The sequence below is a fragment of the Ranitomeya imitator genome, chromosome 6 (assembly GCF_032444005.1).
Source record: "Ranitomeya imitator isolate aRanImi1 chromosome 6, aRanImi1.pri, whole genome shotgun sequence".
NCBI lineage: Eukaryota > Metazoa > Chordata > Amphibia > Anura > Dendrobatidae > Ranitomeya > Ranitomeya imitator.
The window spans coordinates 272632446-272704534 of NC_091287.1; positions in this window are offsets into that span (position 1 = coordinate 272632446).

Genomic DNA, 72089 nt, shown 5'->3' on the forward strand with positions numbered 1-72089 from the left:
GTTTTATTACAGGAGATGAGCACTTCAATAGAATGGACGTTAGTTGAGAATAAGTTTGTTTGTAATTTTTAAATAAAAAAAGGAAAAGTGCGTTATGGCTTCCTCAGTGCACCCAGTATTACCTGGACCTTCAGCAGGTACTCTTCCCCAATCCGGGCTGAAGATCACGATATCGTCCAAGAGAGTGGCTGCGTACTTCTTGTGAGGGGCTAGTACCCGGTCCATAGCACTCTGGAAGATACATAGCTGGAGCTCACAGCCCCCTGAAGAAGCCTACACAAAACACGTGTTGGGGCTGCACTAGGTCACCAGGTGGAAAGAAGTATGGGTAAGGACAGTTTTTGACTTACATTGCGCACTTTTGTTCCCTTAAAAGGATATATACCCCTTTAACTTTGCGGGTCTTATTTGACCTGTTTAGGATTGAATTGTAGTACCCTATATATGCCTTACTGCTCTGTATGAGCTGACTGATATTTAGTGATCACTAAGGAATAATAAGTGACTTTCACTCTGTTAGGACCGGCGGAACGCACCAAGTATAAGATGTAATGGTATTAGGTGCGTTCGCCGTCCGAGGTCCACCGTGCAGGTGAAAACCCTTCTGCTAGTAGAGACGGACGATATGGCGGTACAATATGAATACACACATGGGTTAACTTCACCCAGTGTGAAGGAAGCGAACCCTGTTGCGTCACAGGGCCGCGGTACCGCACCAAGAGAATATATTTTAGAGGCACGAGAGTGCGTGCGGTGCCGCACTGGCAGGCGCCACTAACCACCCAGGCTTGGGTCAGGAAAGCGCAGAGAAAGCGCACGGCGCCGCACTGGCGGTCACAGCAACTAGACGCTGTAATGTGTGTATCGTGCTGATGGCTAGTCGGGCGCTAGATAGCTACCTCCATCCACAAACAGACAACAACACTAGGAATGGGATATTTAGGAGCTTTCATCCTTCGACATACATCCATCTACACACACACATAATATAAAGACAATACTAGCGCATGGCCGTGTGGCCATGCGAGGCTTAAATAGCTGCAGCATGTTTAGGACCTTTCAAAGAAGGACCAATGGAGTGCTGCAGCACCTGAGCATGTGACCCTGGATCTCCACTGAGAGATCTCGCCCTGGGCATGCTCAGAGTGCAAAGCAGGATTTAGTTCTAGCAGCTACAAGGACCTTAGCTGCAGTATCTGATCATGTGACCCTCGATCTCCACTGAGAGATCTTACTCTGGGCATGCTCAGAATGTGAAAAGCAGGACTTAGCCCCAGAAGCGTCCGCTCGCCGCTGCCCAGCACTGACTTCAATGGGAGAAGCAGGAAACGCAGCAGTAACTCTTAGCACAGAGTCAGACTGAGCGAGACGCTGGGATCGACGTCTCCACTGAGCAAGCTCCACTGCGGCAGGAGAAGAATGGGAGACCGCAGCGGAGATGGCCCGAGATTCCCCCTGTGCAGAGGCGGGAACTCGACACCTAACATTACCCCCCCTCCTTGGGCCTCGCTACGTTCGAAGGCAGCAATGAGCTGCGGAGCCCGAATGTGCTCAGCAGGCTCCCAGGACCTGTCCTCAGGGCCATAACCCTTCCAATCCACCAAATAGAATTTTTTACCACGTATCACCTTGTACCCCAAAATAGCGTTCACCTCGTAATCATCCGTAGACGAACCCGATGTCCCGGCAGATGACTCAGAAAACCGGGACATGTATAAGGGTTTCAAGAGGGACACATGAAAGGTGTCAGTGATACCCAAGCGTGGAGGAAGGGCCAGACGGTAGACCACAGGGTTAACCTGTTCGAGGACCTTGAAAGGACCTAAGTAGCGAGGCGCAAACTTAGTGCACTCAACTCGCAGCCTGATGTTACGGGCGGAGAGCCACACCAAGTCGCCAGGAGCAAAAGTCGGAGCGGGGCACCGATGTGCATCGGCGGAGGACCTCATTCTCTCCTTGGAAGCCTGAATGGCATCCTGAGTGCGATCCCAAATGTCCCGTGCCTCCACAGCCCAGTCTGCCACCCTGGAATCGGCGGAAGACACAGGCATAGGCACAGGTACCCGCGGATGCCTACCATAGTTAAGGAGGAATGGAGTCTGCCCGGTGGAGTCGGCTACAGCGTTGTTCAGAGCAAACTCCGCCCATGATAGCAAAGATGCCCAGTCATCTTGCCTAGCAGAGACAAAATGTCACAGATATGTGACCGAGGTCTGGTTGGCTCTCTCTACCAACCCATTCGTCTCGGGATGATAAGCAGAGGAGAGATTTAACTCAATCCTGAGAAGATGACAAAGCTCTCTCCAGAACCGAGATGCAAACTGGGGACCCCGGTCACTGACAATTTTGTCCGGCATACCGTGAAGGCGGAAGATATGTCGAATAAACAATGTTGCCAAGGCCCGTGCAGAAGGTAGCTGAGGAAGCGGCACCAAATGCACCATTTTAGAAAAATGGTCGGTGATTACCCAAATGACTGTACAGCCACGAGACTTGGGCAAACCCACCACAAAGTCCATACCGACCATCTCCCAGGGCCTGTCTGCCACCAGTAGAGGGTATAACAAACCAGCTGGCCGTTGTCGAGGAGACTTATTTTTGGCGCAGGAGACACACGCCAGAACGTAATCTCTGACATCTCGGAGCATATGCGGCCACCAGTACATCCTCGCCAGCAGCTCAGATGTCCTTTTAGTCCCAAAGTGTCCACCCACCCTGGAGGAATGAGCCCAAGAGAGAACCTCCGGTCGCAGATTGATGGGAACAAAAGTCTTGCCCGAAGGCACTGACTCTAGCGACACCGGAGCTACGGTTCTCAGACTCTCCGAAGGGACAATAAGCCGAGGCCCCTCTTCCTCCTCCTCAGTTGACACAATGGAGCAAGAGAGAGCGTCAGCACGAATATTCTTCTCCCCGGCGAGATAATGGAGAGTGAAATGGAACCGGGAGAAAAATAAGGATCATCTGGCCTGATGAGAATTCAGCCGCTGGGCTGTTTGTAAATAGACCAAATTTTTGTGGTCCGTGAAGACTTGAAAGGGAAACCGCGCACCTTCCAGGAGATGTCTCCACTCTGAAAAGGCCAACTTCATTGCTAGCAACTCCCTATCCCCAATGGAGTAATTTCTCTCCGCTGGTGTGAAGGTCTTTGAGAAGAAGAAGCATGGATGCTTCCGACCTTGAGCATCCTTTTGATAGAGGACTGCTCCAGCACCAACGGATGAGGCATCCACCTCCATTAGGAATGGCTTATCCTCATCGGGACGATGTAAGATGGGAGCGCTAGCAAAATGAGACTTTATAGAAGTGAAGGCCTTGGAGACCTCTTCCGACCACAATTTGGGATTCGCTCCCTTCTTGATGAGGGCTACCAAGGGAGCTACCAGAGTTGAGAAGTGGGGAATGAACTGGCGGTAATAATTAATGAACTCCATAAAGCGCTGCACCGCCTTAAGAGAATGGGGCTCTTGCCAGTCCATCACAGCCTGTAGTTTGGCAGGATCCATAGCCAATCCCTGGGCGGAGATGATATAGCCGAGGAACGGTAAAGACTCCTGCTCAAACATACACTTCTCCAACTTTGCATAAAGAGAGTTTGCCCGTAGGAGGTCGAAGACTCTGCCAACATCTCTCCGGTGGGAGTCAATATCTGGAGAAAAGATGAGAATATGATCCAGATAGACTACAACTGAGGTGGAAAGCATATCACGGAAGATGTCGTTGACAAAGTCTTGGAAAACGGCTGGGGCATTACAGAGCCCGAAAGGCATCACCAGATACTCATAGTGCCCATCTCTGGTGTTAAACGCCGTTTTCCATTCGTCCCCCTCACGGATACGAATCAGGTTGTAAGCACCCCGCAGATCTAGTTTGGTAAACACCCTTGCTCCCCGAAGCCTATCGAAAAGCTCAGATATCAAGGGCAAAGGATACTTGTTCTTAACGGTGATAGCGTTAAGACCCCTGTAGTCTATGCATGGACGTAGTTCCCCATTCTTCTTCTGCACGAAAAAGAACCCTGCCCCAGCAGGTGACACTGACTTCCTGATGAACCCTCTTGCCAGATTCTCTTGAATGTACTGAGACATTGCCTCCGTCTCTGGGAGAGATAATGGATATACTCGACCCCGGGGAGGCTCAGCACCAGGCAAGAGATCAATAGGACAGTCATAGGGGCGATGGGGCGGAAGGGTCTCCGCCGCCTTTTTGGAGAACACGTCTGCATAAGACCAATATTGCTTGGGGAGAGAGGATAGATCTGCGGGTACCTCTGTAGTAGCAACCTGAATGCACTCTCGGTGACACCTACCCCCACATGATTCACCCCATCCCAGAATTCTGCCTGAGGACCACTCGATGTGAGGAGAGTGGTACTGTAACCAAGGTATCCCCAACAGGACCTCATCAATCCCCTCAGGAATGATGAGCAGAGATATAATCTCCTGATGGGATGGTGACATGGACAGAGTAAAAGGGATGGTCTGATGTGTTATCTGTGCGGGCAGTGTCGACCCATTCACCACTCGTACCGTTACTGGTTGAGGTAGCATAACCAGGGGTATTGCGTGACGTTGGGCGAAGGCAGAAGACATAAAATTGCCCTCCACCCCAGAATCCACGCAGAGCTCTACCGAGTGGGAGGATGAGCCTAATGTTATTGTCCCCTTAAAGGACAATTTGGAGGCAAACGTCGCCGTGTCTAGTGCACCTCCACCTACTACCACTAGACGCTGACGTTTCCTCGACCGCTGGAGACATCTGGTGGCAAGATGTCCTGACTGTTGGCAAACATGACAAACCTGGAGTGCACGAGTGGTCCGGGACTTAGATCCCGCTCGTGACACTACCATAGGCTCATGGGACTCAGGAGCCTGGACTGGAGATTCCAAAGGTTTGGCGAAGGTGGGAGCCAGACGAAACCTCTGCCTACACTGGGCTCGCTCTAACCTCCGCTCGTGAAAACGGAGGTCAATACGAGTGGATACTGTTATTAATTCCTCCAGTGTGGTGGGAATCTCCCTAGTGGCCAGGGCGTCCTTTACGTGGTCAGCCAGCCCCCTCCAAAATATAGGAATGAGGGCCTTATCCGACCACTCCAGCTCAGATGCTAGGGTGCGGAAGTGGACGGCAAAATGGCTGACCAAGGACGAGCCCTGAGTCAATGCCAACAGTTGGAGCGCCGTATCATGGGTGACACGAGGTCCTAAAAAGACCTGTTTCAAAGTGCTCAGGAATAACGGAGCACTCTGTACCACATTATCACCACGCTCCCACAGCGGCGTAGCCCACTGCAACGCCCTGTCCGACAGGAGAGACACGATAAACCCCACCTGTGCCCGCTCTGTAGGGAAACGAGAGGCCAGAAGCTCGAGATGTATAGAGCATTGACTCACGAAACCCCTACAAGACTTACTGTCACCAGAAAATTTTTCTGGTAGCGGGAGGCGAGATAGAGTCGGTACAGGGGTGGCAGTGGACAAGGTAGCTGCAGCCACGCTAGCAGCCTGAACAGTGACAGCAGTGACATCCACAGCTGAGGTTGAACGCTCTAGAGACGCCAACCTTCCCTCCAGCTGCTGGATGTACCGCTGTAAACGCTGATCGTCCGCCATTTACTAGCCAGACCTTGGCGCTAGTATTATGTTAGGACCGGCAGAACGCACCAAGTATAAGATGTAATGGTATTAGGTGCGTTCGCCATCCGAGGTCCACCGTGCAGGTGAAAACCCTGCTGCTAGTAGAGACGGACGATATGGCGGTACAATATGAATACACACATGGGTTAACTTCACCCAGTGTGAAGGAAGCGAACCCTGTTGCGTCACAGGGCCGCGGTACCGCACCAAGAGAATATATTTTAGAGGCACGAGAGTGCGTGCGGTGCCGCACTGGCAGGCGCCACTAACCACCCAGGCTTGGGTCAGGAAAGCGCAGAGAAAGCGCACGGCGCCGCACTGGCGGTCACAGCAACTAGACGCTGTAATGTGTGTATCGTGCTGATGGCTAGTCGGGCGCTAGATAGCTACCTCCATCCACAAACAGACAACAACACTAGGAATGGGATATTTAGGAGCTTTCATCCTTCGACATACATCCATCTACACACACACATAATATAAAGACAATACTAGCTGCAGCATGTTTAGGACCTTTCAAAGAAGGACCAATGGAGTGCTGCAGCACCTGAGCATGTGACCCTGGATCTCCACTGAGAGATTTTGCCCTGGGCATGCTCAGAGTGCAAAGCAGGATTTAGTTCTAACAGCTACAAGGACCTTAGCTGCAGTATCTGATCATGTGACCCTCGATCTCCACTGAGAGATCTTACTCTGGGCATGCTCAGAATGTGAAAAGCAGGACTTAGCCCCAGAAGCGTCCGCTCGCCGCTGCCCAGCACTGACTTCAATGGGAGAAGCAGGAAACGCAGCAGTAACTCTTAGCACAGAGTCAGACTGAGCGAGACGCTGGGATCGACGTCTCCACTGCGGCAGGAGAAGAATGGGAGACCGCAGCGGAGATGGCCCGAGATTCCCCCTGTGCAGAGGCAGGAACTCGACCCCTAACACACTCTTTCTCTATTTGGTGCTATATCTCCATTTCGATTGATTTTGATTTATAAGGGAACAACCCTATGTGGGTCGCACTTGCACTGACTCTTTTAATAGTCGTCATTCTCTGCCCTGCCTCTCATTAGTGCATGGGATCTTTGTGCATTACACCTGTTATTCATTAAATTGCTTTGTCTATCATTGTATTTACTATGTATGTCGTTTTTATGTTATATGTGTTTTTGAATAAATAAAAAAAATTATTCTTGGGACGTTTTACACTCTTTTTCTTTTTCATTTTTATCATGTCTTTGAAAGTGTCCCTGGCGACTTTAGCCTCCCTGATTACAATTTTGAGGGTATGACTATATAAAATAAATATGGTTTCTGATTTGAGGATTGTGTATATAGCTGGAGCTCCATGTAGTCTGAACGGCATCCAGGTATACTGACAGCACCCATCAGGTGTAGAGGCCGTCTTCTTCTTGGTACTTGGAATTCAAAGGGAAAATAAACTCCAAGCAAATGTGGTGCTAAGCACCTTTTGAATGCATCCACTTCCAATGAAAAATGTTAATAAAAATTCAATTCAATTATTTTCTCAAAACAAAAAAAGGAAGAAAAAGAAAAAAATATATATTTTTAAAATATTTTTAAATTACAGTACAACGCGTTTCGGCTGCTATTTTTACAATCAGCCTTCATCAGGTAGCAAAAAAAAAACAGACATACAATAAGCACTATGTCTGTTTTTTTTTTTTTGCTACCTGATGAAGGCTGCACTTTAAAAATAGTAGCCGAAACGCGTTTTACTGTATTTTAAAAATATTTTAAAAATATATATATTTTTTTTCTTCCTTTTTGTGTTTTGAGAAAATAAATAAATTCTTATTAACATTTTTCACTCGAAGTGGATGCATTCAAAAAATCCTAAGGTGCTTAGCGCCACATTTGCCTGGAGTTTATTTTCCCTTTGAATTCGCCACCTATTTGGATCCGAAGCACGATCAACACATAGTTCTTCATAGTGAGCTGCACAACTTATTGGATTATACAACATATAATAGAGTTGCCTAAAGAATTGATTCCTTGAGAATCTCAATGTGCATTTCTTACCAATAGAAGGTGAGCATAACCACAACTAAAAGAATTTTTCTTACTGTTGGTAAAAACGTATTACGCTCAGAGGAAGCGCCACACTTGTCTCTTTTTTTCCCTCTTTCCTAAACCAAGGTATTTCTAAAGGCTCTTGGTACTTGGAGAAAGGAGAATTTGCCAGTCCCCTTTCGTTATGTCCAGGGTGGTAATATATCTGGTTGACCCCAGCCTCTCAAAAAGCTCATTGACCCGGGGCACAAGTGCCACTCTCCATCTGTTTTTGGCACAAGGTTAATATGGCTGGACCAGCTGCTTTTTGACTCCTCGGTGACACCCAGGCTCAACATTCTATTCACCTCCTTCAAAATCACCTCGCGGCGGTTCACCCTCACATGTAGGTCAGTCAGGATTTTGTACTCCAAAACCTGCATACAGCCTGGTAATTCCGAAACCAAGTCTTGGTTCCATTGAAGCAGCTTACAACACTGTTGTTTCAGGGCTGATGACAGTGTCTCTTCCACTGTGACATCCTCGATCCTCGCTTCAGGATGGGCTCCTAGGCACGTTGCTTCTACCATCAGGGCTGGAGTGGTGGTTTCTGGCTGCAACCATTTTGCACAAGATGCAGTAGATCAAACATTTGGTATCGAGACAGTTTGTCCTCATAATACACCCAGTGGTGAACCCTTTGTGCTCTGACTGACATAGACACTCCTGCACGTGCCAAAATCTCAGTTTTTAATTTAATACTCTTGTGCATCCTGTAATGCCAAATCATATTAGGCCTTCTGAGGCTCACCAGTCAGATATGAGGGTCACGATCTCCACCCACTGCTTTAGTGGTAGCTTCTCATGCTCTGCCACTTGCTCAAACACTGTCAAAAATGCCTCCACGTCATCACGGTCATTTTTTGCATGGCTAGTCTTACTGCCCACCAGACGTATGCATTGTCACCATGACTTGAAGGAGGGACTGCCGTCCTTCCACGAACTGCCTCTATGAGCAAGTCAATCTGGTTCCACTAGTGCTGTTGTTGCATCTGCTGTATAAGCAGCTTACTTGTCTTGTGCCTTCTGCTGCTGCTGTAATTGTTGCTTGAGCAGGTTCTCCATTTTGCCTGACATTGTATGTTGGCTTGTGGCTGCCTTCATCCAGGACATGCAGTACCTCTTGTAACCATCACGCGTGTTCGCTAGGAATGCTACGCACACTTCTAACACCACCTGTGGTAGATTGGCTCACTCGGTTGTACATGGACGTAGACACAGGAACACTGCTGCTTAAAGAACTTCTTTTGGTTTATTATAGTGAATAAACAAAGATGTAGTAAAACAAATACAGCCCTCTGGGTAAGACTGGAAAAGAAAACAAAATGCAAAATGGTAGCTGAAAGCACAGTCCTTTTGAGAGGAGGGTTTCTCCCACTCACCGCTAACAGAATACACGGTTCAGGTTTTAGCATAAACACAAACCACTTCATTTTAGTGTTCCTTTCCAGATACTGAACTCTGCTGCCTTTGGAGACTAACTACTTAAGCCACAGACCACACCCTGAAGTGGAGATAAGGAGGACATCTTCCCACTTGTTCTATGGATGTCCACATAAAAGCCAGCCCATTATGCAAATAATTTAACCCCTCACAACACTTAGTGTGCTAGAGGAAAAACTCTGAATTTTATATCACTGAGACCATTAGCAGTAGTAAAACATGTCTCCTGTTATGCTGTGCTATCAGGCAACACAGTGTGCAGTAATCAGCGCACATACAGTGATATGGCAATAACCCAAAAACAATAGAACAAGCTCTGAGACGTGGAATCTCTGCAGACTGCAATACCTGAACCTATCCTCACACAACTAAAAGCAGCAGTGGATTGCGCCTAACACTACCTATGCAACTCGGCACTGCCTGAGGAGCTGACTAGCCTGAAGATAGAAATACAAGCCTGACTTGCCTCAGAGAAATACCCCAAAGGAATAGGCAGCCCCCCACATATAATGACTGTTAGCAAGATGAAAAGACAAAACGTAGGAATGAAATAGATTCAGCAAAGTGAGGCCCGATATTCTAGACAGAGCGAGGATAGCAAAGAGAACTATGCAGTCTACAAAAAACCCTAAAGCAGAACCACGCAAAGGGGGGCAAAAAGACCCACCGTGCCGAACTAACGGCACGGCGGTGCACCCTTTGCGTCTCAGAGCTTCCAGCAAAAGAGAATAGCACAGCTGGACAGAAAAAACGGAAACAAAAACAAAGTAACACTTATCTAGCAGAGCAGCAGGCCACAGGAAAGATGCAGTAGCTCAGATCCAACACTGGAACATTGACAAGGAGCCAGGAAGACAGACTCAGGTGGAGTTAAATAGCAAGGCAGCCAATGAGCTCACCAAAACACCTGAGGGAGGAAGCCCAGAGGCTGCAATACCACTTGTGACCACAGGAGTGAATTCAGCCACAGAATTCACAACAGTACCCCCCCCCTTGAGGAGGGGTCACTGAACCCTCACCAGAACCCCCAGGCCGACCAGGATGAGCCACATGAAAGGCACGAACAAGATCTGGGGCATGGACATCAGAGGCAAAAACCCAGGAATTATCCTCCTGAGCATAACCCTTCCATTTGACCAGATACTGGAGTTTCCGTCTAGAGACACGAGAATCCAAAATTTTCTCCACAATATACTCCAATTCCCCCTCCACCAAAACAGGGGCAGGAGGCTCCACAGATGGAACCATAGGCGCCACGTATCTTCTCAACAACGACCTATGGAATACATTAATACATTATGTATGGAAAAGGAGTCTGGGAGGGTCAGACGAAAAGACACCGGATTGAGAATCTCAGAAATCCTATACGGACCAATAAAACGAGGTTTAAATTTAGGAGAGGAAACCTTCATAGGAATATGACGAGAAGATAACCAAACCAGATCCCCAACACGAAGTCGGGGACCCACACGGCGTCTACGATTAGCGAAAAGCTGAGCCTTCTCCTGGGACAAGGTCAAATTGTCCACTACCTGAGTCCAGATCTGCTGCAACCTGTCCACCACAGAATCCACACCAGGACAGTCCGAAGACTCAACCTGTCCTGAAGAGAAACGAGGATGGAACCCAGAATTGCAGAAAAATGGAGAGACCAAGGTAGCCGAGCTGGCCCGATTATTAAGGGCGAACTCAGCCAACGGCAAAAATGACACCCAATCATCCTGGTCAGCAGAAACAAAACATCTCAGATATGTTTCCAAGGTCTGATTGGTTCGTTCGGTCTGGCCATTAGTCTGAGGATGGAAGGCCGAGGAAAAAGATAGGTCAATGCCCATCCTACCACAAAAGGCTCGCCAGAACCTCGAGACAAACTGGGAACCTCTGTCAGAAACAATATTCTCAGGAATGCCATGCAAACGAACCACATGCTGGAAGAACAAAGGCACCAAATCAGAGGAGGAAGGCAATTTAACCAAGGGCACCAGATGGACCATTTTAGAAAAGCGATCACAGACCACCCAAATGACCGACATCTTTTGAGAAACGGGAAGGTCAGAAATGAAATCCATCGAAATATGTGTCCAAGGCCTCTTCGGGACCGGCAAGGGCAAAAGCAACCCACTGGCACGTGAACAGCAGGGCTTAGCCCTAGCACAAATCCCACAGGACTGCACAAAAGCACGCACATCCCGTGACAGAGATGGCCACCAGAAGGATCTAGCCACTAACTCTCTGGTACCAAAGATTCCTGGATGACCAGCCAGCACCGAACAATGAAGTTCAGAGATAACTTTACTAGTCCACCTATCAGGGACGAACAGTTTCTCGGCCGGACAACGATCAGGTTTATTAGCCTGAAATTTCTGCAACACTCTCCGCAAATCAGGAGAGATGGCAGACACAATGACTCCTTCCTTGAGGATACTCGCCGGCTCAGATAACCCCGGAGAGTCGGGCACAAAACTCCTAGACAGAGCATCCGCCTTCACATTTTTAGAGCCTGGAAGGTACGAAATCACAAAATCAAAACGAGCAAAAAATAACGACCAACGGGCCTGTCTAGGATTCAAGCGCTTGGCAGACTCGAGATAAGTAAGATTCTTATGATCAGTCAATACCACCACGCGATGCTTAGCTCCCTCAAGCCAATGACGCCACTCCTCGAATGCCCACTTCATGGCCAGCAACTCTCGGTTGCCCACATCATAATTACGCTCAGCAGCAGAAAATTTCCTGGAAAAGAAAGCACATGGTTTCAACACTGAGCAACCAGAACCTCTCTGTGACAAAACCGCCCCTGCTCCAATCTCAGAAGCATCAACCTCGACCTGGAACGGAAGAGAAACATCTGGTTGACACAACACAGGGGCACAGCAAAAACGACGCTTCAACTCCCGAAAAGCTTCCACGGCAGCAGAAGACCAATTAACCAAATCAGCACCCTTCTTGGTCAAATCGGTCAATGGTCTGGCAATGCTAGAAAAATTACAGATGAAGCGACGATAAAAATTAGCAAAGCCCAGGAATTTCTGCAGACTTTTCAGAGATGTCGGCTGAGTCCAATCCTGGATGGCCTGGACCTTAACCGGATCCATCTCGATAGTAGAAGGGGAAAAGATGAACCCCAAAAATGAAACTTTCTGCACACCGAAGAGACACTTTGATCCCTTCACGAACAAGGAATTAGCACGCAGTACCTGGAAAACCATTCTGACTTGCTTCACATGAGACTCCCAATCATCAGAGAAGATCAAAATGTCATCCAAGTAAACAATCAGGAATTTATCCAGATACTCACGGAAAATGTCATGCATAAAAGACTGAAAAACAGATGGAGCATTGGCAAGTCCGAACAGCATCACCAGATACTCAAAATGACCCTCGGGCGTATTAAATGCCGTTTTCCATTCATCTCCCTGCCTGATTCTCACCAGATTATACGCACCACGAAGATCAATCTTAGTAAACCAACTAGCCCCCTTAATCCGAGCAAACAAGTCAGATATCAATGGCAAGGGATACTGAAACTTAACAGTGATCTTATTAAGAAGGCGGTAATCAATACACGGTCTTAGCGAACCATCCTTTTTGGCTACAAAAAAGAACCCTGCTCCCAATGGTGATGACGATGGGCGAATATGTCCCTTCTCCAGGGATTCTTTCACATAACTGCGCATAGCGGTGTGTTCAGGCACGGACAAATTAAATAAACGACCCTTAGGGAATTTACTACCAGGAATCAAATTGATAGCACAATCACAATTCCTATGCGGAGGTAGGGCATCAGACTTGGGCTCTTCAAATACATCCTGAAAGTCAGACAAGAACTCTGGGATGTCAGAAGGAATGGATGACGAAATAGACAAAAATGGAACATCACCATGTACTCCCTGACAACCCCAGCTGGTTACCGACATAGAGTTCCAATCTAATACTGGATTATGGGTTTGTAGCCATGGCAACCCCAACACGACCACATCATGCAGATTATGCAGTACCAGAAAGCGAATAACTTCCTGATGTGCAGGAGCCATGCACATGGTCAGCTGGGCCCAGTACTGAGGCTTATTCTTGGCCAAAGGTGTAGCATCAATTCCTCTCAACGGAATAGGACACCGCAAAGGCTCCAAGAAAAATCCACAACGTTTAGCATAATCCAAATCCATCAGATTCAGGGCAGCGCCTGAATCCACAAACGCCATGACAGAATACGATGACAAAGAGCATATCAAGGTAATGGACAGAAGGAATTTGGACTGTACAGTACCAATGACGGCAGAGCTATCGAACCGCCTAGTGCGCTTAGGACAATTAGAAATAGCATGAGTGGAATCACCACAGTAGAAACACAGCCTGTTCAGACGTCTGTGTTCTTGCCGTTCAACTTTAGTCATAGTCCTGTCGCACTGCATAGGCTCAGGTTTACTCTCAGACAATACCGCCAGATGGTGCACAGATTTACGCTCGCGCAAGCGACGACCGATCTGAATGGCCAAGGACATAGACTCATTCAAACCAGCAGGCATAGGAAATCCCACCATGACATCCTTAAGAGCTTCAGAGAGACCCTTTCTGAACCAAGCCGCCAGTGCAGATTCATTCCACAGAGTGAGTACTGACCACTTCCTAAATTTCTGACAATATACTTCTACATCATCCTGACCCTGGCATAAAGCCAGCAAATTTTTCTCAGCCTGATCCACTGAATTAGGCTCATCGTAAAGCAATCCAAGCCCCTGGAAAAACGCATCAACATTACTCAATGCAGGGTCTCCTGGCGCAAGAGAAAACGCCCAGTCCTGTGGGTCGCCGCGCAAAAAAGAAATAATAATCAAAACCTGTTGAATAGGATTACCAGAAGAATGAGGTTTCAAGGCCAGAAATAGCTTACAATTATTTTTGAAGCTCAGGAACTTAGTTCTGTCACCAAAAAACAAATCAGGAATAGGAATTCTTGGTTCTAGCATAGATTTCTGATCAATTGTATCTTGAATCTTTTGTACATTTATAACGAGATTATCCATTGAGGAGCACAGAGCCTGAATATCCATGTCCACAGCTGTGTCCTGAAGCACTCTAATGTCTAGGGGAAAAAAAAAAAAAAAAAAAACTGAAGACAGAGCTGAGGAAAAAAAAATGATGTCAGGACTTCTTTTTTCCCTCTATTGAGAATCATTGGTTTGGCTCCTTGTACTGTTATGCTGTGCTATCATGCAACACAGTGTGCAGTAATCAGCGCACATACAGTGATATGGCAATAACCCAAAAACAATAGAACAAGCTCTGAGACGTGGAATCTCTGCAGACTGCAATACCTGAACCTATCCTCACACAACTAAAAGCAGCAGTGGATTGCGCCTAACACTACTCATGCAACTCGGCACTGCCTGAGGAGCTGACTAGCCTGAAGATAGAAATACAAGCCTGACTTGCCTCAGAGAAATACCCCAAAGGAATAGGCAGCCCCCCACATATAATGACTGTTAGCAAGATGAAAAGACAAAACGTAGGAATGAAATAGATTCAGCAAAGTGAGGCCCGATATTCTAGACAGAGCGAGGATAGCAAAGAGAACTATGCAGTCTACAAAAAACCCTAAAGCAGAACCACGCAAAGGGGGGCAAAAAGACCCACCGTGCCGAACTAACGGCACGGCGGTGCACCCTTTGCGTCTCAGAGCTTCCAGCAAAAGAGAATAGCACAGCTGGACAGAAAAAACGGAAACAAAAACAAAGTAACACTTATCTAGCAGAGCAGCAGGCCACAGGAAAGATGCAGTAGCTCAGATCCAACACTGGAACATTGACAAGGAGCCAGGAAGACAGACTCAGGTGGAGTTAAATAGCAAGGCAGCCAACGAGCTCACCAAAACACCTGAGGGAGGAAGCCCAGAGGCTGCAATACCACTTGTGACCACAGGAGTGAATTCAGCCACAGAACTTTGTTGCAGCATGCATTTCACAGAATACACAACTGGTATAGTTGTCCTTGGAGTTTATATTAAGTGGGGACGAACAGTACAGAAAATATCAGAAAAATAATGCAATGCAAAAATAGATAAGGAAAGCACCAAACTTTAGTTTCCTATGTTCTTGTTTTGAACTAAGAAATTTGGGGTTTAATTTTGCACTTCTTAGATCCTCTCGCTTTAATTCAGCCCTCCTTTCACTCAGCAGGCCTCGCTTGGATTCTCTGGTACTTGTCTAATGGTAATAGTAATTGTGTTATGCTGTAGTTTCCCTTGAGGCAGATAACGATCTTGTGCCAAAATTGAAACACATTGCTCTGGTCAAAATAAATCATTTATTCATAATATTATGACATCCACCATTTTTCATGTTGCTTATTTGGAAGCTGCAGCAATTTTTATCCCCAGCACCCCTGTATTCATCAGAGACAAAATGAGGTTCCAGCTGGATGTATTGCTCATATTGCATTTCGGCCACAATTCCTTTGGAATTCATCTGACGTGGCCACTGACTTTAATGAGGTATGTGAGGTAATTTTTTGCTTTGTCTTACCTTTATTTTGGCAGTGTCCACATTTATGAGGTGGTCACAAAAACATGCCCTACTGCACCTCTAAATCATAAAGTGGCACTGCCTGCTTCATTGGAATCTAATTTTCAGGCAAATGTTGAAAAATGCAGCAAAGTAAAAATGTTTTAAAAAATAGTGGTGTTGATACTTTTTAAATAAACACAAAATTCAATGCAAATAAGCAAAAGATTATTAATATGGAGCCAATTTGACTCTCTGTATGTTTCAGGATAGGGAACTCCAATAATATTGACCAACTTCCCAAATCTATTTGCGTAAATTCCGCCCCAAACCTACAAGGAACCACTACCATAAATCATTGTTGCTTGTAGATTCTCATTATTCTACAGCTCTCAAGCACTCTGGTAAAGATACTGCCCCCTGTTACAGCCAAATATTCCAGAGTGTACATTAATGTGAAAAAATGAACTTTTTTGAATTTACCAAATGGCAGCAATGAAACAAAGAGTGAAACATTTAAAAGGGCATGAATACTTTCCGTACCCACTGTATACACACACACACACACACACACACACACATATATATATATATATATATATATATATATATATATATATATATATATATATATATATATACAGCTACTACCCTAAAGTAGCCAGACTATTAGTATCAACAATAGACAAACTGATGATTAATGTTTGATTTCTAGTAGCCAAAAAAAATCGATACATATATTTTTTTTGTTTTATTGTATACAAAAGTGATTGTTGACTTTTTTCAATATTTATTGATGAAATGTTACCTTTGAAATTGCTTCTGATATGATTAATGATTAAAGCTTTTACCTTATAGCAATGCTAAAAGGCAATGGAATGCAGGACACATATTTTTTTCTTTATTAATTTATTTATGTTTTTTTTTACTTTTCAAACATTTAGGATTTATAGCTCAAAATAAAAAAAACGTTCAATACACTTCCACCTCTTTACTAGCTGCCAATATAATTCTCAAAGCACATCCTATTGATTCCTAGTGAGAGCTTAAGTGATTCCAGAAATAAATGCAATTTAAAAGCTACTTATGACTTGTTGTTATTTTTCATTGTGCTGTTAAGTGCTTTGCATATACTCTAACACACGTAAAATAGTCACGTTTGCGGCCATCAGCTTTAAGTGTTATGCAAATTATTTCATCATTTACTTCACCACAACATGTATGGTGCTTATGTTGTGGAAAAGATTAAGAAATTATCACTTCTACACTGATAGTATTGAGTGTCCTTTAAAGATTGAAATTTCCAGCTAATAAGCTTATTGTTTATGATAGTATAATACCTGAAGGCACTACTATTTTGGTAAGCTAGTCTGCTGCTTAACTTCTTAAAGATCAAGTGATTTTTCTTCTTGCACTTTTATTTTTATTTTTCTATCACTTTTTTTCCAGGAGCTGTAACCTTTTTTTCCCATCAACATAGCCATATGTGAGCTTGCTTTTTGTGCTTTTTGTGGGACTTTGTATGTATCCACTATATCATACGACATACTGGAAAAAGGGAATAATCACTGTGAGGTAAAATTACAAAGACAAACCTCATGCAATTCCTCAATTGGTGTTTATTTTGTTTTTACGGCATTCATTCTGCAGTAAAAATAACTTTGAAAATGTATTTCTCGAGTCAGTACAATTATGTCGATACCACATTTGCATATTTTTCAATAATTAAGTGGTAAAAAAAGAAAAATCGAAAATCTTAAAAAAATAATTTGGCTGTAGCATTTTTACTGTTTGGTTGATGACGTTGAATATTGTCTTGTTTTTTGAGTGGTGACCTGATGTTTTTATTGATATCCATTTGAGGCATATACAACTCTTTGCTTCTTACTGCAGTTTTTGCAGAGTAGTGAAAACCAAAACTTTGCCATTTGGGCATTTCTCTTTAAGTTTTTACAGATTAGGCTAATTAATTTTATGTTTGGTTGGATGAGACTTTTCTGGATGCAGTGATACTAAATGTGTAGATGCATATCTGTTAACTTGTTCCAAATTGTATTTTATTTTATTTTTTTAATCTTTTTATTTTCTATTTATTTGTTAGTTGTTTGAATACTTCCATTATATACAACAGTACTAAAGCATTGCTGTATATAGTAAAAAATGACCTGAACGTCAAAAGAGAGATCACATGACAGGCATAGGAACATTCAGCCAACACCCAGCTGACAAAGTAACCCATCAGCTCCACGTGATTGTGTTGCAAGGGTGGGAGTGATGGGCACGCAAACTAATGCCCATTTCAGATTAAACGTAAAGAAAATAAGATATGTAATAGAGAAATTATAAACTGTGTAACATATTATCCCCTTAAAAAATATAATTTTTAATTAGATAACCTTAAAAATACCAATACCCAGTGAAACAAAAAAATACTCAAAAAAATCTAATAATGCACCTAGCTTAATACAATGACCCTACGCTTAACTGCTATCCCTTCCTATCAGTGGAGGTTGGCACCCTGATAGAATTTTATTTTTTTGGCGCCCCCACTCCGCGGCGGCTCTCACCTGCTCACCCTGTTAAATGACTAGCAAACTATAGGTGGGAAAACAATGAGCATATAAAAGAGATGAAAGAAAGCGTAAGGTAAGAAAAACTAAGGTGCACAAAAAGTATATATAACAACCCCCTGTATTCAAGTCCCATATAGCACAGTCAAAAATGCTGAAAAAATTTTTTTATCAGCAAAAACAAGCTATATGCTCATAACGTTTATGCTTCAATATTACTGCATATAGCATAATAACAGAGCTGTGTGCATAATAAACGGGAAAGTGATAACAAGGGGGAAGTATACCAACAGATGACCTGGTTCAATATACGATAAAACTGTGCATAGCAGCAAATCTCAAAAGGCCATTAGCAGTATTAAATTTCAATAGATTCAGCAACATTCAACGATGTTAGAATAATTCAACATACCAATCAGCCTTAATAATCTAGTGAGGGTTAATAACACTGCACAAAAAATGAAAAAAAAAATAATAGTAAAGTGCACTCAGCTGAGGCCTGGTAGGTAAAATGTTAATGGCTGCAACAATAGGTGAATAATGATGGCCAACAATGGCTGCTGATACTAATGCATAGTCTAATAAGCAGAGTTAGATAATGCCATGGACAGCAAACAAAAGGGGGGTTAGCCCCCCAAAAAACCACTTAGCTGCCCATTAGCGCCCCGATGCGTTTCCCTGTGACACGGTTCCTCAGGGGGCAAAGATGTCGAACCAGAGGCCAAAGATGCAGGTGCCCTGATGTCCGGGCAGACCTGGTTAGATTCCAATGAGGAGGTGCTTATATACTAGCCAATGTAACCTGCTGACCATTGAAGCTAATCAGCAGGGACCCGCCCCCATCATTGCCAGTACACCGGGTCTGGTAAACAAAACCATAATCCAGACATAAGGACCGATTGGTACAAACACGTCCATAATAGTAAGGGGTTCCCACCCCCTTAATAAGAGAAGGATCATTAATGAACATATAAAATAACTTACATGCCACAGCGGAAAATGTCCCAGCACCGACAAGCCGCCGGATAATGCACAATGCGCGCCGCCATATTAAACAGAAAATACACACTAAAATACTGCGCACGCGCAAAGGCCAGTCAAAGAACAAGAAAGAGGCGCGTGCGCACTGTACCGATTGAACCAATGACCAGTGCGCAGGCGCCACATGTAAAGAGCAACAAAGAAAAGCGGCGCATGCGCTCCATTCCGGAGCGCAAGGAGGGGGCCGATATTAGATAAAACAAGCAGCACGTGCAAACCATATACAAAAGTGCACGCTAGTACGTAACCAATGTCAATGCAGACGTTAATATAATCACCCAGCGTATACGCCCCGATCCGGGACGAAGCGCTGGAGATAGAACTCTAAAGGGCACAGACGGGACAAAAATGCGCTCAGGTTAGAATGCCCACCAAAAGAGACGCAAGAGCGCTCTATATAAAGTGCCCACAATAGAGACGCAAAAGTTTCTTGATAAAGTGAACAAAAACAAAACACAATAATAATGTACAAATAGCCTCCACGCATTTATTTAGCATGCATTTGATAACTGCAAAGCAAAAATATGGTAATAATAAACCCGCTCATAAAACAACCGCCTCCTATGCTAGCCCATTTATAATTGAAAATGATAAAAAGTAATACAGATGTTCCAAAGGACCGGTACTGCGACATGTCCGTGTGGTACTAGATACGGGAAAAATTTTTAGTTTTCAAAAATGATACTAGTCACAATCGACACTTACAAAAAGATATACTAGGGTCAGTATGGCGGTTCCAAAAGAAATAAGGTCCCCATTAAACAACATCCTGAGACAGGAGCAGAACACAGCTAAACAGTGTATACCAAATATATGAACACGCTGCCTTACCAAAAGCACATATACGTTAGTGATTCATTAAGCCCACGTGGCGATACGGACTGCATGCGAAAAATCCACTCCGTTTTACGTTTTAGGAGGGCCTTATCAAAGTCACCTCCTCTTAATTTTGGTTTCAACAATTCAATCATGCAGAAGGTGATCCCCTCCAGGACGCCCCCATGCACGTGATTAACATGCCGGGCAATAGGGGTGTCCCTGTTATGCCTAATGTTCCCAAGATGTTCACCAAATCCCGTTCTAAGCTCCCTCGTGGTTTTACCAATATAGTCTAGGGGACAAGGGCAGGTGATCTTATACACTACTCCTGATGACTTACAATTGCCAAAGTCTCTAATGTCAAAACATCTGCCGTTCGCCGCACTCTTGAATTGTTTAGTCTGTTTGACATATTGGCACTAAGAGCAGTTGCCACACCTAAAAAAACCCAGTGGTTTTCTCTCAAGCCATGTTCCTGTTCTCTGTGGTCTTTGGTATAAACTATGTACCAGCCTGTCCCCACTTGATCTCCCTCTTCTATAGGTGATACTAGGTATAGGGGAGATGAAATCTTTTAAGCCCGGATCTGCCCGGAGCACCCCCCAGTGTCTTCTCATAATCTGATATATCCTATCAGATTGGTTGTCAAAAGTCCCTATGAGTCTGACCAGGCCTGAGGCATCTTTGGATTTGTCCCTTGTTCTAAGTAATGCAGACCTGTCACTCTCAAGAGCCTCCCTGTAAGACTTGTTGAGGACTTCTGTGGGGTATCCTCTCTCCCTAAATCTGCGGTGTAACTCACTCGCCTGATGTTTAAACGTGTCTACCTCGGAGCAGTTCCTTCTAATGCGCATAAACTGCCCTTTTGGTATTCCACCCTTAAGGGGGGTGGGATGGTGACTGTGCCACTGTAATAGGCTGTTTGTTGCAGTCGGTTTACGGTAAGTATGTGTACTGATAACCCCCTTTTCATTTTTTGTAATTGAGAGATCAAGGAAGGCAATAGTGTGTTCCTGGCATTCGGACGTGAATCTCATTCTGATGTTATTGACATTGATCTCTTCCACAAATCTCTCAAACTCCGCCCCTGGGCAAGACCACAGAATCAAAATATCATCAATATATCTGGCCCAGAGGCAGATGTGGGGCAACCACCATCTCTCCTCCTCCGGAAAGATATAGGTTTCCTCCCACCAGCCCAGGAACAAATTAGCATACGTGGGGGCACATGGGCTCCCCATCGCTGTGCCCCTGAGCTGGTGGAAGTACTTACCGTTAAAGATAAAAAAATTCCGGGTAAGGATAAAGAGGAGGAGTTGTTTAACAAAATTGTTGTGTTCAATACATTCAACCGCTCGCGTTTTCAGAAAATGTTCAACCGCCTGCATGCCCATATTGTGGGGGATACTGCTGTAGAGCGCCTCTACATCAATGGAGGCAAGTAAAACATGGGCCTCCACAGCGACATCCTCAAGCATGCCTAAAAGATGCGATGTATCCCTCACATATGAGGGTAGTGACAACACAAAAGGTCTCAGGATCTGGTCTACGTATATACCGATATTCTGAGATAACGAATCAATTCCTGCCATGATAGGGCGGCCTCTTAATGGATCGAGGCCCTTGTGCACTTTTGGGAGGGCATAGAAGATTGGCACAGTGGGAGTGGCCGGAGCAAGGAAGGTGTACTCATTTCTTGATATTAGCCTCCTGTCTATGACTGTGTCTAATATACACATTAACTCTTCAGAGAAAGTCCTGGTGGGGTCTCCCAATAAAATTTCATAAGTTACATTCCGTAGATTGATTATTAGAGATTTTACATAAATCAGCTTCTACTAGTTTAATAAAAATGTCGACACTAGTGATGTCACTCATAGGTGGCATTTTTTTACTCTTCCCCCTAATAATCAATCTAGGGAATGTAACTTGACAACTGATGAGTCCCTGGCCTTGAATAGGCTAGAAAAAGATACCAACCTGATTTTTAAAGCATCTGATAAAGGTGGTAACCTTGTGAATTTGGATCATCCTAAGTACCTTGAGATGTGTGGCCTACTCCTTAATGATCATCAGACTTTTGAAATTTTATCGGGAGACCCCACCAGGACTTTCTCTGAAGAGATAATGTGTATATTAGACACAGCCATAGACAGGAGGCTAATATCAAGAAATGAGTACACCTTCCTTGCTCCGGCCACTCCCACTGTGCCAACCTTCTATGCCCTCCCAAAAGTGCACAAGGGCCTCGATCCACTAAGAGGCCGCCCTATCATGGCAGGAATTGATTCGTTATCTCAGAATATCGGTATATACGTAGACCAGATCCTGAGACCTTTTGTGTTGTCACTACCCTCATCTTTTAGGCATGCTTGAGGATGTCGCTGTGGAGCCCCATGTTTTACTTGCCTCCATTGATGTAGAGGCGCTCTACAGCAGTATCCCCCACAATATGGGCATGCAGGTGGTTGAACATTTTCTGAAAACGCGAGCGGTTGAATGTATTGAACACAACAATTTTGTTAAACAACTCCTCCTCTTTATCCTTACCCGGAATTTTTTTATCTTTAACGGTAAGTACTTCCACCAGCTCAGGGGCACAGCGATGGGGAGCCCATGTGCCCCCACGTATGCTAATTTGTTCCTGGGCTGGTGGGAGGAAACCTATATCTTTCCGGAGGAGGAGAGATGGTGGTTGCCCCACATCTGCCTATGGGCCAGATATATTGATGATATTTTGATTCTGTGGTCTTGCCCAGGGGTGGAGTTTGAGAGATTTGTGGAAGAGATCAATGTCAATAACATCGGAATGAGATTCACGTCCGAATGCCAGGAACACACTATTGCCTTCCTTGATCTCTCAATTACAAAAAATGAAAAGGGGAGTATCAGTACACATACTTACCGTAAACCGACTGCAACAAACAGCCTATTACAGTGGCAGAGTCACCATCCCACCCCCCTTAAGCGTGGAATACCGAAAGGGCAGTTTATGCGCATTAGAAGGAACTGCTCCGAGGTAGACACGTTTAAACATCAGGCGAGTGAGTTACACCGCAGATTTAGGGAGAGAGGATACCCCACAGAAGTCCTCAACAAGTCTTACAGGGAGGCTCTTGAGAGTGACAGGTGTTATGAACAGGTGATTCAGAACCACAATGGACCTGGTGATTACGAGCACAGAAAATGACCTGATAGTTGCTAATCACATAGGACGAGCTTTGAGACGTGGGAACTCTGCTGACCGCAATCCCTAATCCTATCACACCACACTAGAGGTAGCCGTGGATTGCTCCTAACGCTCCCTATGCAACTCGGCACAGCCTGAGAAACTAGCTAGCCCTGAAGATAGAAAAATAAGCCTACCTTGCCTCAGAGAAATTCCCCAAAGGAAAAGGCAGCCCTCCACATATAATGACTGTGAGCAAAGATGAAAACACAAACACAGAGATGAAATAGATTTTTGCAAAGTGAGGCCCGAATTACTAAATAGACCGAGGATAGGAAAGATAGCTTTGCGGTCAGCATAAAAACCTACAAACAACCACGCAGAGGACGCAAAAAGACCCTCCGCACCGACTAACGGTACGGAGGTGCTTCCTCTGCGTCCCAGAGCTTCCAGCAAGCAAGACAAACCAATATAGCAAGCTGGACAGAAAAAAAAAGCAAACAAAAGTAACACAAGCAGAACTTAGCTTATGCAGGGCAGACAGGCCACAAGAACGATCCAGGAGAGAGCAAAACCAATACTGGAACATTGACTGGAGGCCAGGAACAAAGAACTAGGTGGAGTTAAATAGAGCAGCACCTAACGACTTAACCTCGACACCTGAGGAAGGAAACTCAGAAGCCGCAGCCCCACTCACATCCACCAGAGGAAGCTCATAGACAGAACCAGCCGAAGTACCGCTCATGACCACAGGAGGGAGCTTGACCACAGAATTCACAACAGACAGGTCTGCGTTACTTAGAACAAGGGACAAATCAAATGATGCCTCAGGCCTGGTCAGACTCATAGGGACTTTTGACAACCAATCTGATAGGATATATCAGATTATGAGAAGACACTGGGGGGTGCTCCAGGCAGATCCGGGCTTAAAAGATTTCATCTCCCCTATACCTAGTATCACCTATAGAAGGGGGAGATCAATTGGGGACAGGCTGGTACATAGTTTATACCAAAGACCACAGAGAACAGGAACATGGCTTGAGAGAAAACCACTGGGTTTTTTTAGGTGTGGCAACTGCTCTAAGTGCCAATATGTCAAACAGACTAAACAATTCAAGAGTGCGGCGAACGGCAGATGTTTTGACATTAGAGACTTTGGCAATTGTAAGTCATCAGGAGTAGTGTATAAGATCACCTGCCCTTGTCCCCTAGACTATATTGGTAAAACCACGAGGGAGCTTAGAACGAGATTTGGTGAACATCTTGGGGACATTAGGAATAACAGGGACACCCCTATTGCCCGGCATGTTAATCAGGTGCATGGGGGCGTCCTGGAGGGGATCACCTTCTGCATGATTGAATTGTTGAAACCAAAGTTAAGAGGAGGTGACTTTGATAAGGCCCTCCTAAAATGTAAAACGGAGTGGATTTTTCGCATGCAGTCCGTATCGCCACGAGGGCTTAATGAATCACTAACGTATACGTGCTTTTTGTAAGGCAGCGTGTTCATATATTTGGTATACACTGTTTAGCTGTGTTCTGCCCCTGTCTCAGGATGTTGTTTAATGGGGACCTTATTTCTTTTGGAGCCGCCATACTGACCCTAGTATATCATTTTGTAGGTGTCGATTGTGACTAGTAGGGTTGAGCGACCTTGACTTTTTCAGGGTCGAGCTGGGTTTTGCGAAACCCGACTATCTCAAAAGTCGAGTCGAGTGAAATCGGCCGATTATGGCGAAACCCAATGCAAAGCCAATGGGAATATTTTTTTTTTTTTTCTCTCTCTCACTCTCTCTCTCTCTCTCTCTCCCCCCTCCGTCCGTCCCTGAACTGAAAAGCTGGTGTTACACAGTGCAAATCGCTACAGCGCACAAGCGACAACATGGCGATAGGCGTCCACGCCCCTAAGACCTATGTCATCACTCTGCCCACGCCCCTTCATTGGCTGAAAAAAATGGCGCCAAGCGCGTCATACGAAATGCGACTTTGGCGCGAAAGTCGCGTACCGCATGGCCGACCCCACACAGGGATCGGGTCGGGTTTCATGAAACCCGACTTTGCCAAAAGTCGGCGACTTTTGAAAATGAACGATCCGTTTCGCTCAACCCTAGTGACTAGTATCATTTTTGAAAATTAAAAATTTTTCCCGTATCTAGTACCACACGGACATGTCGCAGTACCGGTCCTTTGGAACATCTGTATTAATCTGTATTACTTTTTATCATTTTCAATTATAAATGGGCTAGCATAGGAGGCGGTTGTTTTATGAGCGGGTTTATTATTACCATATTTTTGCTTTGCAGTTATCAAATGCATGCTAAATAAGTGCGTGGAGGCTATTTGTACATTATTATTGTGTTCTGTTTTTGTTCACTTTATCAAGAAAGCTTTTGCGTCTCTATTGTGGGCACTTTATATAGAGCGCTCTTGCGTCTGTTTTGGTGGGCATTCTGTCCTGAGCGCATTTTTGTCCCGTCTGTGCCCTTTTGAGTTCTATCTCCAGCGCTTCGTCCCGGATCGGGGCGTATGCGCTGGGTGGTTATATTAACGTCTGCGTTGACATTGGTTACGTACTAGCGTGCACTTTTGTATATGGTTTGCATGCGCCGCTTGTTTTATCTAATATCGGCCCCCTCCTTGCGCTCCGGAATGGAGCGCATGCGCCGCTTTTCTTTGTTGCTCTTTACATGTGGCGCCTGCGCACTGGTCATTGGTTCAATCGGTACAGTGCGCACGCGCCTCTTTCTTGACCTTTGACTGGCCTTTGCGTGTGTGCAGTATTTTAGTGTGTATTTTCTGTTTAATATGGCGGCGCGCATTGTGCATTATCCGGCGGCTTGTCGGTGCTGGGACATTTTCCGCTGTGGCATGTAAGTTATTTTATATGTTCATTAATGATCCTTCTCTTATTAAGGGGGTGGGAACCCCTTACTATTATGGACGTGTTTGTACCAATCGGTCCTTATGTCTGGATTATGGTTTTGTTTACCAGACCCGGTGTACTGGCAATGATGGGGGCGGGTCCCTGCTGATTAGCTTCAATGGTCAGCAGGTTACATTGGCTAGTATATAAGCACCTCCTCATTGGAATCTAACCAGGTCTGCCCGGACATCAGGGCACCTGCATCTTTGGCCTCTGGTTCGACATCTTTGCCCCCTGAGGAACCGTGTCACAGGGAAACGCATCGGGGCGCTAATGGGCAGCTAAGTAGTTTTTTGGGGGGCTAACCCCCCTTTTGTTTGCTGTCCATGGCACTATCTAACTCTGCTTATTAGACTATGCATTAGTATCAGCAGCCATTCTTGGCCATCAGTATTCACTTATTGTTTCAGCCATTAACATTTTACCTACCAGGCCTCAGCTGAGTGCACTTTAATATTATTTTTTTTTTTTTTCATTTTTTGTGCAGTGTTATTAACCCTTACTAGATTATTAAGGCTGGTTGGTATGTTGAATTATGCTAACATCGTTGAATGTTGCTGAATCTATTGAAATTTAATACTGCTAATGGCCTTTTGAGATTTGCTGCTATGCACAGTTTTATCGTATATTGAACCAGGTCATCTATTGGTATACTTCCCCCTTGTTATCACTTTCCCGTTTATTATGCACACAGCTCTGTTATTATGCTATATGCAGTAATATTGAAGCATAAACGTTATGAGCATATAGCTTGTTTTTGCTGATAAAAATTTTTTCAGCATTTTTGACTGTGCTATACGGGACTTGAATACAGGGGGTTGTTATATATACTTTTTGTGCACCTTAGTTTTTCTTACCTTACGCTTTCTTTCATCTCTTTTATATGCTCATTGTTTTCCCACCTATAGTTTGCTAGTCATTTAACAGGGTGAGCAGGTGAGAGCCGCCGCGGAGTGGGGGCGCTAAAAAAAAAAAATTCTATCAGGGTGCCAACCTCCACTGATAGGAAGGGATAGCAGTTAAGTGTAGGGTCATTGTATTAGGCTAGGTGCATTATTAGATTTTTTTGAGTATTTTTTTATTTTTTTGTTTCACTGGGTATTGGTATTTTTAAGGTTATCTAATTAAAAATTATATATTTTTAAGGGGATAATATGTTACACCATTTCAGATTAACCCTAGAACGCATACCCTTAGAAATCTACACATTCACGCACCTGGGGCCTTTTAGGCCTGTTTACAATTATCATGGAATAACTCAAATAAAAATACTTTTCAAAGTTTATTGCAAAGTAAGGATGCATTCCCACTAGCGCAGGGGTCCACCAGGATGGGATTCCGTAATGGATCTGACCTCCTGATGACCCCAGCTAAGGCTGGCGGATGCATACCTGGGGCCTCGCAGGCCTGCCAGGTTACTTGTTTTCTATTTTCTGTAAAATTACTTTAGTTAGAATTTTGAAATTTTAGGTATTCCTGAGGTATATAATTGTTAGTAATTTCCAGTTGTTCATATATTTTATGTTATAGGTATTTCGGTATAACAACCTTTTTTTGGGACTACCCCATATTCACGCCGCACCTGGGGCCTTTTAGGCCTGTGTGCAAATAACACGGAATAACTCAAATAAAAATACTTTTCAAAATGTATTTTACAATTGCAAGGTAAGGATGCATTCCAACTAGCGCTGGGGTCCGCCAGGAGGGGATCCGTAATGGATCTGACCTCCTGGTGACCCCAGCTAAGGCTGGCAGAATCCTGCCATTCCGGCAGCCTTAGCTGGAGTTACCAGGAGGTCAGATCCATTATGGATCCCCTTCTGGCGCACCCCAGCGCTACTGGGAACACAGCCTAAGATGTGTATTTCAAAACATAATTATGTGCATAAAACAACAAAAAAGTAAGTAAACGGGCACGCCAAATATAGGCATTCTATATGCAATTTTGTTATGAAAATTTTTTTTGGTTGTAGCAAACTTGGTGCAGGAATATTTATTTGTAACTTTACATATTCCCCCGACAATTCTCACATATTATTTTTTCTGCTGAATGTTCCTTGCATACATTTTGTCCACAAGTAGAACAGAAGCGCTCCGATTTTCTTTCCTTCTTTGCTGGACAAATATAGCAGCGCTTTCTTTTTTTTCTCTTTGCTCTGGATGTTCCAGAAAGCGTATTCCACATTGGATCATTGTTACCGTAATTTGCCTTGATAAGCATATCATGCTGCTTTCTCTCCATCATAGTAGGCATCAAAAGTTCATAACAAAGTTCTGTCAAAAATAGACGTCTCTTGTCTTTCTTGTTGGCATGGAATTCTGGATTAGTTTGACAATAAACAATGTAGCTATTGAGGGCTGACACATCAAGGATATTGGAAAAAAGGGCAACAGGCCAACCTTTAGTCTGCCTTTTGCACGAATACTCTCCAATCATTTCGTCCATCTTGTCGACGCCTCCTTTTGTCTTATTATAATGCAGTATGATTTCAGGTTTTTTTTCCTGTCATTGGTGTCAATACTTCCATCATGATGCATTGTACTCAGTAATATCATGGATTTTTCTTTCTTGGCTTTATAAGACACCATTGTTGCTTGATTGCAGAAACCGAATACACTCTTGTAGATTGTTCGCTGTGCATTGTGCTTCATGATTGGAGGAATTTTGCGGCGGTTTGGCCTCATAGTACCAACAAGTGTAAGTTGCTTTTGAAGCAAAAAGTTGGCCATTTCAAAATTGGTAAAGTAATTATCCATTGTAATATTTTTTCCTGAATTGAAAATTGGTAGAGCAAGTGTTTTTACTATGTCGGAACATAGGTCTTTCTGGACTGGAGCATCAGCTTCTTTGCCACAGTAAATCACATGACCATGTTGTCATGCAGAATCCACACTCTTCCCAGCAATAGCAGAGTCATAAAAGTTCTTCCCCAGCAACAATATAGACAAAAAGACTGAGGAATCACATGTAAACCTAGTACAGGCCTAAAAGGCCCCAAGTGCGTGAAAATGGGGAAGTCCCAAACAAGGTTGTTATACCAAAATGTCTGTAACATAAAAATATATGAATAACTGGAAATTACTAACAACTATATACCTGAGGATTACCTAGATTTTCAAAATTCTAACTAAAGTACTTTTACAGAAAATAGAAAACAAGTAACCTGGCAGGCCTGCGAGGCCCCAGGTATGCATTCTAGGGTTAAGTATTTGACAGCAATAAAGCAAGAAAAGGGGTTAAGATTAGCTTCTATTAAAGGCAGATGACAGCTAAATAATGTAACCTGCAATTGCCCTCTGTGAAACCTGCTCCAATGTCCCTGACTTGCTCCTTGAGAGAAATAATAATCACAGGGCATTAAAGAGTTAATAAAAATGCTATCTTATAGATAGTGGACTCATAGACATTAGCATCTAATAAAATAAAGCTTTAACCCCTTAGTGACAGAGCCAATTTGGTACTTAATGACCGAGCCAATTTTTTCAATTCTGACCACTGTCACTTTATGAGGTTATAACTCTGGAACGCTTCAACGGATCCCGCTGATTCGGAGATTTTTTCGTGACATATTGTACTTCATGATAGTGGTAAGATTTCTTCGATATTACTTGCGATTATTTATGAAAAAAACAGAAATATGGCGAAAATTTTTAAAATTTTGCAATTTTCAAACTTTGTATATTTATGCCCTTAAATCAGAGAGATATGTCACAAAAATAGTTAATAAATAACATTTCCCACATGTCTACTTTACATCAGCACAATTTTGGAAACAACATTTTTTTTTGTTAGGGAGTTATAAGGGTTAAAATTTGACCAGCAATTTCTCATTTTTACAACACCTTTTTTTTTAGGGACCACATCACATTTGAAGTCATTTTGAGGGGTCTATATGATAGAAAATATTGAAGTGTGACACCATTCTAAAAACTACACCCCTCAAGGTTCTCAAAACCACATTCAAGAAGTTTATTAACCCTTTACATGCTTCACAGGAACTGAAAAAACGTGGAAGGAAAAAATGAACATTTAACTTTTTTTTGTAAACATTTTAATTCAGAACCATTTTTTTTATTTTCACAAGTGTAAAACAGAAATGTAACCATTAATTTTGTTATGCAATTTCTCCTGAATATGCCAATACCCCATATGTGGGGGTAAACCACTGTTTGGGCGCACCGCAGAGCTTGGAAGTGAAGGAGAGCCGTTTTACTTTTTCAATGTAGAATTGGCAGGAATTGAGATTGGACGCCATGTCGCGTTTGGAGAGCCCCTGATGTGCCTAAACAGTGGAAACTCCCCACAAGTGACACCATTTTGGAAACTAGACCCCTTAAGGAACTTATCTAGATGTGTGGTGAGCTCTTTGAACCCCCATGTGCTTCACAGAAGTTTATAACGTTGAGCCGTGAAAATAAAAAATCGCATTTTTTCTACAAAAATGATCTTTTTGCCCCCAAATTTTTATTTTCACAAGAGTAACAGGAGAAATTAGACCACAAAAGTGGTAGTGCAATTTCTCCTGAGTACGTCGATACCCAATATGTGGGGGTAAACCACTGTTTGGGCGCACCGCAGAGCTTGGAATAGAAGGGGTGCAGTTTTACTTTTTCAATGTAGAATTGTCTGGAATTGAGATCGGACGCCATGTCATGTTTGGAGAGCCCCTGATGTGCCTAAACAGTGGAAACCCCCCACAAGTGACACCATTTTGGAAACTAGACCCCCCCATGGAACTTATCTAGATGTGTGGTGAGAACTTTGAATGCCCAAGTGCTTCACAGAAGTTTAGAATGCAGAGTCGTGAAAATAAAAAATATTTTTTTTCCACAAAAAAGATATTGTAGCCCCCAAATTTTTATTTTCACAAGGGTAACAGGAGAAATTGGACTGCAATAGTTGTTGTCCAATTTATTCCGAGTACACTGATGTGCCATATGTGGGGGTATACCACTGTTTGGGTGCACGGCAGAGCTCGGAAGGGAAGGAGCGCTGTTTTGGAATGCAGACTTTGATAGAATGGTCTGTGGGCGTTATGTTGCGATTCCAGAGCCCCTGATGTACCTAAACAGTAGTAACCCCCCACAAGTGACCCCATTTTGGAAACTAGACCCCCCAAAGAACTTATCTATATGTGTGGTGAGAACTTTGAATGCCCAAGTGCTTCACAGAAGTTTAGAATTCAGAGTCGTGAAAATAAAAAAATATTTTTTTTTCCACAAAAGATATTGTAGCCCCCAAGTTTTTATTTTCACAAGGGTAACAGGAGAAATTGGACCCCAAAAGTTTTTGTCCAATTTATCCTGAGTATGGTGATGCCCCATATGTGGGGTAAACCACTGTTTGGGCGCACGGCAGAGCTCGGAAGGGAAGGAGCGCTGTTTTGGAATGCAGACTTAGATAGATTGGTCTGTGGGCATTATGTTGCATTTGCAGAGCCCCTGATGTACCTAAACAGTAGTAACCCCCCACAAGTGACCCCATTTTGGAAACTAGACCCCCCAAAGAACTTATCTATATGTGTGGTGAGAACTTTGAATGCCCAAGTGCTTCACAGAAGTTTAGAATTCAGAGTCGTGAAAATAAAAAAATATTTTTTTTTCCACAAAAGATATTGTAGCCCCCAAGTTTTTATTTTCACAAGGGTAACAGGAGAAATTGGACCCCAAAAGTTTTTGTCCAATTTATCCTGAGTATGGTGATGCCCCATATGTGGGGTAAACCACTGTTTGGGCGCACGGCAGAGCTCGGAAGGGAAGGAGCGCTGTTTTGGAATGCAGACTTAGATAGATTGGTCTGTGGGCATTATGTTGCATTTGCAGAGCCCCTGATGTACCTAAACAGTAGTAACCCCCCACAAGTGACCCCATTTTGGAAACTAGACCCCCCAAAGAACTTATCTAGATGTGTGGTGAGAACTTTGAATGCCCAAGTGCTTCACAGAAGTTTAGAATTCAGAGTCGTGAAAAGAAAAAAATATTTTTTTTTCCACAAAAAAGATTTTGTAGCCCCCAAGTTTTTATTTTCACAAGGGTAACAGGAGAAGTTGACCTGAAAAGTTGTTGTCCAATTTATCCCGCATACGATGATGCCCCATATGTGGGGGTAACCCACTGTTTGGGCGCACGGCAGAGCTCAGAAGGGAGGGAGAACCATTTGACTTTTTGAGCGCAAAATTGGCTGTCGTGTTTGGAGACCCCCTGATGTACCTAAACAGTGGAAACCCCCCAATTCTAGCTCCAACCCTAACCCCAACACACCCCTAACCCTAATCCCAACCCGATCCATAATCCTAATCACTAACCCTAACGATAATCACAACCCTTACCCCAAAACAACCCTAATGTCAACCCTAACCATAACCCTAATCAAAACCCTAAATCCAACACACCCCTAATCCTAATCTCAACCCTAACCTCAAACCTAACCCTAATCCCAATACACCCCTAATCACAACCCTAACCTTAACCCTAATCCCAAACCTAACCCTAATCCCAAGCGTAACCCTAATGCCAACCCTAACCCTAATACCAAATCAAATCCAAACCCTAACCCCAAATCTAACCCTAACTTTAGCCCCAACCCTAGCCCTAACTTTAGCCCCAACCCTAACCCTAGCCCTAAGGCTACTTTCACACTTGCGTCGTTTGGCATCCGTTGCAATCCGTCGTTTTGGACAAAAAACGGATCCTCCAAATGTGCCAGCAGGATGCGTTTTTTTGCCCATAGACTTGTATTGCCGACGGATCGTGACGGATGGCCACACGTCGCGTCCGTTGTGCACTGGATCAGTTTTGTTTTGGCGGACCGTCGGCACAAAAAACGTTCAATGTAACTTTTTTTGTACGTCGCGTCCGCCATTTCTGACCGCGCATGTGTGGCCGTAACTCCACCCCCTCCTCCCCAGGACATAGATTGGGGAGCGGATGCATTGAAAAACTACATCCGCTGCCCACGTTGTGCACAATTTTCACACCGTGCGTCGGTATGTCGGGCCGACACATTGCGACGGCCCCGTACCGGCGTAAGTGTGAAAGAACCCTAACCCTGAATTTAGCCCCAACCCTAACCCTAAATTTAGCCCCAACCCTAACCCTAGCCCTAACCCTAGCCCTAACCCTAACCCTAACCCTAGCCCTAACCCTAGCCCTAACCCTAGCCCTAGCCCTAACCCTAGCTCTAACCCTAGCCCTAACCCTAGCCCTAACCCTAACCCTAGCCCTAACCCTAACCCTAACCCTAGCCCTAACCCTAGCCCTAACCCTAGCTCTAACCCTAGCCCTAACCCTAGCCCTAACCCTAGCCCTAGCCCTAACCCTAGCCCTAGCCCTAACCCTAGCCCTAACCCTAACCCTAGCCCTAACCCTAACCCTAATTTTAGCCCCAACTGCTCTTCTCCTGTCGGCCGGCAGATGGCGATAGATGGCGGGCGCACTGCGCATGCGCCCGCCATTTTCTTTTGCCCAGAAGATGTCGGCGGCCAGGAGGAGCAGCAGGAGGACCCAGGGACACCGGTAAGTATAATAGGGTCCCTGATTCCCCCTATTTCTCTGTCCTCTGATGTGCGATCACATCAGAGGACAGAGAATTACACTTTGCTTTTTTTTTTGCGGTCGCCGGTAAACAGTTAATTAACGGCGATCGCAAAACAGGCAGCCGAGACCCCAAAGATTCTCCCGGTGCCGGCCGGCGGGCGCACTGCGCATGCGCCCGCCATTTTGAAGATGGCGGCGCCCACCTGGAGCCACGAGGAGCACCGGGGGAGATAGGTGAGTATCGGGGGGCTACCTGGGACCCCTTTTCTCTGTCCTCTGATATGCGATCACATCGGAGGACAGAGAAATTAAAAAGAGATCGCGTTTTTTTTTTTGCGATCGCCGGTAAACAGTTAATTACCGGCGATTGCAAATGCGGGGTCGGTTAAAAACCCCCTGAATCTGACTCTGGGGGGCACTATTCACTTTTTCCACAGCGCCGTTAATTAACAGCGCTGTGCTTTAAGTACCCTTAGCGGCCGCCGTTAAAAGGCGTATCAGCGGTCGCTAAGGGGTTAAAGAGGTTGTCACACCCTATTAAACTCGTAAATTGCTTTTCAAGAACAGAGACATTTTTAATTTTTAAAGTTTTCAGCTTGCTGACAAGCTTTCTTAGGCAAATATCCAACCAGTTTTAGTGTTCATGTGCTTTTCCCTTGCTACAAGGGTTAAAATACCTTTCCTAGCAGCATCAGAAAGTGTACAGTATATGACAGCTGCTTTGCCATGCTGTCTGCCAAAACTGTAGTTGGGAGCACAGAAGAGAGGTGTGCTCCTATAGAATAAAACATGCAAAATCCTTTCAAAGAGGTTGTCTTACATTATAGAGAAGAGGGGTGGGCCATTCAGTGTTATCCTGTAGATGCAAGAACATTGAGCTGAACTGCCCTCAAGGATTCCATGCTAAATACATCATTTGATTGACTGTTATATATATATATATATATATATATATATATATATATATATATATATAATTTTTCCTCTGCTGTAAACACATGTCAGGGCAAATCATGAGCAATGGATTTGAGAAGCATATTGACACGGTCGGCCCTCTTGTTCATGGCACAGTGTGACATACCAACAGACAACCCTGGCACAATAACATCACTAAAAAGCTTCGGCAAGTGTTCAGGGTTGCAGAGTGGCAATGGAAGAAAAGAAATTCGCAAGATGATTTCACTGCATTCAAACAGGCAACACTCACTTTCAAATCTGCCCTCACCTCTGCTAAAAAGGCTTACTTCACAACCCTTGCATCTTTCCTATCCTCCAACCCCAAACAGTTATTCAAAACTTTTAACTCCCTCCTCCGCTAACCACTGCTCCTTCCAACCTCCCTCATCTCCGCTGAGGACTTTGCCACACACTTAAAAAATAAGATTGACCAAACAAGGCAAGTCTTTGTTGTTCAACCACCACAAACCCTTTGTATACAAGACCAATGCCAAACCCCATAACCTCCTTGTCCAACATCACTGAAGGGGAGATAGTTGTCTCCTCTCCAAATCACACCTCACCACTTGTGCACTGGACCCCATCCCACCTCCTCCCCAACCTCACCACCACACTTATCTCATCCCTAACCCCATATCTTCAATCTATCACTAACTTCTGGTGCCTTCCCTTCTGCTTTCAAACATGCCACAATCACGCTTATCCTTAAAAAAGCCAACCCTCGACGCTATGTCCAGCTATCGCCCATTATCGCTACCCCCAATCACTTCCAAACTCCTGGAGCAGCACATCCATGCTGAACTTTCCTCCCAACTCTCATCTAACTTGCTCTTTGACAATTTACAATCTGGTTTTCACTCTCATCATTCCACTGAGATTGACCTGACCAAAATTACTAACGACCTACTTACTGCCAAAGCTAACGGACAATATTCTATTCTCCTCCTTCTAGACCTGTACTCTGGTTTTGACACAGTTGACCACTGCCTCCTACTACAGATCCTCTCCTCCTTTGGCTTCAAAGACCTCGTCCTATCCTGGATCTCCTCACACCTTTCAAACTACATATTCAGCGTCTCCAACTCCCACACTACCTCCTCATCCCACCCTCTCTCTGTTGGAGTCCCCCAAAGGTTCTGTTCTAGGGCCCATACTTTTCTCAATTTATACACTTGATAAACAGAAGAAAAACACACGATCAAAAAATCTCCAGGAAATGGATAGAAAATACAAAATTACTTTATTTAATATTACAGGACATTTTGTCAAAAAAGTGGGACAAAGCTCAAAGCCAATGTTGCACATGTTGAGAACAAAGGGGCACACACAGGTGGGTAAAGAAGGAGAAACATTAAGGCCATGTGCACACGTTACAATTTTTACCACCGCGGATCCGCGGCGTTTTTGAGGCTGTGGATCTGCAGTAGTTTTCCATGCGGTCTACAGTTCCATGTTTCTATGGAAAACCAAATCCGCCGTGCACATGCTGCGGAAAAAAAACTTGCGGAAACACAGTGTTGTTTTTTCTGCAGCATGTCAATTCTTTGTTCAGATCTGCAGCGTTTCTGCACCCATTGACTTGCATTGAGTTGGGCAATTCCGCAGCAAAACCGCAGATATAAAAAATATCTGCGGAGTAGCTGTGGTAAAACGCTGCAGATCCGGAGGGGGGAAGAGTGTGAGCGGTTTGTTGGCGATGCATGAGTGGAGACTGTGTGCGTGTGTATGCAGCTGGGGTCTGTGTGGGGCAGCCGGGGGTCTGTGCGGGTCTGCCGGGGGTCTGTGCGGGCCTGCCAGGGGTCTGTGCGGGCATACCGGGGGTCTGTGCGGGCTGCTGGGGGTCTGTGAGGACTTGTCGGGGGTCTGTGCAGGCTGCCGGGGGTTTGTGCGGGCCTCTCGGGGGTCTGTGCGGGCCTCAAGGGGGTCTGTGCGGGCCTCAAGGGGGTCTTTGTCTCTGTGTGCAGGAATCGTCCGATGGGACTACAAGTCCCATCGGGCTATGCCTGCTACAATGACAGTGATTGACACATTAGCCAATGATGGGACAGTAATAGTCCCATCATCCGGCTAATGTGTTGAATGTAAAAAAAAAACACAAACATAAATGCTACATACATACTACATACAATATACTACATACATACAACATACATACTACATACATACATACAACATACTACATACATACTACATACATACTACAGACTACATACATACTACATACATACAACATACATACTAACATAAATACAGACATACAACATACTACATACATACAACATATTACTTACATACTACATACATACAACATACTACATACTACATACAACATACAAACTACATACATACTACATGCAACATGCTACATACATACTACATACATACATACTACATGGATGCAACATACTACATACAGTACATACAACATACTACATACATACAACATACTACATACATACAACATACTGCATGCATACTACACACATACTACATGCAACATATTACATACACACTACATGCAACATACTACATACATACTACATACTACATGCATACTACATGCAACATACTACATACATACAACATACTACATACATACTACATACATACATACTTACAGCATACTACATACAACATACTACATACATACTACATACATACACACAACATACTACATACAACATACATACTGGACTACATACATACTACATTCATACTGCATACATACAACATACATACTACATACGTACAACATACTACATACATACTACATTCATACTGCATACATTCAACATACATACTACATACATACAACATACTACATACATACTACATACATACAGCATACTACATACATACTACATTCATATATACATACAATACATTCATATATTACATATAATACATACATATAACATACAGTACATATAACATAGAATACACCATCACTTGTCACTTTGATTCCCAAAGCCAGTGTCACCTGTAAAAAATATTAAAATAAAAAACAAACAATATGCTCCCTGATCCGCAGAAATCCACGAGTGTCCCACGACGATCTCATGTGGAGAGCAGCAGCATCAGCTGTTGTGACCGCTCTCTAGGGGCTCCAGGAATACAATGACGGAAGATATCCTTCTGCACTGTATTCCTCCACCACTGTAAAAAGTAGTCCCTAATCTCACTTTTGGCACTGCTGTGTGAGAAAGTTCTCACGCAGCAAATGCCATAAAGTGAGACCAGTGAACTACAGTAACCTCTCAGTGATGCACTGCAGGAGCCATTGTCTCCTGTCAGTGTGTCACTGGAGGTCTACAGAGCGGTGACATCACCCGATGTCACTGTTCTATAGGGGAGATCATCGTGGGACACTTGTTATTAATTGGACTGCATCAGTCAGGGAGTATACAGTTTATTTTTTTACGTTTTTTGCAGGCGCTGAAGTATGGTAAGTATGGTTAAATTAAGAATAATAAAATACTTTTTTCTGGCTGTATTTTATTTTTTTTTAACTCTTTCACTACTATAGGATTAATAATGGATAGGCGTCTTAGTGACGCCTTTCCATTATTAACCCAGCTTAATGTCACCTTACAATAGCAAGTGTTGTGAATTCTGTTGTCGGGCTCCCTCCTGTGGTCATGAATGGTACTTCGGCTGGTTCTGTCCATGGACTTCCTCTGGTGGGTGTTTCTGAGTTTCACAGGTGACGAGGTTAATTCGTTAGCTGCTGCTCTATTTAACTCCACTTAGATCTTTGCTCCATGCCACCTGTCAATGTTCCAGTATTGGTCTAGTTCACTCCTGGATCGTTCTTGTGACCTGTCTTCCCATCAGAAGCTAAGTTCCAGCTTGTATTTCTTTGGTTTGCTATTTTTCTGTCCAGCTTGCTATTTAATTTGTTGTCTTGCTTGCTGGAAGCTCTGGGACGCAGAGGGAGCGCCTCCTCACCGTGAGTCGGTGCGGAGGGTCTTTTTGCGCCCTCTGCGTGGTCTTTTTGTAGGTTTTTGTGCTGACCGCAAAGTAACGTTTCCTATCCTCGGTCTGTTCAGTAAGTCGGGCCTCACTTTGCTAAATCTATTTCATCTCTGTGTTTGTATTTTCATCTTTACTCACTGTCATTATATGTGGGGGGCTGCCTTTTCCTTTGGAGAATTTATCTGAGGCAAGGTAGGCTTTATTTTTCTATCTTCAGGGCTAGCTATTTTCTTAGGCTGTGCCGAGTTGCATAGGGAGCGTTAGGCGCAATCCACGGCTATTTCTAGTGTGTTTGATAGGTTTAGGGATTGCGGTCAGCAGAGTTCCCACGTCCCAGAGCTCGTCCTTATTATCAGTAACTATCAGGTCATTCTGTGTGTTCTTAACCACCAGGCCCATTATTGTCCTGACCACCAGGTCATAACAAGCAAGGTGACATTAACCCCTTATTACCCCATATCCCACAGCTACTCGGGAGTGGGAAGAGGGGCTAAGTTCCGGAATTGGAACATCTTACAGATGTGCCATTTATGGGGCGGCTGTGGGCTGGTATTTTTTTGGGGGGGTCCCTCTATTTTAATAGTCAGTAAAGGCTACGCAGATGGCTGCAAGCTGATATTCATAGCCTGGGAGGGGCCATGGGTATTAACCCTTTCCCAGGCTACAAATATTGGCCCCCGGCCATCGGCTTTCCCCCTCAGGCGCAGAAAATTGCACAGGAGCCCACGCCATTTTTTTCCTTTTTTTTTTAATTAAACGCTCATTAATAGTGTTGAGCATTCCGATACCGCAAGTATCGGGTATCGGCCGATATTTGCGGTATCGGAATTCTGATACCGAGTTCTGATATTTTTGCGATATCGGGAATCGGTATCGGGATCCATATTCATGTGTAAAATAAAGAATAAAAATAAAAAATATTGATATACTCACCCTCAGACGCGCCCTGGTTGAAACCGCTGTAATCGGCAGTCTCCCCTCCTAAGAATGAGCGAGTGAAGGACCTGCGATGACGTCGCGGCTTGTGATTGGTCATGTGAGCGGTCACATGAGTGGTCATGCGACCAATCACAAGCCGCGATGTCATCGAAGGTCCTTCACCCTGCATTCTTAGGAACAGAGGCTGCTGGTTACACCGCTTATAGCCAGGGGCCGTCGGAGGGGTGAGTATATCGATATTTTTTTAATTTTTATTCTTTATTTTTTACATGAATATGGATCCCAGGGCCTGAAGGAGAGTTTCCTCTCCTTCAGACCCTGGGAACCATTACAGGATACCTTCCGATATTTGCGTCCCATTGACTTGTATTGGTATCGGATATCGGTATTGGCGATATCCGATATTTTTCAGATATCGGCCGATACAATCTGATACCGATACTTTCAAATATCGGAAGTTATCGCTCAACACTACTCATTAAGAAACATCAGACTTGCTATTATATATCTATGGCTATATCGATCTATAGATATAATTATAGATAGATATATCTATAGATACATAGATATATCTATCCATATATCTGGCTGCTTTCACACATCAGGTTTTTGCCGTCAGGCACAATCCAGCGAGTTTTGAAAAAAACAGATCCGTTTTTTCCGCCGGATCCTTTTTTCTCAAAGAGTTGTATTAGCGCCGGATTGAGCCTGATGGCCACACGTTTCATCCATTTTTTGCCGGATCCATCAGAAAAGCTGTTTCTGGCAGATAGAGAAAACATACAAAAGAATATTTTTTCTATCCGGCAAAAAAACGCGCAGCGACGGATCCGGCAAAAAACATATGAAACTGAGATGTGAAATGATGAATCCGGCCTTCGAATCTGTTTTTTTATGCATTTTTTCCATTGAAATCATGCACATCTTTCATTCTCTCTCTCTAAAAAAAAAAAGTATCAGTTGCATCAGTTTTTCACTATTTGCAACGGATCAGTTTTTTCCACAATTCACCGGATCCTGCATGATGGATAGATATAGATAAATATATGGATAGTTAGGCTACTTTCACACATCAGTTCGTTTCTGTCAGGCAGGATGCGGTGAATTTGTGGAAAAACGGATCCGCTGTAAATAGTGAAAAACTGATGCATCTGATCCATTTTTTAGAGTGAGAGAACGGAAAATGTACATGATTTCAACGGAAAAAATTCATGAAAAAACGGATTTGGAGGACGGATTCATTATTTCACATCTGTTTAATATATTTTTTGCCGGATCCGTCGCTGCACGTTTTTTTCACCAAACAGAAAAAACTTTCCTCTGTATGTTATCTCCGTCCGGCGGAAACAGATTTTTTTCACGGATCCGGCAAAAAACGTATGAAACATGTGGCCATCTGGCGAAATTCGGTCGCTAAGGCTTCTTTCACACTTGCGTCGGTACGAGTCCATCACTAAGCGTCGGCGCGACGTACCAACGCACGTTGTGAAAATTTGGCACGACGTGGACAGCGGATGCAGTTTTTCAATGCACCCGCTGCTCATTCTGAAGTCCGGGGAGCAGGGGGTGGAGTTCCGGCAGCGCATGCGCGGTAGGATATGGCGGACGCGATGTATGAAAAAATGTTCCCTTGAACGTTTTTTCGTGCTGACGGTCCACCAAAGCACAACGCATCCAGTGCACGACAGACGCCATGTATGGCCATACGTTGCGATCCATCGGCACTACAAGTCTATGGGCAAAATACGCATCCGTTTTTTTCAAAGCTCACTGGATTGTGACTGACAGCAAAAACCTTATGTGCGAAAGTAGCCTAACTATCCATATATCTATCTACATCTATCTATCTCATTCCTTCTGTCTATCTATGTATCTATGTATCTATGTATCTATCTATCTATCTATCTATGTATCTATCTATCTATCTATCTATCTATCTATCTGTGTAATGGAGTGTGGGTTGGACAAATGTAAAAGAGGAGGTTGGACAAAACATGACATCAAAAATCTTTTTTGTTCAATAATACATCTTTATTTAGCTTTCAAAAATGCATACAAAACTGCATAAAAAATGCATCAAAACCGTGCAAAACCGCATCAAAAAACGAACCTGCGTTTTCTGCCAAGACCTGCGGATTTAGTGCAGTCAAATCTGCAACATGTGCACATACCCTAAATGTGATTCACATTCAGTAGCTGGCTGCAAGTGTAGACTCTAATGCATATTGCACTATCCCAATTAGCCTATAATGGTTGTGGAGCAGACATCCATTTGTAGACATGAGATATGTACTAGGATATCAGTATTAAATAATTACCTGCTCAGGCTGATAACAGAACCCACAAGGTGCACCCGCCCCAATGCGCATTTTGGCGTGATAGCCCTTTATCATGATGGCCCTTGATAAGGCCATCACACCGAAATGCGCATCGGAGCAGGCGCAACTTGTGGGCTCTGTTATTAGCCTGAAAAGGTAATTATTTAATACTGCTTCTCTAATAAATAAATATATATATATATATATATATATATATATATATATATATATCGTGTACAAATGGATGTCTGCTCCACAACCTTTATAGGCTAATTGGGATAGTGCAATATGCATTAGAGCAGGGGTGTCAAACTGCATTCCTCGAGGGCTGCAACCAGGTCATGTTTTCAGGATTTCCTTGTACTGCACAGGTGATAATTTAATCACCTACACACATAATGATTGCAGCACCTTGTGCAATGCTAAGGAAATCTTGAAAACACGCATGGTTTGCGGCGCTCGAGGAATGCAGTTTGACACCCCTGCATTAGAGTCTACACTTGTAGCCAGCGACTGAATGTGAATCACATTTAATGTTTCCCCTTCTTTACCCACCCATGTGTGCCCCGTTGTTCCCTGCATGTGCAACATTGGCTTTGATCTTTGTCCCACTTTTTTGCCAAAATGTCCTTTAATATTAAATAAAGTAATGTTGTATTTTCTATCCATTTCCTGGGGATTGTTTGTGTGTTTTTCATCTGTTTTTGTAATGTTTGCGATTATCCGGTTATGATTTCCAGTTCAGACTTAGCCCATGTTATTATGTGACATTGTTCACAACTATTGATGTAAATTTGAATTGGTGAATTTTCCATGAAGTTTTATGGTTCAATCTATACACTTGGCATGGGACAACTCATAAAGTCCCATGGATTCCAGTACACCCTGTATCCTAATGACACTCAGATCTAACTCTCTGGTCCAGACATCACCTCTCTGCTTTCCAGAATCCCAGAGTGTCTATCAGCCATATCCTCCTTCTTCTCCTTTCGCTTCCTCAAACTCAATGTGGACAAATCTGAACTCACAATCTTTCCTCCATCTCACAGATCTTCCTTACCTAATCTATCTATCACCATTAATGACATCACGCTTTTCCCCGTATCGGAAGTCCACTGCTTCGGAGTAACCTTTGACTCTGCCCTGTCCTTCAAACCGCAAATCCAAGCTCTTTCCACCTCCTGTCACCTAGAGCTCAAAACTATCTCCAGAATCCATCTCTTCCTCAACCCTAAATTTACTAAAATGCTTGTGCATGCCCTCATCATCTCCTGCCTTGACTACTGCATCATCCTTCTCTGTGGCCTCTCTGCTAACACTCTCGCACCTCTCCAGTCCATCCTTAACTCTGCTGCCTGACTAATTCATCTCTCTCCTCGCTACTCCTCTGCTTCTCCCCTCTTAAAATCTCTTCACTGGCTCTCATTCCCTTAGCGTATCCAGTTCAAATTACTAATAATGTCCTACAAAGCCATCCATAACCTATCTCCTCCATACAGTACAGATGAAAAGTTTGGACACACCTCATTTAAAGATTTTTCTGTATTTTCATGACTGTGAAAATTGTACATTCACACTGAAGGCATCAAAACTATGAAATAACACGTGGAATTATATACTTAACAAAAAAGTGTGAAACAACTGAAATTATGTCTTATAATCTAGGTTCTTCAAAGTAGCCACCTTTTGGCTTGATGACTGCTTTGCACACTCTTGGCATTCTCTTGATGAACTTCATGAGGCAGTCACCGGGAATGGTCTTCAAACAATCTTGGAGGAGTTCCCAGAGAAGCTTAGCACTTGTTGACCCTTTTGCCTTCACTCTGCGGTCCAGCTCACCCCAAACCATCTCGATTAGGTTCAGGTCTGGTGACTGTGGAGGTCAAGTCATCTGGTGTAGCACCCCATCATTCTCCTTCTTGGTCAAATATCCCTTCCACAGCCTCGAGGTGTGTTTGGGGTCATTGTGCTGTTGAAAAATAAATGATGGTCCAACTAAACGCAAACCGGATGGAATAGCATGCCGCTGCAAAATGCTGTGGTAGCCATGCTGGTTCAGTATGCCTTCAATTTTGAATAAATCCCCAACAGTGTCATTAGCAAAGCACCCCCACACCATCACACCTCCTCCTCCATGCTTCACAGTGGGAACCAAGCATGTAGAGTCCATCCGTTCACCTTTTCTGCATCACACAAAGATTCGGTGGTTGCAACCAAAGATCTCAAATTTGGACTCATCAGACCAAAGCACAGATTTCCACTGGTCTAATGTCCCTTCCTTGTGTTCTTTAGCCTGAACATGTCTCTTCTGCTTGTTGCCAGTCCTTAGCAGTGGTTTCCTAGCAGCTATTTTACCATGAAGGCTTGCTGCAGAAAGTCTCCTCTTAACAGTTGTTATAGAGATGTGTCTCCTGCTAGAACTCTCTGTGGCATTGACCTGGTCTCTAATCTGAGCTGCTGTTAACCTGCGATTTCTGAGGCTGGTGACTTGGATAAACTTATCCTCAGAAGCAGAGGTGACTCTTGGTCTTCCTATCCTGTGGCGGTTCTCATGAGAGCCAATGTATTTGTAGCGCTTGATGCTTTTTGCCACTGCTCTTGGGGACACTTTCAAAGTTTTTTCAATTTTTTGGACTGACCTTCATTTCTTAAATTAATGATGGCCACTCGTTTTTCTTTACATAGCTGCCTTTTTCTTGCCATAATACAAATTCTAACAGTCTATTCAGTAGGACTGTCAGCTGTGTATCCACGAGACTTCTGCACAACACTGATGGTTTCAACCCCATATATAAGGCAAGAAATCCCACTTATTAAACCTCACAGGACAAACCTGTGAAGTGAAAACCATTTCCAGTGACTACCTCTTGAAGCTCATCAAGATAATGCCAAGCAGTCATCAAAGCAAAAGGTGGCTACTTTGAAGAACCTAGAATATAAGACATAATTTCAGTTGCTTCACACTTTTTTGTTAAGTATATAATTCTACATGTGTTACTTCATAGTTTTGATGCCTTCAGTGTGAATGTACAATTTTCATAGTTATGAAAATACAGAAAAATCTTTAAATGACAAGGTGTGTCCAATCTTTTGGTCTGTACTGTATATCGCTGACCTAATCTCCCCATATCTTCCGTCACGTAATCTCCGGTCCTCCCAGATCTGCCTTCTCTCCTCCACACTTATTCACTCCTCACCTAATCGCCTCCAAGACTTCTCCTGAATATCCACCATCCTCTGGAATTCTGTTCCCCAACACGTCTGACTATCCACCACATTCGGATCCTTCAGACGGAACCTGAAAACACACCTCTTCAAGAAAGCATACAGCCTGCAATGACCTTGCTGCCTCTTAACCTCCCCCGGAGCTAACCCCTCACTAACATCGGAGCTGCCGCGACCCCCAACCTATTGTCTCCTTCCCCCCATCCTGTAGAATATAAGCCCGCAAGGGCAGTGTCTTCGCCCCTCTGTATCAGTCTGCCTTTGCTAGTCGTTTTACTGTAAATTGTATGTAACCCATTCTAATGGAATCAATGGTGCTTTATAAATAATTAATAATAATAATAATAATAATATTAATATTAAGTGTTGTTGTGAGTAGATTATTTTGCTCTGTAGACCTAAAGATCCCCTGTAGCTAAGAAATGCCTGACTTCACAAATTTTTCCTCAACTCCCACCTGCTTTCTGAAATTAATTGCTTTATCATGGAATGACTGTTTTAACAATCATACTATAGCCTTGTTCAGGAGGGCATATAAAAAAATTGTCCAATTTTCATCCAGAAAATTCAAACATTTTTTATTCCCATTATTATCTGTGTATCGCATGTGTGTCTAAATAGTGCTTTTGTGTGACATAGGGGGCATTTGTATTTTTACATCTACATTTAAAAATGCACATGATCTAATCACTTCAAAAATTGGATGCTATACAGATGATCCTTATGGAATCCAATTTTGCACATCTGTAGACTTGTAAAGGCAAGGCTCTTCTAAGAAAAAGAATAGAAAAAGGCTCACTAATATCATCTGAATAGCCCAGCTGAAACACTTGGTCAGTGAGCTGACCCATGTTTAGTTTTACAGCAAATGTTCGTATAACATCTATCTTGTGTGAACAGCAGACTGTTCATATCTGAATTTTTACTTTTGATTGGAAACCATAATTTGTGGCAGCTGGATCTAAAAATATGGACACCCCAAAAGACTGACAAGCCAAATGCTGCCAGAAATAATTCTGGTTGCTTACAGTAAATTAAAGTAGACTCTTCTTTATTAATATTTTTTTAAACAAATGTTGGTCGTTCTCAAGAGAATGGTGACTTAAGTCTGTTTATGAGAATGTATTTCTAAAAACTAAATTAATTCAAATTATCAATAGAAATGCAAGAAGTACAGCAATATTACAGTGGCTTGTAAAAGTTTGAGCACCCCTGGCCAAAATTACTGTTATTGTGATCAGTTATGCTGCATGTCGATAATTAGGAAGAGAACGCTTTGGATGCAGCACATTTGCGCTGCATCCAAAATGCTGCATTCTACATTACAAGCACATTGCATTGTATGTATAAAAATCCAATGCCCACTGTGCTTCTATTTAACACTGCTTAAAGGGAACCTGTCACCTGAATTTGGCGGGACAGGTTTGCGGTCATATGGAGGGGGTTTTCGGGTGTTTGATTCACCCTTTCCTTACCCGCTGGCTGCATGCAGGCCTCAATATTGGGTTGAAGTTCATGCTGTGTCGTCCGTAGTGCACGCCTGCCCAAGGCAATCTTGCCTTGTGCACACGCAGTATGCTTTGCCCAACTGTGGGCAAAGCCGAAAAGCATTAGTGTGCATGCGCTGGCACACTATGTCCCGGAGCACAGCAAAATACTTCCAGGACATAGTGCGCCGGCGCATGCACACTAATGCTTTTTGGCTTTGCCAACAGTTGGGCAAAGCATACTGCACGTGCGCAAGGCAAGATTGCCTTGCACAGGCGTGTGCTACGGAGGACACAGCATGAACTTCAACCCAATATTGCGGCCAGCATGCAGCCAGTGGGTAAGGAAAGGGTGAATCAAACACCGAAAACCCCGCCCATATGACCGCAAACCTGTCCCGCCAAATTCAGGTGACAGGTTCCCTTTAAACTCAACCATAATGCGGGTTTACGAGCCGCAGCACGACAATTTCTGTAGCAGAGATGCTAGTTTTGGCTGCATATTTTGACCAATAGAAAACCCAGTTTGGGCACCCTACAACGTTAATATCTAGTAGCACAGCTCTTTCACTTCTTGTTTGAAGGAATTCTCTGAAATCATTGAGTTTTCTTGCATACACTGCTATTTTGAGGTCAAATCACCTATCTTAATGACGTTCAAGCTTTTCTTAAACACGGTAGTGAACAAACCATAACCCTAACAGGCAAATTAAGGTCTAAAATCTTGATCAAAGTTATCTGTGCACATAAATCTTCAAGAATGCCCAAAGTGTTGCATCGGACCATTTTCCTTTTTGTAATTTGTAAAATGTAAAAAATGACAATTTTTTTTGCCTAAAAAACAAAGGAAATGTGTCATCTTCGACTTTAGGCCTTTTAAAGGTCATTTAATCTTTAACTTGCTTAACTGTTAACAATAACAGTCATTTTGACCAAGGGTGCCCAAACTTTAACATGCCTTGCATTTGAATATGTTGAGGTTCAATAATAATGTAGTTTATTATGGAATATATATATATATATATATATATATATATATATATACATACACATATATATATATATTTAATATTCATACAGGTAATGCAATTACCATTCAGTTTAACCCATTATCTACCAATGTCCTTTTTTTGGGACGCTTAATCATTAGCTTCTAGCAACTAAGATTTTATAATTTTTATAATGAGGTCCAATTTTTTGTGTTGTGTTTGTAAAATGAATGTTTTCAAAATAGGAGATCATGTCATTGTCATTTTTAATTGAATATTGGGACACCCTTTTCTGAAAAATCCGTAATTCTAAAAATTTTATTTTGGCAAATAATGGATTAAGTGTATATTCTGTTATTTTAACTTAAGTAGTTTATAAGTATGTTCAACATGAATAGATCCTATGGTTTGCACAAAAGATCATCACTTTCCACAGCACATCATGTTGTGCAAACATGTCCTATGCTGCAGAGAACAATAGTAGCCCATGTACACTGAACGATATATTACTGAACATATAGTACATGTGTAAACGGATGTCAGCCTGTATAAGCAGGATATTAAATAATCATCAACTAGCAAACATATTGTCAGTCCATAGTCACTAACTCTACATAACATTTTTTGCTGCAGTTCTCCTGTAATCATGAGACAATTTTATCTCAGCAAAAGTGTTGAGCATTCCGATACCGCAAGTATCGGGTATCGGCCGATACTTGCGGTATCGGAATTCCGATACCGAGATCCGATACTTTTGTGGTATCGGGTATCGGTATCGGATACATAGAGATGTGTAAAATAAAGAATTAAAATAAAAAATATTGATATATTTACCTCTCCGGCGGCCCCTGGACTCAGCGCGGGTAACCGGCAGGCTTCGTTGTTCAAAATCAGCGCTTTTAGGACCTGAGAATCACGTCCCGGCTTCTGATTGGTCGCGGGCCGCCCATGTGACCGCCACGCGACCAATCACAAGCCGCGACGTTACCGCAAGCTATTAACGCGCTCATTTTTAAAAATGAGCGCGTTAATGGCTTTCAAAGACGTAGCGGCTTGTGATTGGTCGCGTGGCCGCGACCAATCACAAGCCGCGACGTCACCGCAAGCTATTAACGCGCTCATTTTTAAAAATGAGCGCGTTAATGGCTTTTAAAGACGTAGCGGCTTGTGATTGGTCGTGTGGCCGCGACCAATCACAAGCCGCGACGTCACCGCAAGCTATTGACGCGCTCATTTTTAAAAATGAGCGCGTTAATGACTTTCAAAGACGTAGCGGCTTGTGATTGGTCGCGGTCGCGCTACGTCTTTGAAAGTCATTAACGCGCTCATTTTTAAAAATGAGCGCGTTAATAGCTTGCGGTGACGTCGCGGCTTGTGATTGGTCGCGGCCACACGACCAATCACAAGCCGCTACGTCTTTGAAAGCCATTAATGCGCTCATTTTTAAAAATGAGCGCGTTAATAGCTTGCGGTGACGTCGCGGCTTGTGATTGGTCGCGTGGCGGTCACATGGGGGCCCGCGACCAATCAGAAGCCGGGACGTGATGCTCAGGTCCTAAAAGCGCTGATTTTGAACAAAGAAGCCTGCCGGTTACCCGCGCTGAGTTCAGGGGCCGCCGGAGAGGTAAATATATCAATATTTTTTATTTCAATTCTTTATTTTACACATCCCTATGGATCCCAGGGCCTGAAGGAGAGTTTCCTCTCCTTCAGACCCTGGGAACCATGAGAATACCTTCCGATACTTGATGTCCCATTGACTTGTATTGGTATCGGATATCGGTATCGGCGATATCCGATATTTTTCAGGTATCGGCCGATACTATCCGATACCGATACTTTCAAGTCTCGGACGGTATCGCTCAACACTACTCAGCAATGTTACACAATGCTGAGCCTGAGAAACAAAGGAAATGGCAGAGGAAACATTCTGAATAGCTATTACAATACTGCCATCTTCCCTATACAGTGGCTTGTGTTATGATCTGGTGGTTTAGGAACAACATGAGACAAGCTCTGAAGGAGGTGGTATCTGTACTGACCGCAAACCCTGAACCAAGCAGCGCAACTAAAAATAGCCATGGGGGGTACCTGACGATCCCTAGACCCCTCGGCTCAGCCTACGATCTAACTTCCCTTAAAGATGGAAACAGGAAACCTATCTTGCCTCAGAGAAAATCCCCAAAGGAAAGATAGCCCCCCACAAATATTGACGGTGAGAGGAGGGGAAAATAACATACGCAGAAATGAAATCAGATTTTAGCATAGGAGGCCAGTCTAGCTTGATAGATAAGACAGGAAAGGATACTGTGCGGTCAGTATAAAAACTACAAAACAATCCACACAGAGTTTACAAAATCTCCACACCTGACTAAAGGTGTGGAGGGTAAATCTGCTTCCCAGAGCTTCCAGCTAACAGAAAAAATCCATACTGACAAGCTGGACAAATATAGAATGCACAGAACAATAAGTCCACAACATGTGGACTGAAATGAGCAAAGCCAGAACTTATCTTTGCAGAACTGGTCAGGAAACCAGGAGAATCCAAGCAGAGATGTGAATCCAGCCAGGAACATTGACAAGTGGCACAGGCTGAAGAAAGAGCCAGACTTAAATAGCGGACAATAAGTGGAGGCAGCTGAGACAGCTAACTCCAAGGAGCAGCCATACCACTAGAAACCACAAGAGGGAGCCCAAGAGCAGAACTCACAAAAGTGCCACTTACAACCACCAGAGGGAGCCCAAGAGCGGAATTCACAACAGTACCCCCCCTTGAGGAGGGGTCACCGAACCCTCACCAGAGCCCCCAGGCCGATCAGGATGAGCCAAGTGAAAAGCACGAACCAAATCGGTAGCATGAACATCTGGACATCGGAGGCAACAACCCAAGAATTATCTTCCTGGCCATAACCCTTCCACTTGACAAGATACTGAAGCCTCCGCCTCGAAAAACGAGAATCCAAAATCTTCTCAACCTCATATTCCAACTCTCCCTCAACCAACACCAGGGCAGGAGGGTCAACCGAGGGAACAACGGGCACCACATATCTCCGCAAAAAAGATCTATGGAAAACATCATGAATGGCAAAAGAGGCAGGAAGAGCCAAACGAAAAGACACCGGATTAATAATTTCAGAAATTTTATAAGGCCCAATAAACCGAGGCTTAAATTTAGGAGAAGAAACCTTCATAGGAACATGACGAGAAGACAACCAAACCAAATCCCCCACACGAAGCCAGGGACCAACACGCCGACGGCGGTTAGCAAAATGTTGAGCCCTTTCCTGAGATAACATCAAATTGTCCACCACATGAGTCCAAATCTGCTGCAGCCTGTCCACCACAGAATTAACACCAGGACAATCAGAAGGCTCAACCTGCCCAGAAGAAAAACGAGGATGAAAACCAAAATTACAAAAGAAAGGTGAAACCAAAGTAGCCGAACTAGCCCGATTATTAAGGGCAAACTCGGCCAACGGCAAGAAAGACACATAATCATCCTGATCAGCAGACACAAAGCATCTCAAATAGGTCTCCAAGGTCTGATTAGTTCGCTCAGTTTGGCCATTAGTCTGAGAATGAAACGCCGAAGAAAAAGACAAATCAATGCCCATCCTAGCACAAAAGGCCCGTCAAAATCTAGAGACAAACTGAGAACCTCTGTCAGACACAATATTCTCCGGAATGCCATGCAAACGAACCACATGCTGAAAAACAATGGAACCAGATCTGAGGAGGAAGGCAACTTAGGCAAAGGTACCAGATGGACCATTTTAGAGAACCGGTCACAAATAACCCAGATAACAGACATCTTCTGGGAAACAGGAAGATCCGAAATAAAATCTATGGAAATATGCGTCCAGGGCTTCTCAGGGATCGGCAAAGGCAAAATCAACCCAAAAGCGCGGGAACAGCAAGCCTTGGCCCGGGCGCAAGTCCCACAGGACTGCACAATAGCACGCACATCGCGAGACAAGGAAGGCCACCAAAAGGACCTAGCAACCAAATCTCTGGTACCAAAAATCCCAGGATGACCAGCCAACACTGAACAATGAACCTCAGAAATTACTTTACTTGTCCATCTATCAGGAACAAACAGCTTCCTCACTGGACAGCGGTCAGTCCTATCAGCCTGAAATTCCTTAAGCACCTGCCACAAATCAGGGGAGATAGCAGAAAGAATCACCCCCTCCTTAAGAATGCCAACCGGCTCCAGGACTCCAGGAGAATCAGGCGATAAACTCCTAGAGAGGGCATCAGCCTTAACATTCTTAGATCCCGGAAGATACGAGACCACAAAATCAAAAGGGGAGAAAAACAGGGACCATCGAGCCTGTCTAGGATTCAGCTGCTTGGCCGACTCGAGGTAAATCAGATTCTTATGATCGGTCAGGACCACAACACGGTGTTTAGCTCCCTCAAGCCAATGTCGCCACTCCTCAAACGCCCACTTCATAGCCAACAACTCCCGATTGCCGACATCATAATTGCGTTCCGCATGCGAAAACTTTCTGGAAAAAAAAGCACACGGTTTCATCAAAGAACCATCAGACTCCCTCTGAGACAAAACGGCCCCTGCCCCAATCTCAGAAGCGTCGACCTCAACCTGAAAAGGAAGAGAAACATCCGGTTGACGCAACACAGGGGCCCAAGTAAATTGGCGTTTAAGCTCCTGAAAGGCCTCAACAGCCTCAGAGGACCAATTCGTCACATCAACGCCTTTCTTCGTCAAATCAGTAAGGGGCTTAACCACACTGGAAAAGTTGGCAATGAAACGGCGATAGAAATTAGCAAAGCCCAAAAATTTTTGAAGTCTCTTCACAGATGTGGGTTGGATCCAGTCATGAATAGCTTGGACCTTAACAGGATCCATTTCTATAGATGAGGGAGAAAAAATAAAACCCAAAAAAGAGACCTTCTGAACTCCGAATAGGCACTTAGACCCCTTCACATATAAAGCATTATCACGAAGGATCTGGAACACCATCCTGACCTGCTTCACATGAGACTCCCAATCATTGGAAAAAATCAAAATATCATCCAAATATACGTCCATGAATTTATCAAGATAATTGCGGAAAATATCATGCATGAAAGACTGGAACACAGATGGAGCATTAGAGAGCCCAAATGGCATCACAAGGTATTCAAAATGGCCTTCGGGTGTATTAAATGCAGTTTTCCATTCGTCACCCTGTTTAATACGAACAAGATTATATGCCCCTCGGAGGTCAATCTTAGTAAACCAACTAGCCCCCTTAATCTGAGCAAACAAATCAGTAAGCAGAGGCAAGGGGTATTGGAATTTAACCGTGATCTTTTTAAGAAGACGATAATCAATACAGGGTCTCAAGGAGCCATCCTTCTTAGCAACAAAAAAGAAACCCGCTCCCAATGGTGACGAAGATGGCCGAATATGCCCTTTCTCCAAATATTCCTTAACATAGCTCCGCATGGCGGCATGCTCTGGCACAGACAGATTGAAAAGTCGGCCCTTAGGGAGCTTACAACCAGGAATCAAGTTAATAGCACAATCACAGTCCCTATGTGGAGGAAGGGAACTGGACTTGGGCTCATCAAATACATCCTGGAAATCCGACAAAAACTCAGGGACCTCAGAAGAGGGGGAAGAGGAAATTGACATAAAAGGAACGTCACTATGTACTCCTCGACAACCCCAACTAGTCACCGACATAGTTTTCCAATCCAGCACTGGATTATGTTCCTGTAACCATGGAAATCCCAGCACAACAACATCATGCAGGTTACGCAACACCAGAAAACGGCAATCTTCCTGATGTGCAGGAGCCATGTACATAGTCATCTGTGTCCAGTACTGAGGTCTATCCTTGGCCAAGGGTGTAGCATCAATGCCCCTTAAAGGAATAGGGCTCTGCAGAGGCTGCAAGGAAAAACCACAGCGCCTGGCGAATTCTAAGTCCATTAAGATCAGGGCAGCGCCTGAATTCACAAATGCCATGACAGAAAAGGATGACAATGAGCAAATCAGGGTCACAGATAAGAGAAATTTAGGCTGTATAGTACTAATGGTAACAGACCTAGCGACTCTCTTAGTACGCTTAGGGCAATCAGAGATACCATGAGCCGAATCACCACAGTAAAAACACAGCCTATTCTGACGTCTGAATTCCTGCCATTCTATTCTAGTCAAAATCCTATCACATTGCATAGGTTCAGGACTATGCTCAGAGGATACTGCCATATGGTGCACAGCTTTGCGTTCGCGCAGACGCCGATCAATCTGAATGGCTAGAGACATAGATTCGCTCAAACCGGCAGGCGTAGGAAAGCCCACCATAACATCTTTAAAGGTTTCAGAAAGACCTTTTCTGAAAATAGCAGCCAGAGCCTCTTCATTCCATTTAGTGAGCACAGACCATTTTCTAAATTTCTGGCAGTATAACTCTGCAGCTTCCTGACCTTGACACAAGGCCAACAGGGTCTTTTCTGCATGATCCACAGAATTAGGTTCGTCATACAATAATCCGAGCGCTTGAAAAAATGCATCTACATTCAATAATGCTGGATCCCCTGTTTCAAGAGAAAAAGCCCAGTCTTGAGGATCACCACGCAGCAAGGATATGATGATTTTCGCCTGCTGAATGGGATCACCAGAAGAACGGGGTTTCAAAGCAAAAAATAATTTGCAGTTATTTTTAAAGTTCAAAAACTTGGATCTGTCCCCAAAAAACAAATCAGGAGTAGGAATTCTGGGCTCTAAAGCCGGAGTCTGGACAACATAGTCCTGGATACTCTGTACTCTTGCAGCAAGTTGATCCACACGAGAAAACAAACCCTGAACATCCATGCCAAAACATGTATCCTGAACCACCCAGATATCAAGAGGAAAAAAAAAAAGACAAACCAAAGCACAGAAAAAAAAATGGTTCAGAACTTTCTTTTCCTTCTTTTAAGATACATTTAATTCATTTTGGGCCACTTGTACTGTTATGATCTGGTGGTTTAGGAACAACATGAGACAAGCTCTGAAGGAGGTGGTATCTGTACTGACCGCAAACCCTGAACCTAGCAGCGCAACTAGAAATAGCCGTGGGGGGTACCTGACGCTCCCTAGATCCTCTGAAATCATTGAGTTTTCTTGCATACACTGCTATTTTGAGGTCAAATCACCTATCTTAATGACGTTCAAGCTTTTCTTAAACACGGTAGTGAACAAACCATAACCCTAACAGGCAAATTAAGGTCTAAAATCTTGATCAAAGTTATCTGAGCACATAAATCTTCAAGAATGCCCAAAGTGTTGCATCGGACCATTTTCCTTTTTGTAATTTGTAAAATGTAAAAAATGACAATTTTTTTTGCCTAAAAAACAAAGGAAATGTGTCATCTTCGACTTTAGGCCTTTTAAAGGTCATTTAATCTTTAACTTGCTTAACTGTTAACAATAACAGTCATTTTGACCAAGGGTGCCCAAACTTTAACATGCCTTGTATTTGAATATGTTGAGGTTCAATAATAATGTAGTTTATTACGGAATATATATATATATATATATATATATATATATATTTAATATTCATACAGGTAATGCAATTACCATTCAGTTTAACCCATTATCTACCAATGTCCTTTTTTTGGGACGCTTAATCTTTAGCTTCTAGCAACTAAGATTTTATAATTTTTATAATGAGGTCCAGTTTTTTGTGTTGTGTTTGTAAAATGAATGTTTTCAAAATAGGAGATCATGTCATTGTCATTTTTAATTGAATATTGGGACACCCTTTTCTGAAAAATCCGTAATTCTAAAAATTTTAATTTGGCAAATAATGGGTTAAGTGTATATTCTGTTATTTTAACTTAAGTAGTTTATAAGTATGTTCAACATGAATAGATCCTATGGTTTGCACAAAAGATCATCACTTTCCACAGCACATCATGTTGTGCAAACATGTCCTATGCTGCAGAGAACAATAGTAGCCCATGTACACTGAACGATATATTACTGAACATATAGTACATGTGTAAACGGATGTCAGCCTGTATAAGCAGGATATTAAATAATCATCAACTAGCAAACATATTGTCAGTCCATAGTCACTAACTCTACATAACATTTTTTGCTGCAGTTCTCCTGTAATCATGAGACAATTTTATCTCAGCAATGTTACACAATGCTGAGCCTGAGAAACAAAGGAAATGGCAGAGGAAACATTCTGAATAGCTATTACAATACTGCCATCTTCCCTATACAGTGGCTTGTGTTATGATCTGGTGGTTTAGGAACAACATGAGACAAGCTCTGAAGGAGGTGGTATCTGTACTGACCGCAAACCCTGAACCAAGCAGCGCAACTAAAAATAGCCATGGGGGGTACCTGACGCTCCCTAGACCCCTCGGCTCAGCCTACGATCTAACTTCCCCTAAAGATGGAAACAGGAAACCTATCTTGCCTGAGAGAAAATCTATGAGCTGTCCATTTTTTCCCATTTCAAAAGGCAAAACTGCTTCACCTCCTTCAAGTTAGATGGTTTCCTCTGGCGATCAGTAATCTTCAAGTCTTACCACAGATTCTTAATAGGATTAAGTGTTCGAAGCCTTATCCAGGTATGGCATGAAAATCAAGCCATCCAAATGTCACCTTCTCAAGCCAAAGGTACAGTACCTGGGACACATCATGAGTTCGGAGGGAGTAGCACCGGATCCCGAGAAAATAAGCGCCATAAGGGATTGGCCAAGACCTACCAACGCAAAAGAAGTGAGGCAATTCCTGGGATTGGTGGGTTACTATCGCAGATTTATAAAAGGATTTACCAAGTTGGCAGCACCCTTGCAAGACGCCTTGGTAGGGCAGACGAAGAAACCTTCAAACCGAAACCCTCCTTTTCAGTGGAACGACGAAAGGGAAGACTCCTTTGAACAACTAAAGAAGGCACTAACCGGAGAAGAGGTTCTGGCATACCCAGATTACCATCAACCTTTCATCCTCTACACTGATGCCAGTAATGTGGGGCTAGGAGCGGTGCTGTCACAAAAGCAAGTAGGTCGGGAGAAAGTCATCGCCTTTGCAAGTAGAAAGCTCCGGCCAACTGAAAGAAATTCAGAAAATTACAGCTCCTTCAAATTGGAACTACTGGCAGCAGTTTGGGCTGTGACTGAACGTTTCAAACACTATCTGGCCGATGCAGAATTTATTGTCTATACTGACAACAATCCGTTGACCCATCTGGACACAGCCAAATTAGGTGCGTTAGAACAGCGATGGATAGCCCGGTTATCTAATTACAACTTCATAATCAAGTATCGAGCAGGTCGAAAGAATGGAAATGCCGATGCCCTATCCCGGATGCCACACTTGAGAGATGTAGAAGAAGAAACGGGGGAGCTTGAAGAAATTGAACTACCAGCCTTCCATCATCCCAAGGCAAAACATCATCAGTCAAGTACCTATCAGAAACAACAAGAGGTGAATTTTAATCCGTTAGCACACCATAGATGGGCTGACACCCAAGACAGCAATCCGGCTGTGAAGTTGGTGAAGGAACTGCTGACTGAGCAAAGTGCATATCCCGATGAGGATGCCCCAGAAGAGACGCATCAACTCTGGAAAGAGAGAGGCAAAATGTTCCTGTATCAAGGGAAGCTCTGTAGAAGGTACACCAATCCGAAAACACATGAATTGGTTTGGCAGATTATCGTGCCTAAACAAGATGTGAAGATGGTCCTCGAAGCTTACCATAATGGTGCTGGTCACTTCGGTTGGAAAAAGTTAGAAGTGCTTCTAAGAGAAAGATTTTATTGGGTCGGGATGAGAAAATCAATCGAACAGTGGTGCAGAAACTGTGGCCCGTGCAACCTCAGAAGAAACGATCAAAAGAACCAAAGAGCACCACTGCAGCCCATTATCACCTAACAACCACTTGAACTTGTAGCCATAGACCACGTGAAGTTGACACCAAGCCGTTCCGGCTATGTCTATGCCTTGACCATCGTGGACCATTATTCACGCTTCTTGGTAGTAGTACCCGTAAAAGATCTGACAGCAAAAACAGCAGCCAAAGCGTTCCAAACGTACTTTTGTAGACCCCATGGATATCCGGAACAGGTTCTCACCGACCAAGGTACAGCCTTTGAATCAGAGATCTTCAGAGAATTCTGTAATATGTATGGTTGCAAAAAGATCCGGACGACGGCTTATCATCCACAAACAAACGGCTTATGCGAGAAGATGAACCATATTGTAATAGACCTACTAAAGACTTTACCTGAGACAGAAAGGAATTAATGGCCAGAGAAATTGCCTGACTTGGTGGATCTGTATAATCATGTCCCGGTGAGCTCCACCAACTGCACCCCAGCTTACCTTATGCGTGCAAGACCCGGCCAATTACCAATCGATCTAGAAATGGGAATTCTGAAACCAGACGCAGAAGTTCAAGACTCCAATTGGGATATCATACGGCAAAAGCAGTATCGCCAAGTGCAAGAGAGTGTGGAAAGAAGCCTTCAGCAAACTAGAGAAAGACAAGAGCGAACTTTCAACCAGAACGCTCTAGCGACACCATTAAGACCGGGTGACCAAGTGCTCAAGAGAAATCGTCGAACCAATAAACTAGACAATCAGTGGGAAACCGTACCCTACACAGTTTTACCAACAAGAATGGATAATCCTAAAATGTGTCTCATTAGCAAAAATGGAGGCTTAACATCTGTACTAGTGTCAAGAGACAATCTTAAATTATGTCCGGAAGCATTGAAAGAGCCAGAAGTTGTCCAGCCAGAACCAGAAGTTATTCAACCCATGCAGGTCCAACCAGTAAAGGAAAAAGAAGAGGAAATGTATCACACCTGTATAGCAGACTTTCCCAAAACCCTACTAACATACCATGGTGCAGTAGTGGTTCCCATGGTGGCCTTTTACCCAACACCGAACCCAATACCAGAAGTCCCAAGACAGGAAGAGGCTGACCCCGTACTACGGGAGGTTCCAGGCCAGGAAGAACAGATTCCTGATCAGAGTAATCCCATTCACGGTGGACTTGCCAACTCCATAGTCGTGGAATTATCTTTAGCAGAGCGGGCAGATACTACATCCGCAGTAGACAGTAGTACACCACATGAAGAGACACCGCTATTACGTAGATCACAGCGTAGTACCCAGGGTCAATTACCGGCCAGGTATGCGTATTACCAACTATAAAACTATAGTCATTGTTATCATTCTGCAACGTTTAAGCCCAGTAGCTACAGAGACTTGTCTGTATGAACTTATTGCATATTCTTGAACTTTTTATCAGCCCGGAGGCACTAAATCAAAGCTCCGGAAAGACTGCTTTTTGAACTTTGCTTTTTGCTCTTTTTGAACTTTCTTTAGACTTTATATTGGTAACTCCGTTGGAAAAATGGAACTAAATTCTTGGACACAAAGTGCAGTGCCTTTCCCAGTACCTTCAAGGATAGAACTGTATTAATGGACGCTATTTGAAGTGACTTTTTACAGAACTCTAATTTTGTTTCCTTGAGTGGTTTTTGTAACTTTTCATTTTTAAGACTCTGTACATATTAATTGTTATTTCAAAATGTTATTGTCCCACAGTCCCGGAGTACTGTTCTTCACTAAGGGGGAACGTGGCACCCCTAGGGGTATTTGCCACAAAAACAGTTACTGACACTAAATACAAATACTAAAATGGCAAGACTGCACTACCACCTCCGGCCAGAAGGGGGAGCTCCAGAGACTCCCCTTGATCCATTCTGGTCTGAGAGAAGAACTGGCAGTTGGGCTTAGGAGCTGAAAGTGAGAGGTCATACAGCTGAATTTCTAACAGCCCTATGATGGTTTCCAGGCCCAAATCACCGGCCTGAGGAGAAAAGGGACAGAGAAAAAGGACATTGTGAGAACTGGGTAGCATTAATCACTACCCAGAACAGGCGCAAAGACGGATACCGGATCCGTGGCTGTATTCATTATATATAATACAGCAACCGGAAAAACGTGAGGTGATATCAGCTTCACTAGGGCCGGACGCAGCAACAGACACAGAGTTCAGCGGTACCCCTGGAGGGGGTAAGCCGATAAAAGGACTCGGGTTGCCCGTCGAACCAGGACCCGGAGGGGACAGATTGGGCCGGCAGCCAGTTCACATACAGCAGCAGGGCCACACAGAAACTGCGTACAATAAGAGGCGAAGCCCCCGGCAGGGTCAATGTAACTCAGAGTTCCCATACAGACTCCGGTGACAGGACTGGTTGTAAATCCCTTTATGTTGAAGTAAACTGGTTAAACGTTTCAGTGCCTCAGACTTTCATTTGGACAATAGCTATCTATCCAGAATCAGGATCATCACCGCTGAGAGAACCTGCTGCTGATCAAGTAAGTGCCTGTTCCCTCATGATACCCCTTACACTGTGCATTGCCTGAGGCCACAGCACCGGGTCAAGCCACCCGTGACATCCCCCTCAAGAGACAGACCCCATTGGTCCGGTGCTGGGTACCCCGGTCTCTTGGGCGTCACATAAGGATGGTGCTCTTGGTGTGCTGAGCTGTGTTGGTTTAGTGCCAGATATAGCATTTACCTTCGTGGACATAAAGTTAAAATTTGGTCTCATCAGACTACAGCACCTTCCTCTATACATTTGGGGAGTCTCCCACATGTCTTATGGCAAATTTAATTTTTGTGTGCAAGCATATGCTTTTTTTGCTCACTCTTCCATGAAGACCACCTCTATGGAATGTTCAGTTTATTGTGGTCATATGGGTAGATAATCCAGTTACTGATTGGGAGCTCTGCAGCTATTTCAAAGTTACTTTTGGTCTTTGTGCAGCCTATCTGATTAATGCCGTTCCTTCCTGGGTTGAGAGTTTTTTTGGTTTACCTCCTCTTGGCAGGTATGTTGTGGCACCATGTCCTTTCAATCTGATGATAACGGATTTGGTGGTCCTCCGGGTCATTATCAGAGATTGGGATTTTTTTTATAACCCAACCCTGACTTAGAGTTCTCAACAATTTTGTTCCTAGCTTGTTTGGAGATTTACTTTATCTTCATGGTGTTGTTCTGTTAGTGGTGCATGTTGCTTAATCGTGTTTCAGCCTCTGTGGCCTTTTAGGAAAGGTGAGTATTTACTGACAGACCATGTGACACTTAGATTTCATGCAGGTGGACTTCCTGTCACTAAGCATGTGACTTACGAAGGTAATTGCTATATATTCACTCGTCACTTCACAAACTTAAGCTATTTAGTGCTGATGCAACACACACAAATCGGATTGCACAAATATTTAACTACAAGTTTAAATTTTTGTAGGATCGCTACTTCCAACAGGTGGTGCTATAGAGTTCACGTCCTCCTTTTCTCCAAAGAGGCAATGTGCATATTAAACACAGGTTGCAATGTAACAAAATAGGTAAAACGCAAAGAGGGGTAAATGCTTTTGCAAAGCCACTGCAGCCATTATTTCTTTAAGGCATATTTATTTGTTTTTTCACTGATTTTCCTAGAATTTTTAACAAAAAGATTGGTGCAATAGAGAATGCTGGAATAATATGCATGCCATCTCATAATGGTCCTTGGTGCAACCACAACTGACCTAATTTTATTCGGTGTAATTCATCAAGATTAATTAACATTTGTTCAAACATTTTCCATAGCTGATATGACTTAGATATATAATGAAGCCATAGCACTAGTGTACCTTTCAGTTGCAGCTGCTTTAACTGATAAGAAACCAAATATCCAATTGACTATAACCTTTATCGCTTACATAAACAAAAAATAAAATATATAGACATCTGTAACTGATCCTATATAACACTATTATGTAATAATATTATATTTATTGAAAGGAAAGGAAATACCATTTGCATATCAATTAAAATGTGTTAGTAATATTTTATTTAGGCTGGAAAAAGTTAAATATTTTGTATGTAAAATTGTACGTTTAAAGCTAATACTGTAGGAAATATATATCAAAATGCATAACACATTTCTAAAAGCCGGTTCTTCTATTTTGGTCACCAGTTGCCATATATCTGTTTAGTTATGAAACATTCAAAAGATCCAGTACATGTGGCTTAGTAGAAATTGTAAGAGGTGCAAATAGTTTACAGAGGAAGAAAATAATTTATTTCTTCAATCTACTCAGAAGGGCCAACATGAAAATGGAAAAAAGAAGTAGATTTGAACAATTTCTTGAGAAACATTATTGACATCAATAAAAACCTAAGTGTAGTCTGAATGTTTTAAATTCTTATATCTTTTACAGTATTTGGTCTAGAAATGCTCTTAGAGAGTGCCTTAATAGTAAGATATATTGCATTGCTGTTTCTGGTTGAAGACTTATATCTTCAAATATAACTTTGAAACCTCTAAAACGTTTCACAAATTTACCAATTGGCATGTTTAACGTGTCATGCACATCTGACCTTCCATTTTCATTCCTTCATAAGAATGTGCATTCAGTAATTTCAGTAGATGCTTTTTGTTTGATAATACAGTGTTGGTTTGGCTGGTTTTATATTAGCCCATACTATGTAGCATGTAAATAAATAGTAATAGTACAAATAACTAATAGAGTCTATATTGTTAATGTTATTGCAATTTCAAAAAACGTAAAAGCCATCCCACCATGTCAAGTTGTGCCCAAATCAGGATGGTACATTACTCTTTTAGTTTAACTTACTGTGCCTATAAGGAGGTGGCAGGGAACCTCATTTGCCTCCTCTCTTGTATACACTGAGTCCATGCAGCACCCGATGGCTCCCTTAGGTTTACACTGTTCTGCTGTGTGTTAATGTTGCATATTGTCTGGTCAAGTATTAATGTGTCTTGTTTCATATGTACTGTGTAATGCTTTGCACACCCCATGTCATTGTATATTCTGTGTCATTGCAATTGTAATAAGTTAGTTTAGGGATAGAAGGGAGTTAAGAAAAGGGCTGGTCCAGCAAGCTTAGAAGGCAGGAACTTCCTGCTTCTATCTACACGCCTGGCAGGCTTGCCCGAGGCTAGACGTACTTCACTTCCAGCAGCAGAGGACACCCCAGGAAGAAGAATAAAGGACTGCCAGGTACTGCTGTGCAGGGTGGATGGGCACCGGTGAGCGACTGCAGCAGGACTGTTGGTTCCTAGAATCTGGATGGGAGCCATTGATACTGCATGATTGGTAAACATGCAGGGAAAGTGCAGGAAGCATTACTATATTTTCCTCATGTTACCTCATGTTCATTAAAGTTTCTAATGTTGGATAGAATCTTGACCTGTTGTGTATCTGAGGATATGCTTCCAGCACAGAGTGCAATTCTGTAATTGAGGTAACTGACTGTGCTGCAGGAACGGGACTTTATTTGTCTTTCTATGTGCAAGGGGCCAGGGTGCTCACATACTGTACCTCAGTGGACTCGCCCATGACTACCACCCTGTGCCACCTTGTTACATGTGTCACAGATGTTGAAATAGATAAGAGCAGAGTAGGACCTGGGTCTTGATTGTTTAGACACCTGCTCGTGGAAAACTATAGGAATAAATTGAATAGTTAAAAAAGGGGAGCCATGTCCCTGTTTGTACAAAGTACAAAAAACTAAACAAAAATGCCACAAATGTAAGGAGAGTATATGTTGGAATAAGTGTAATGCATATTTGTGTTTTACATAGGGTACTTAGTTAACATGGCTTTTATGTTGTTTTGATCAAAATAATGTTAACTAAGTACCCTACAATATTTACATGCACTAATACTAGTAATTTATTTAATTATTACAGGGCACTTGCTGCTTTTGCTTTCATGTTAGGTTCTGGTTGCTAAATGGCTATAGTGTGAATGCACACCTAAGAATTGCCATTAAACCAACATGTGCTCTAGCTCAAATGGGGGGGGGGAGGTTGGTTTTATTTTAGCACACTCATAATCTTCTATTGCTTAAACTGTGGCAAGATAAATTTCCCATTTGATGCTATTTCTTTTTCTCATAGGAAAACAATTTGATTAGTAATACATTTTAGTAGAGTTGAGCGACCTTGACCTTTTTAGAGTCGAGCCGGGTTTCGCGAAACCCGACTATCTCAAAAGTCGGGTCGAGTGAAATCGGCCGATTATGACGTAAAGTCGGGATCGACCGAAACACGAAACCCAATGCAAGTCAATGGGGCAGCATAGTCGGCAGTGAGTGGGGGCCAGGAAAACACCTAGAGTGCCCATTTTAATGTCAAAACCATCCATTCTTCTTAATGAAGCTTGTCAAGCGTAATTTACCTTATAATAATTGGAAGGCATTTGAAATTGGGGGTCATTTGGCTAAAGTTGTGTGGGGTAGGGCTGGTTCAAGTAATTAGTGGGCCCAGGAAATCTGGACCACGTCACGGCAGTGGAGCAAGGAGAGGTAAGTATTTCAACTTTGCAAGTGCTGTGATCCTGAGCAAGCAGGGGGGGCCCACTTGTTGGCATTGGCAAGGGCACAGGGCCCCTCAAAGTACAGCGGTGTGTTTGCACGGCGGGGGCGCCTCCCACCGGCAGCAACACTTTTGCGTACTATGAGAGGCCCTGTGCCAGTGACGTCGCCAACTAGTATTCCTCCCCCCACCTGATGAAGGAACCTGCACTTTCATCTGCACCTTCCTCTTTGTCCCCGTGTAAGGTGGTATGGTATGCGGGAAGAGCAACCTGACTTTCAGCAGGGTCACAATGTTGTTGTGTAGCATGCACGGGGAATGTTGCGTTATGGGTCAATGTACCAGCAGACTCATCTATCACTGGCTGGGCAATGGGCACGATGAAGTGGAAACACAGATATAGGCCCAAAGAATAAAGTGGGCTAAATGCAGTTCAAAATTGGTAACACAGGAATAACCAGGGGGCATTGCAGTGGAGGACAACTGGAATGAGAGGCTGACACAGAGAGTAGGGCCAAATCAGTAAGTAGTCGAAATGCAGTTCAAAATTGGCAACCAGTTTTGTTCAGTGGAGGAGAACAGCAAGGAGTGGCAGACACCGATAGTAGGCCCCAACCCAACTAGTAGGCCAAATGCAGTCTAACATTAACAACTACTTAACGAGAGCCTGAAAATGGAATTTCAGGACAGGAAACCAGGAGAACAGCAAGGAGTGGCAGACACCGATAGTAGGCCCCAAACCAACTAGTACGCCAAATGCAGTTGTTCCATTTAACCACAATTTAATGAGAGCCTGAAGATAGAAGCTCAGGAAAGGCAACCTGGGGAACACCTTGGAGTGTAACACACCATCTCTCTCCACCCCATACCCAATTTGAAGGCCTAATGCAGTGTAGTTTCCAAGAACTACTAAACGAGAGCCGGAAGATCGAAGCTCAGGAAAGGCAACCTGGGGAACACCTTGGAGTGGAACACACCATCTCTCTACACCCCATACCCAATTTGAAGGCCTAATGCAGCGTAGTTTCCAACAACTACTAAACGAGAGCCGGAAGATCGAAGCTCAGGAAAGGCAACCTGGGGAACACCTTGGAGTGTAACACAACGTCTCTCTACACCACGGAAGGGCTGATTCTTAGGAAGGAAGGCTGTTGGAAATAAGCATTGCGCGTCCGAGGGTGATTATATTCTTATTAGGTATATACTCACCCTCGGACGCGCCCTGCCTCTTTATTTGGAATGAATGTTTATTTGCAATGTGGTGTTGACTTTCTCTATTATTTTGGTAATTAATGATTTTATTATTTTCATTGTTTTGCATCTTCTCGGCAATAATATAAAGAAGACGCGACAGGACAACACTCGGTGGATGCCATATCTGTGTTTTCAATTTAAAAAACCTTTCAGTTAACTACTTGCAGGAGAAAGTAATTGTAGCTGGTGGCCATTTTTAGTACTGTACCAGATTTTAGTTGTGTGTTTGTTTTTAATGTTAAAATGTCTGCATTTGATATCTCACCAGTATTTTCTTTTTTATAAGCAAAATACTTTTTTTTTTATATTATGATGTTGGTTCAAGGGGTACACGGGCAGCAGTAGACAGGTCAGTGGAGGCCTAGTGGAAGGAGGGACCGCAGACAGGCTTCGAAGCCCTAACATAATAAATTGGGCTGCCTGTAGGCAATTTAAAATTGGTTCCAGGGGAACACGGGCAGCAGTAGACAGGTCAGTGGAGGCCTAGAGGAAGGAGGGACTGCAGATGCGCCAATGTTTCCCCCATACCAAATTTTTAGGCCTAATGCAGTGTAGTTTCCAACAACTACTAAACGAGAGACGGAATATCGAAGCTCAGGAAAGGCAACCTGGGGAACACCTTGGAGTGTAACACACCCTCTCTCTACACCCCATACCCAATTTGAAGGCCTAATGCAGTGTAGTTTCCAAGAACTACTAAACGAGAGCCGGAAGATCGAAGCTCAGGAAAGGCAACCTGGGGAACACCTTGGAGTGTAACACACCCTCTCTCTACACCCCATACCCAATTTGAAGGCCTAATGCAGCGTAGTTTCCAACAACTACTAAACGAGAGCCGGAAGATCGAAGCTCAGGAAAGGCAACCTGGGGAACACCTTGGAGTGTAACACACCCTCTCTCTACACCCCATACCCAATTTGAAGGCCTAATGCAGTGTAGTTTCCAAGAACTACTAAACGAGAGCCGGAAGATCGAAGCTCAGGAAAGGCAACCTGGGGAACACCTTGGAGTGGAACCCACCATCTCTCTACACCCCATACCCAATTTGAAGGCCTAATGCAGCGTAGTTTCCAACAACTACTAAACGAGAGCCGGAAGATCGAAGCTCAGGAAAGGCAACCTGGGGAACACCTTGGAGTGTAACACAACGTCTCTCTACACCACGGAAGGGCTGATTCTTAGGAAGGAAGGCTGTTGGAAATAAGCATTGCGCGTCCGAGGGTGATTATATTCTTATTAGGTATATACTCACCCTCGGGCGCGCCCTGCTTCTTTATTTGGAATGAATGTTTATTTGCAATGTGGTGTTGACTTTCTCTATTATTTTGGTAATTAATGATTTTATTATTTTCATTGTTTTGCATCTTCTCGGCAATAATATAAAGAAGACGCGACAGGACAACACTCGGTGGATGCCATATCTGTGTTTTCAATTTAAGAAACCTTTCAGTTAACTACTTGCAGGAGAAAGTAATTGTAGCTGGTGGCCATTTTTAGTACTGTACCAGATTTTAGTTGTGTGTTTGTTTTTAATGTTAAAATGTCTGCATTTGATATCTCTCCAGTATTTTCTTTTTTATAAGCAAAATACTTATTTTTATATTTTCTGATGTTGGTTCCAGGGGTACACGGGCAGCAGTAGACAGGTCAGTGGAGGCCTAGTGGAAGGAGTGACCGCAGACAGGCATCGAAGGCCTAAAATAATAACACATGGCTGTAGGCAATTTTAAATTGGTTCCAGGGGTACACGGGCAGCAGTGGTGTGGTCAGTGGAGGCCTAGTGGAAGGAGTGACCACAGACAGGCATCGAAGGCCTAAAATAATAACACATGGCTGTAGGCAATTTTAAATTGGTTCCAGGGGTACACGGGCAGCAGTGCCCTGGTCAGTGTAGTAGTAGTTGAAAGAATGGACCGCAGACAGGCATCGAAGGCCTAAAATAAAAAAATTGGGCTGGCTGTAGGCAATTTTAAATTGGTTCCAGGGGTACACGGGCAGCAGTGGTGTGGTCAGTGGAGGCCTAGTGGAAGGAGAGACCACAGACAGGCATCGAAGGCCTAAAATAATAACACATGGCTGTAGGCAATTTTAAATTGGTTCCAGGGGTACACGGGCAGCAGTGGTGTGGTCAGTGGAGGCCTAGTGGAAGGAGTGACCGCAGACAGGCATCGAAGGCCTAAAATAATAAGACATGGCTGTAGGCAATTTTAAATTGGTTCCAGGGGTACACGGGCAGCAGTGCCCTGGTCAGTGTAGTAGTAGTTGAAAGAATGGACCGCAGACAGGCATCGAAGGCCTAAAATAAAAAAATTGGGCTGGCTGTAGGCAATTTTAAATTGGTTCCAGGGGTACACGGGCAGCAGTGGTGTGGTCAGTAGAGGCCTAGTGGAAGGAGTGACCGCAGACAGGCATCGAAGGCCTAAAATAATAACACATGGCTGTAGGCAATTTTAAATTGGTTCCAGGGGTACACGGGCAGCAGTGGTGTGGTCAGTGGAGGCCTAGTGGAAGGAGTGACCGCAGACTGGCATCGAAGGCCTAAAATAATAAGACATGGCTGTAGGCAATTTTAAATTGGTTCCAGGGGTACACGGGCAGCAGTGCCCTGGTCAGTGTAGTAGTAGTTGAAAGAATGGACCGCAGACAGGCATCGAAAGCCTAAAATAAAAAAATTGGGCTGGCTGTAGGCAATTTTAAATTGGTTCCAGGGGTACACGGGCAGCAGTGGTGTGGTCAGTAGAGGCCTAGTGGAAGGAGTGACCGCAGACAGGCATCGAAGGCCTAAAATAATAACACATGGCTGTAGGCAATTTTAAATTGGTTCCAGGGGTACACGGGCAGCAGTGCCCTGGTCAGTGTAGTAGTAGTTGAAAGAATGGACCGCAGACAGGAATCGAAGGCCTAAAATAAAAAATTTGGGCTGGCTGTAGGCAATTTTAAATTGGTTCCAGGGGTACACGGGCAGCAGTGGTGTGGTCAGTAGAGGCCTAGTGGAAGGAGTGACCGCAGACAGGCATCGAAGGCCTAAAATAATAACACATGGCTGTAGGCAATTTTAAATTGGTTCCAGGGGTACACGGGCAGCAGTGCCCTGGTCAGTGTAGTAGTAGTTGAAAGAATGGACCGCAGACAGGCATCGAAGGCCTAAAATAAAAAAATTGGGCTGGCTGTAGGCAATTTTAAATTGGTTCCAGGGGTACACGGGCAGCAGTGGTGTGGTCAGTAGAGGCCTAGTGGAAGGAGTGACCGCAGACAGGCATTGAAGGCCTAAAATAATAACACATGGCTGTAGGCAATTTTAAATTGGTTCCAGGGGTACACGGGCAGCAGTGCCCTGGTCAGTGTAGTAGTAGTTGAAAGAATGGACCGCAGACAGGCATCGAAGGCCTAAAATAAAAAAATTGGGCTGGCTGTAGGCAATTTTAAATTGGTTACAGGGGTACACGGGCAGCAATGGTGTGGTCAGTAGAGGCCTAGTGGAAGGAGTGACCGCAGACAGGCATCGAAGGCCTAAAATAATAACACATGGCTGTAGGCAATTTTAAATTGGTTCCAGGGGTACACGGGCAGCAGTGGTGTGGTCAGTGGAGGCCTAGTGGAAGGAGTGACCGCAGACAGGCATCGAAGGCCTAAAATAATAACACATGGCTGTAGGCAATTTTAAATTGGTTCCAGGGGTACACGGGCAGCGTGGTGTGGTCAGTGGAGGCCTAGTGGAAGGAGTGACCACAGACAGGCATCGAAGGCCTAACATAACAAAAATGTCAATACAATGGTATTGTCAGTGGCAGGCATTGAAGGATGTCAGCGCATAGACTAAACATTGGTGGAGCTGTGAGATAATTTTGCAAGTGGTAGAGCACTGTTTGAGCTGGGGTGGGGGGAAACTGTCTTGTGGCCGGCGGTACAGGCCCAGGGCCCCTCATATTACAACGGTGTGTCTGACGTTGGGTGCGCACCACCACCGCCAGAGACACTTTATTGTACTAGGAGGGACCCAGTGGCAGTGCCGTCGACCAAAAGCGGGCTCACCCACCTCTTCAGACAAACTGCACTCTCACGGGTGCTGTCGCCAAGTGTCGATACCACGGCCCCGTGTGGGGAGTTTGGCCATTTAGTGAGGTGTAAACATGTCGTATGCTGGACAATCAGGTGCTGAAAATTACGAGATTGGAAAAGGCATTCAGAATAGTCCACAGGCAAGACCTTTTCATAGGAAAGCTAGGTGTCAGCCGGGCAAGGTGGGGCAAAAGATTTCGAAATCCAGTTGTGGTTCATTTTAATGAAGGTTAGATCATCTACATTTTGGGTAGCCAGACGAGTCCTTTTTTCTGTTAGTATTGAACCTGCAGCACTGAATACTCTTTCTGATAGGACACTAGCTGCCGGGCAAGCAAGCTCCTGCAATGCATATTCTGCCAATTCTGGCCAGGTGTCTAATTTTGATGCCCAGTAATCAAATGGGAATGACGGTTGAGGGAGAACATCGATAAGGGATGAAAAATAGTTTGTAACCATACTGGACAAATGTTGTCTCCTGTCACTTTGAATTGATGCTGCAGTACCTGTCCTGTCTGCGGTCATAGCAAAATCACTCCACAACCTGGTCAGAAAACCCCTCTGGCCAACGCCACTTCTGATTTCTGCCCCTCTAACTCCTCTGGTCTGCTGGCCCCTGCAGCTCGTGTGAGAACGATCACGGGCGCTGTGTGCAGGGAATGCCAGAAGCAAACGGTCAACAAGAGTTGATTGTTTGGTTGCTAATATTAGTTCCAAGTTCTCATGTGGCATTATATTTTGCAATTTGCCTTTATAGCGAGGATCAAGGAGGCAGGCCAACCAGTAATCGTCATCATTCATCATTTTAGTTATGCGTGTGTCCCTTTTGAGGATACGTAAGGCATAATCCGCCATGTGGGCCAAAGTTCCAGTTCTCAAATCTGCGGTTGTGCTTGGTTGAGGGGCAGTTTCAGGCAAATCAACGTCACTTGTGTCCCTCAAAAAACCAGAACCCGGCCTTGCCGCGCCACCAATTTCCAGTGGCCCCGGAAAAGCTTCCTCATTAAAAATATAATCATCCCCATCATCCTCCTCGTCCTCCTCCTCTTCGCCCGCTACCTCGTCCTGTACACTGCCCTGGCCAGACAATGGCTGACTGTCATCAAGGCTTTCCTCTTCCTCAGCTGCAGACGCCTGATCCTTTATGTGCGTCAAACTTTGCATCAGCAGACGCATTAGGGGGATGCTCATGCTTATTATGGCGTTGTCTGCACTAACCAGCCGTGTGCATTCCTCAAAACACTGAAGGACTTGACACATGTCTTGAATCTTCGACCACTGCACACCTGACAACTCCATGTCTGCCATCCTACTGCATGCCCGTGTATGTGTATCCTCCCACAAAAACATAACAGCCCGCCTCTGTTCACACAGTCTCTGAAGCATGTGCAGTGTTGAGTTCCACCTTGTTGCAACGTCTATGATTAGGCGATGCTGGGGAAGGTTCAAAGAACGCTGATAGGTCTGCATACGGCTGGAGTGTACGGGCGAACGGCGGATATGTGAGCAAAGTCCACGCACTTTGAGGAGCAGGTCGGATAACCCCGGATAACTTTTCAGGAAGCACTGCACCACCAGGTTTAAGGTGTGAGCCAGGCAAGGAATGTGTTTCAGTTGGGAAAGGGAGATGGCAGCCATGAAATTCCTTCCGTTATCACTCACTACCTTGCCTGCCTCAAGATCTACAGTGCCCAGCCACGACTGCGTTTCTTTCTGCAAGAACTCGGACAGAACTTCCGCGGTGTGTCTGTTGTTGCCCAAACACTTCATAGCCAATACAGCCTGCTGACGTTTGCCAGTAGCTGCCCCATAATGGGAGACCTGGTGTGCAACAGTGGCAGCTGCGGATGGAGTGGTTGTGCGACTGCGGTCTGTGGACGAGCTCTCGCTTCTGCAGGAGGACGAAGAGGAGGAGAAGGGGGTGCGAACGGCTACAGCCAATTGTTTCCTAGACCGTGGGCTAGGCAGAACTGTCCCAAACTTGCTGTCCCCTGTGGACCCTGCATTCACCACATTTACCCAGTGTGCCGTGATGGACACGTAACGTCCCTGGCCATGCCTACTGGTCCATGCATCTGTTGTCAGGTGCACCTTTGTGCTCACAGATTGCCTGAGTGCATGGACGATGCGCTCTTTAACATGCTGGTGGAGGGCTGGGATGGCTTTTCTTGAAAAAAAGTGTCGACTGGGTAGCTCGTAGCGTGGTACAGCGTAGTCCATCAGGGCTTTGAAAGCTTCGCTTTCAACTAACCGGTAGGGCATCATCTCTAACGAGATTAGTCTAGCTATGTGTGCGTTCAAACCCTGTGTACGTGGATGCGAGGCTAAGTACTTCCGTTTTCTAACCATAGTCTCATGTAGGGTGAGCTGGACTGGAGAGCTGGAGATCGTGGAACTAGCGGGGGTGCCGGTGGACATGGCAGACTGAGAGACGGTGGGAGATGGTATTGTTGCCACCGGTGCCCTAGATGCAGTGTTTCCTACTACGAAACTGGTGATTCCCTGACCCTGACGGCTTTGGCCTGGCAAAGAAACCTGCACAGATACTGCAGGTGGTGCGGAAAATGGTGGCCCTACACTGCCGGAAGGGATGTTGCGTTGCTGACTAGCTTCATTGGCCGAGGGTGCTACAACCTTAAGGGACGTTTGGTAGTTAGTCCAGGCTTGCAAATGCATGGTGGTTAAATGTCTATGCATGCAACTTGTATTGAGACTTTTCAGATTCTGTCCTCTGCTTAAGGTAGTTGAACATTTTTGACAGATGACTTTGCGCTGATCAATTGGATGTTGTTTAAAAAAATGCCAGACTGCACTCTTTCTAGCAT